We start from the raw sequence: 63,619 nt of genomic DNA, 5'->3' as shown, positions 1-63,619 counted from the left end.
TTATTATGTGGATTATAATTAATGGACATTTTTTGTAGGGATTGATACATTTTTTGTTAGGGCAAATCAAGTCTGAAATTACAAAGTCTTAAAAGTATTTTTAAACCTTGAATAGACTACAAATTTGCATTTCTCAGCAACTAAAGACAGATTAAATTAATATCCTACATTTGTAGTTTTGTCAGGAGGTACAGTGCCTTCAGAAGGTATTCACATCCCTTGACGTTTTCCCCCCAAAATGTGTTACAGAGATGTTGTATCACTGGCCTACACACAATAACCCATAATGTCAAAGTGGAATTATGTTTGTAGAAATGTTTACAAATTAATAAAAAATGAAAAGCTAAAATGTCTTGAGTCGATAAGTATTCAACCCCTTTGTTATGGCAAGCTTAAATAAGTTCAGGAGGTGGCTTCCCAAGTGGCGCAGCTCTCTAAGGCACTGCATCACAGTGCTAGAGGCGTCACTAGAGCCCTGAGTTTGATCCCAGGCTGTGTCACAGTTGGCTGTGACCGGGAGACAAATGAGGCGACGCACAATTGGCCCAGCGTCGTCCGGGTTAGGGAAGGGTTTGGCCAGCCGGGATTTCCTTGTCCTATTGTGCTCTAGTGACTCCTTGTGGAGGGCTGAGTGCCTGCAAGCTGACATCAGTTGCCAGCTGTATGGTGTTTCCTCTGACACATTGGTGCGGCTAGCTTCTGGGATAAGCGAGCAGTGTGTCAAGAAGCAGAGCGGCTTGGCAGGGTTGTGTTTCGGAGGATGCAAGGCTCTCCACCTTTGCTTCTCCTGAGTCTGTACGGGAGTTGCAGCGATGGGACAAGACTGTAACTACCAATTGGTAAAATAAAAGTTCAGGAGTAAAAATGTACATACTAAGTTGCATGGACTCACTATATGTGCAATAATAGTGTTCAACATGATAGTGTTTAACCTCATCTCTGTACCCCACACATACAATTATCTGTAAGGTCCCTCAGTCGAGCAAAGAATTTCAACCACAAAGACCAGGAAGGTTTCCAATGCTTTGCAAAGAAGGGCACCTATTGGTGGATGGATTTAAAAAAGCAGACATTGAATATCCCTTTGAGCATGGTGAAGTTATTAATTACACTTTGGATGGTGTATCAATACACCCAGTCACTACAAAGATACAGGTGTCCCACCACTAAGGGATTTCACCATGAGGCCAATGGTGACTTTAAAACAGTGTCAGTTGAATGACTGTGATAGGAGAGAACTGAGGATGAATCAACAACATTGTATTTATTCCACAATACTAACCTAAATGACAGTGAAAAGAAGGAAGCCTGTACAGAATACAAATATTCCAAAACATGCATCCTGTTTGCAATAAGGTACTAAAGTAAAACTGCACAAATATGGCAAAGAAATTAACTTTATGTCCTGAACACAAAGCGTTATGTTTGGGGCAAATCCAACACCACACATCACTGAGTACCACTCTTCATATTTTTTATCATAGAGGGGGCTGCATCATGTTATGGGTATGCTTGTCATCACCAAAGACTAGGAAGTTTTTTAGGATAAAAAGAAACGGAATAGAGCTAAGCACAGGCAAAATCCTAGAGGAAAATCTGGTTCAGTCTGCTTTCCAACAGACACTGGGAGACAAATTCACCTTTTAGCAGAACAATAACCTAAGCACAAGGCCAATACACTGGAGTTGCTTACCAAGACGACATTTAATTTTCCTGAGTGACCTAGTTACAGTTTTGACTTAAATCGTCTTGAAAATCTATGGCAAGACTTGACAATGGCTATCTAGCAATGATCAAAAATCAGCTTGACAGAGCTTGAAGAATGTTTTTAAGAATAATGTGCAAATATTGTACAATCCAGGTGTGCAAAGCTCTTAAAGACTTACCCAGAAAGACTCACAGATGTAATCCTTGCCAAATTTGATTCTAACATGTATTAACTCTGGGGTGTGAATACTTATGTAAATTAGATATTTCTGTATTTCGTTTTCATTACGTTTGCTAAAATGTATAAAAACATGTTTTCACTTTGTCATTATGGGGTATTGTGTGTAGATGGGGTGAGAAAGAAATCTATGAATTCAGGCTATAACACAACAAAATGTGAAATAAGTCAAAGGGTATGAATACGCTATAGAAGGCGCTATAGATTATCTGGATGGAGGAGCCTTGTCTAGAGGGTCTAAGAAACTGTGAGACTGGAGGTGGAGCATGTTGAAGAAGAAGAAGATTACCTTATTGTCCAATGGACACGGATGTCAAACGGAAACTTATTTCAACCCCTCAAAAAGAAACAAATAGACATACAGATGTTGTCACTGCATGTCACTATCCCCCCCCCCCCCCCCCCCACACACACACACACCATTCCACCTCCATTACTGCATGTAGGTTCAAATATCACTAGTAAATGAGAACATTCTTGTGTATTCATCCAAGGTCCTTTGTTGCCCAACTGCTCCCCTCTGTGGACAAATCACTCCCCTAACAGCTCTCCCATGTGCCCCTGCTGCCTGTTCTAAACTGAATGAGGTGAATGTTAAGGAAAAAACAAGCTTTTTACAGACACTCGTTTAACTGTAATTTGTCTGTTAAACTAGTCAATGGATATTCAAACTCTTAACCTCTAAACATGTTTAGATTTAAATAGATATGATCAATACATTTTTTCTTAATTAAATTAAAGACCTACACCTTCCTGAAACAACTGACGAAAAAAAAAACGTTTTTCTAAAATGCTCAATGCAAATAAATTAGATTCCAATTATTAACTGCTCAAATTACAAAATATGTGTAATATTGGTTCTGCGAGCAGGTAAGGGATATACACAGTGGTTATAATACAAAACCCCTGTGAAGACTGTAGGCATCTTTATCCCTTTTCATTAAGGCATATACTGCCATCTTGTGGCTAAAAATACTACATAGTTGTTTGATGCTCAGCTGCTGGTTGACTTAATAGAGCCCCACAGTAGAGGTGTCATAATACCTATAAAACGCAGACATCCCTGAAAGCTCCTACATGTCATCTCTAGCTGACAGCTTTGCTAACAGGTATTGTGTCAATTTAAAACGTGTCCAAGAAAGTTCACAGAATTGTCCATTTAAAGAAATGTAGCCAATGTGTTAATTACTACATTTAGCTAACATTAGATGGTTAATCCAGAGATTCTTACCTTTGCCTCGATTCGGCAGTCTCGTCCTGATCATGGCATTTGTAATTCTTTATGAGACTCACATTAGCAGCTAATTAACATTTCATTTTGGGGGGTAAATACAGGTGAATATATTGATAAAAGTTGCCTTGTCCTAATGAGATTTACACGGTTATCAAAACTTCCCGCCAAGGTAAGCCTTCACGAAACACAGCCCTTATTTGAACTGTTTCTAAAATCCCATATGGGAAAAAATTATGGTGGAAAAACGATTGGAACCATTTCCCTGTTTGACCGCTGGGTTTTATGGGTATTATGAATCATACTGTGGTACTCTTTAAGGAATGTGAGTAACATTATAGCTTATAAACCTATTATGTGTTATTTATCACTTCAAAGTTGTGCTTGAAGTGCATGATGAGTGTACAGTTATCCACTGACTACAACATGTGTTTTAGAAGACTACAGTGAGTACAGATATTTTATGTGCAAAGTATCTGGAAAACTGGTTACAAATATTTAGAGAGAGAGTAAGAGAAAGAGGGAGAGATGGAAAGAGTGGGGTTGCACAGGGGAACCTTAGGATAAGGACCCCCTCCCTGAAAAGATGCTGCATGAATTTGTAATTATTTCCCCCCTTGGGAGGTAACAATGGGATGTTTGAAAGCAGACACAAGTTGGGTTTTATTAGGGGTGCCTCCCCATCCCCTCCACAAGGCCAGCTGCCCATACGGAATACAACGTGTCCAACAAGGGTCACAAAAGAGCCAATTGACAGCCTTTACAAAACCTCAGAGATACTTATTCCTTATCCTTACTGAGCGATGAGCTGACCAAACTGACACAGCTGAAATAGAAACAAAAACGTCCACAGCTCTCCATCCACCACTGCCACAACATCCCCTCTATGTTCCATGCTGTGCAGCTAAACATCCACAGCTGCACTCTATTCTATATTTGGGGGTTTCTTTGTGAATTGATAAGCAATGCAGTTCTGTGAGAAACTGAGTGAGAAATAATGTAGTTTCAATTGTGTTTATATTGACTATAATTCATTTGTTGCAACAGGAAACATTAGTCATAGGAATAGAGAAAGTCAAATGGGTCTTTTATATAATTACAACAGAGGATGCTTCGTATTTTCTAACTTCAGAATGTATTAATATCCATACATATACAATCCTATAAACCATACACAGGGTTGGGTAGGTTACCTTCTAAATGTAATCCGTTACAGTTACTAGTTACCCGTCCAAAATTGTAATCAGTAACATAACTTTTGGATTACCCAAACTCAGTAACATAATCTGATTACATTCAGTTACTTTTAGATTACTTTCCCCCTTAAGAGGCATTAGAAGAAGACAAACATGTGTGTTAGCAATTGAACGACTTCTATTGCAGGATAAAATGTAAAAGTTTACATAGCTGGCCGTACATGGATGTTACATTTTACTTTATGGATTGGTTATATAGGCTTCTTCTAACCCATGGCTTTCTATTACATACATACATTTCTACTAAATAAGATTAAATTATATCTTTACATTAATATATATAATTTATAAGTCCACAAACTGTAGCAACTACAGATTGCTCCATTAAGTCTATCCAAAGAGTGCGAGTTTGAGCATGTGTCCATCAGGCCTATGGATGTATTTTTTATCAGCATGAATTAGACTCAGTAATAGAAGCCAGACTTGTATTCCATAGGCTGGGATCTGCACTATGCAGCTGCTGCAAGAGCGCATTTTCACTGGCTGTCCGCTGGTTTCAAAAACAATGATTGATAGGCAGGTTAAACTTCTTGAATTCAACCATTATTGGGTTCAAATATGCATTTAGATTTGTGAACAACCATCCACAACAACCACAATCCGTAAGTCGCAAATAGCTAAATGAGAGCAGCAGTGAGTTTCACATCTATGCACTATGTAGATATCAACAATAAGTGATATCTCTATCACCGTAGACTACACCACTGCTGTCGTCCTTACCTCCAATCGTTTATTCAAGTTGGATAGTCGCACCATTAGAAGACATAGCTTGGACTGTAGCCTACTAAATCCCATTCCTGCTCTTTTCCCGCGATCCATCAAACACATTTGGTGTGTCGTCATAGGGGTCTCTGACCTCTGGTCACACTCGCTAAGGTGGAACAAACTTAAACTTGTATATTTTTTCAATGCTTATTTAAATGTCATTGAGAAAACAGAGAAGTATCAAAGATTTTTTTAGCAAACATACTTTATGAATTTAAAAGTTATCCTGGAAGTAATCATCTAGTATTCTAGTTTTTCAGAAGTATCTGTAATCTGATTACAATATATTGGCTTGTAATGTAACAGATTTGTAATCTCTTACATGTAACGGATTACACCCTGGCCATATATCCTTTTTCAATCTGGAAACGTAAGGAAAATATAGCAAACAGTCCTATTTGTTGTAGGCACGTGCATAGGGCGTTTTTCCTTCTGAGAAGACTGTGTTTGCAATAGAGATTCACTTCAGGGTTGTTTCTGTTTTTCCTTTGTGATTCAATAACAAACCTGACCGGAATTAGATACAGGAAGACATAAAACATGTTTTGCACGATCTGCTACTTTAAAAAAGTAACTCGTATTCATCTAGTTTTGTGCGTAACTGCATCTATACGCATATAACAATTTTAACAAATAATGAACAAGTTACCCTAAATGAAGTGTCTATTCGATTCCCCTTATTGGACCTGTATAAAAGTAATTGAATGTAGTTAAATGAATAATAACCACATCAAACTGACAAAGGTTTATTCACGGCCATAAATATATAAGTTAAATAAACAGTACACCAAAAAACATAAATTAATTCATAATATGAGCACTTTACAACAGACAACATTTATTTATAACATTAATGTAGCAAACATTATAAAACGAACGGAATCTCACGAGGCGTAACATCGTCCAGACCTCATGGGCCACCTCATAATCAACTTTGATGTGAGTAAAATAGAGGTCATAATTTCAATCCAAATCAGGAAAAGTTGTATTTATATTTTTCGAATCAAAGTCATTTGAAGTAGGCCTATCCATCTTCTACCAAGTCCATTGGTACATTTGCGCCAAGTGATGCAGACTGGGCAGTTGTGACATGGCGTCGGGGCTGTAGTGAGAGCGCATATGCATGTGATGGAGAGAATAGGCGCTATACGCCGAGAAAGGTATTCCAGCCCTGAACGAGGCCTCAAGTTCCTGAGTTTTGCTAGTGTCACACGGTTTTCCATCACGAATCAAAACCGGAATGGCCACCCGTCTTGGGGACACGAGATGAACCATTTCCATACCCTTCTCAGCGCGTGCTCTCTTCATTTTATACCGGTGATTCTGGAACCAGATCTTCACCTGGGTCTGTGTCAGTCGTAGTGCGTTGGCAAGGTGTTCCCTCTCCGGCGCAGAGAGATATCTCTGTTGTCGAAATCGTCGCTCTAGTTCATATGTTTGCGCTTTGGAAAACAGCACCCTCCTTTTCCTCTTTTTTCCAGAGTCGCTGCTGTCAACTGCGGTGTCTCTGTCGATATCTTGGGATTCGTCAGCGGAGAGCTCTGGAGATTTAGGTTCGTTTCGAGAATCAACTGACAAACCTGTTTAAAATGAAAAATCGTCGGTGTGATTATTATAAAAGATGGACAATAAATACAGTGAAAATATAGTTCATATTTCATCATAGCCCATGGTTAATCTGAGCAAAGAATGGAAAATATTGAAGAGATCAGCTATATAATCTAAAACAATGGCCTATTGGTGACAAGGGCTAAACTATGACGATTACGCGTGGATAATTACGCAAGGAAACTTGCATTAAGCACGTATAATATTACACATTCTGATTACGCATGAATAAACTACTTTAAGAGTAGACTAATAAGTTAAACCCATAAGAGATATGCCTAACTAACTAAAAATGAAATAGTGAAAACGTTAATGCAAAGGTTTTTGTTTTCATTAATGGCTTATTTGATAACGAATTGAAAGGATGATATGACTAGGAAGTGGACAAATCAATTATATACCTCGATGATTATGAAACGAACTTTTTAAAGAGCTACTCACGTGAATATTGGATGCTGTTGGAGGAGGCAAGCCATTTTGAGTAGGAATTACCACCACCATCACACAAAAGGCTCTTATAGGGCACATTTCCAGCTTTTTCTAAAGATGGATTTTGCGTCATAATCTCACTAGTTTCCTCCTCGTTCTCATCCTCGGTCTCCTCCGTTCCAGAACCTCCATTGGTGTCAGGAAGATCCAGAAGGTCCTTTACAGAGAAGCCCATCTTTGTGTTGTTGAACGACATGGTGTGAGAAAGTCTGTGGTGCGCGTTGTAAACAAGAGTTCGTTTTTATCCCTGCTGCTATGCTGAACCAGTAAAACTGAACAAGAGGACACTATTTCAAAATGAGGTTAAGATGATATTCAGGCCGTGTCCTTTGGGTTCATTCAAGCCAAACGAAGAATTAATCCTGGCATGCAGTGTGCTAGTTGTTCACCGCTGGCTCGTCGAGATGGCTCCAGTGTGTTGGTCATGGAGGAACGCAGGAGTTTATGGAGAGGAGAGGCTCATGGATGCTGCACGACTAGAAGCACTTGCATAAAGGAAGCAATCGCCAGTCGGATTGGTCTATATAAGGTTAGTTAAAACACTGAACCTGCAATGGAAAATGAATCGGAATAAGCCAGGGAAAGACTGAACGCGTGTAGGAGGTCCTTGGAGTCAAGTGGATGAAGAATATTTGTGGGTGTGAAATGCTAGGGTTTGGGGACATCCAAATCTCTGTCATTGGTGCTTCAGAGATGTGATGACTGGTATTATGGGACAGATAATTACCGAGATGGGGAGGGGCGTTTGTGCATGTCATTTACACAAACAACTATACTGCATTGTTTCAAACCATTATAATGTATCGCTTCAAAGCAAATACATATCTATTTAGGAGAAAAAACACAATTTAAAGATGTATGTTATTAGTCTACATATCGAAGTTTGAATTGTGGGTGTTTAATATGGATAACTCATGAAGACCTTTTAGGTCAATATTTTGGTGCAGGCTTAAGTCAAGTATCCTAAGGCCTATCATGGATGAAACATAGCCTGACTCAGAATGTTGTTTGACATCTCTGCAAGGCGTTTATTGTAAATAGGCTAACTACATTTGGATAAATACGTTCTAAGAGGAGAAGAATAAATTCAGTTTATTGAGTCTTACATACGGAACTTGCAGTAGGCTGAAATTATTCATGTTGGTCATTTTCTCCTTCATTACTATCATCATTATTACCATATTATTACCATATTATATCATTGTTCTGATCACTATAATTATTTGTCTCAGACAAACTACAGAATGCATCCATCCATGCATTGGCTAGACTATCCATAGCTAAACAATGTAATACAAGTAGGCTATATCCCTTTGGAATATTAGTCAACATTTCTTCATAATAATAACACGTGTTTTATTGCAGCAATTTATTTTCAATTCACGGGAAATCGAATGAGAAGCCGTTGAGTCAATATAACACGCAGAATATCGTGTTCATATTATTTCGTTTTAGATCTTTTTATTCTGATGTCTCTCCCCTTTTCTATGCTCCACTGCCCTCATCTAGTAGGCTATGTGATGTGGGTGACAATGATTCTCGTTCTCAGCGAATCCTCCGGGAGTCCTGGGTGGTCAGGCTAAGCAAACACACGTACAAACCGATTGCTAAGCTGCGGACAATGGGGAAAATGTAGACAAATGTCCGGCTCCTTTTGGAAGTTTTTGTGTAGGCTAAGATTTTGCATTTATTTCGGTTGCAAGATAATAGATGATTGACGCCCCCTTACAATGTGCCGTAACTGTTTGGAATAAATCCGAGGTTGCCCCTAGTTGTCATGGTATTCAACTGCTTTCAATGGACTATCTCTTCATTCATCTCTGACCGCCCAGCTTCGCTACCTCACACACACACACACACACACACACACACACACACACACACACACACACACACACACACACACACACACACACACACACACACACACACACACACACACACACACACACACACACACACACACACACACACACACACACACACACACACACACACACACACACACACACACATATTATTATTATTGTTGTGTTATAACTATGGCACCGCTTGTTTATTTGTTTGACCAGTAACGGGTTTCTTAAACTAATTTAGACTGACTGAGAGGCTATCGCTTACAAGACTACTTCACTGATATTTACATGTTTACTCTCTCACTCACAGTGTACACACCATGGGAAAAACAATCTGTATGGTAAACACTAGTGCCTATAGGGCCTAAAGAGGGTAAACAACTCTCACTGAGCTCATGCACGTTCTGCTCCCCTGCTTCCTGAGATACCAGATCACTTTCTGAAGGGTCTCCCCTCAAAATGTACACAACTTTATTCCAGGACAAATACAACCTTTCTGTAATTGATATAGGATGATCAATGGTTTATTAAAGTACACATATTTATGATCTTTGGTGAATGTTTGTAGCCCAAATGGATGTTTGTCAAGTTTGGGGTCAATGTTTGCCAGATTGTAAACCTTATTTGTTATTATTATACACATCATGATACTTACTACTTGGTTTTTGGAAACTACTGAAGAATTTTCACCATAGTTAATTGGGCTCAGTCCAAGTCAGAGAAATCATGGCCAAGCAGAAGCTTCTCTGTGTTCTCAAAGGAGCAAGCAGGTTCTTAGTTAAAGGTGAGGTTATATTCTAACCTTTAGGGTCAAAACAAGCCAAGGACATTGGACACAACAATAAACATCCTTCCTAGGGCCAGGGGGAAAACAGTATTGTGATAACTAATGCAATACTGTATCGATTCAACGGTTAAATGACATGTTATCAGATATATTCTGACGTTGAGGATTTGTCAGGCAAAAAGTTTTTATATTTAAAATACCTTAGTATAGTATTCCAAATGTAATGCATTACAACAACAATTAGTTCCATCCTATTGCGGAACTGAGTTGCAATGGCCTACACAAAGAATGGTGAGGCATATATAATCACAATATGTATGTAATCGTGACCTATGTATCATCATATAGCATGATGGCCCTGCCAGCCTTATTCTGTATGCTGGCAGATCCCTGTTTTATAATCAAATCAACCCAGACAGAATATTGAGAGAAGAAAACGAGTGTGAAGTGGTGTCAGGGGGCAGAGCTCCTAGGTAGACCTGTCAAACTGTTACTATGACTGGCTGCAAGAGGGAGGAGGAACCAACTGCCTGCCTGGTAAGCACAGGCGAATAAACACACACACACACACACACGCACGCGCACACGCACGCACACGCACACGCACACGCACACACACACACACACACACACACACACACACACACACACACACACACACACACACACACACACACACACACACACACACACACACACACACACACAAAAGAAGATATCCTGATGCCTAGTCACCTTACCCCTATATATTACCCCTACCACTCCAATATCCCTGCACATTCTAAATATGGTACTGGTACTGACCCTCTATATATCTTCTTACTTTCTCATGTTCTTCTTATTTCCATTCATTGTGTGTTTTTGTTGTACTTTACTTAATTTTATAGTATAATATTTTTTTAACTTCTGATATTGATTACTACATTGTTGGAAAAGAGCTTGCAAGAAAGGTATTCCACTGTACTTGTGCACGTGACAACACAACTTCAAACTTGTCTGCCCTAAACCAATCCCATCGTTGCCTTTAGAAGTACTTACTTGTCAATGTTAGGTGAAGAGGGCCACCTACTGGCTCACACTGACACTGGCTTACATCCCCCAGTAGTAGTATTCCCCATAAAACTCTTCTCAATTCAAGTTAGCAGGTGGCATAATTCAACTAGACTAGAGCATGGTCTGCGTGTCGACATGTCAATCATTCATTCAATGATGAAAGAAGATGAAAAGTTTATAGAGTGCAGTGGGTTAAACCATAGGGGTTTCAACAGGAGATGTGTGAGGCATAATAAATACAAAAATCACAGTTGAAATACTAGCACTGCACCACCCGTGTAATTCAACCCTCTACATCTGCGAAGCATAGAGGTATGCAAAATAGGCTCAAATAGCATGTTTAAATCCACTGTCCGAAAAAGACTAGGTCTTGCGTTTGGATAAGAACTGTAATGTACATGTTAGTCCAGATGGTGGCGCCTTTGTATCAATAATACACTGACAGCAGGCAGTCCTAAAACAGTAAGGGAGAATCTCAATTGCATACATGCTCCTCACATCCTCTCTCCTCAGATCCCTTTTTCTTTCTCATCCCATGGGTTTGGAGAAGGGAAATTGAGATTCTCCATAAGAAAACGGTTTGCTGTCAAGATGACTGCAGAGCAGTCAAAGGTCTGAAGCGAAAGACTAGTACATTTCCTTCAGATTGTGAAAAACATGTTAAATTCACACGTTCAGTATGTGAAATATCCCTGCAATAATGTAGAACAACAAATATAGATTATTGGATGACGCCGTTCTGACAGCAAGTCTGACTGCTTTGGCCTCAGGAAAGGTTCATACCAGACAGAGAGAGCAGCCTGTTTAACCTCTTGTAGAGAACATGTCCTAAACATCCTGCATCCATGGCAACAATGTCATCAATTTACTCTTCCTTATCTACCTGATCTGAGTCTCCCCTCAGACTCTGAGGCGCCCCTCAGGTTCTCACCACCATGAATGAAGAGAGCACACATACAGGGGGGAAAAGGAACAAAATACGTTTTGGGAAGTTGTGAATTTGATCTGAACAAATAGAGATTTTAAACGGAAATGAATTGATTTATCTCTGCTGTTCCCATACAGTTCATGTTTTTCTGTACAGCCAGGTCACCCATGATACAAGTCATTATTTGACATCCATCCATGCCTGAGGACTTTAGAAGATGACGTGGGAACCCGCCACTAGGGGCAATATTAAGTGCTGTTACCTTCAAGTAGGTTTCGGTAAGCATCTGCCTCTGATTCCAGAGGTTGCAAGTTCAAATTCAGCGATAGAAAGTTGTTGTTGATATTTTTGTTTTAAGCCGCTAACCAGCTGTTTCTGCCTGTAGTCTTTAGGGTTAAGGCTATACTATACTCACCACTAACCATCTGTCTCTGCCCTGTGGTCTGTAGGTTAAGGCTATACTATACTCACCACTAACCATCTGTCTCTGCCCTGTGGTCTGTAGGTTAAGGCTATACTATACTCACCACTAACCATCTGTCTCTGCCCTGTGATCTGTAGGTTAAGGCTATGCTATACTCACCGTTAACCATCTGTCTCTGCCCTGTGGTCTGTAGGTTAAGGCTATACTATACTCACCACTAACCATCTGTCTCTGCCCTGTGATCTGTAGGTTAAGGCTATGCTATACTCACCGTTAACCATCTGTCTCTGCCCTGTGGTCTGTAGGTTAAGGCTATACTATACTCACCACTAACCATCTGTCTCTGCCCTGTGGTCTGTAGGTTAAGGCTATACTATACTCACCGTTAACCATCTGTCTCTGCCCTGTGGTCTGTAGGTTAAGGCTATACTATACTCACCACTAACCATCTGTCTCTGCCCTGTGGTCTGTAGGTTAAGGCTATACTATACTCACCACTAACCATCTGTCTCTGCCCTGTGGTCTGTAGGTTAAGGCTATACTATACTCACCACTAACCATCTGTCTCTGCCCTGTGATCTGTAGGTTAAGGCTATGCTATACTCACCGTTAACCATCTGTCTCTGCCCTGTGGTCTGTAGGTTAAGGCTATACTAGATCACCGTTAACCATCTGTCTCTGCCCTGTGGTCTGTAGGTTAAGGCTATACTAGATCACCGTTAACCAGCTGTCTCTGCCCTGTGGTCTGTAGGTTAAGGCTATACTAGATCACCGTTAACCATCTGTCTCTGCCCTGTGGTCTGTAGGTTAAGGCTATACTAGATCACCGTTAACCAGCTGTCTCTGCCTGTAGTCTGTAGGTTAAGGCTATACTAGATCACCGTTAACCAGCTGTCTCTGATCTATGATCTGTAGGTTAAGGCTATACTAGATCACCGTTAACCAGCTGTCTCTGCCCTGTGGTCTGTAGGTTAAGGCTATACTAGATCACCGTTAACCAGCTGTCTCTGCCTGTAGTCTGTAGGTTAAGGTTATACTAGATCACCACTAACCAGCTGTCTCTGCCCTGTAGCCTGTAGGTTAAGGCTATACTAGATCACCGTTAACCAGCTGTCTCTGCCCTGTAGTCTGTAGGTTAAGGCTATACTAGATCACCACTAACCAGCTGTCTCTGCCCTGTAGTCTGTAGGTTAAGGCTATACTAGATCACCGTTAACCAGCTGTCTCTGCCCTGTGGTCTGTAGGTTAAGGTTATACTAGATCACCACTAACCAGCTGTCTCTGCCCTGTGGTCTGTAGGTTAAGGCTATACTAGATCACCACTAACCAGCTGTCTCTGCCCTGTGGTCTGTAGGTTAAGGCTATACTAGATCACCACTAACCAGCTGTCTCTGCCCTGTAGTCTGTAGGTTAAGGCTATACTAGATCACCACTAACCAGCTGTCTCTGCCTGTAGTCTGTAGGTTAAGGTTATACTAGATCACCACTAACCAGCTGTCTCTGCCTGTAGTCTGTAGGTTAAGGTTATACTACATCACCGCTAACCAGCTGTTTCTGACAGTAGGTGCAGACAAAATGCACAACGGCCACCATGCAGCTTTACAGAACTTGGGAGACTGCAATGCTGTCCCTCTTGAGAATATATTAGAATAGAATATATTAGAATAGAATATATTATATTATAATAGAATAGAACCTAATAGAATAGCATAGAATAGAATAGAACCAAATAGAATAACTTTTGTTTTTTCTGTGAGGGAACGTTACCAAAAGCCATGTAGCAAAAGTCAGTCCACCATTTTAAAATATTTTACTCTCAAATTACCTCTTCTGTGGTTACACAGTTCCACCCCAAAAACATGTGCTTTGAACTGTACACGATAGGTCACAGAGAGTTGCTAAGGTCATCATACTGATAGAATAATTACAGTCACAGGAAATAGGTTGTCTAAATTGCTACCTACACTGGTTTATAAGGAGTGTGTAGCTAAGTGATAACCCAGCAGTATACAAAATAAATCTGTAATGACAAGAGTTAAACGTCCTCCTTTTTCTTGCATTACAGTGTAATTATGCACTTTACAATGTACAGTATGTTATTCGTATCAGTGTAAGAACTATTCTTTAGTGACAACTTTGAAGATTATGACTTGAATTGTCTCAAATATGAATCATTTTAACGCTTATGTCGTCTGATTGTACATATGGGTATAACTGGCATCTAGAATAGAGAATAGAACAAATTGTGAGATTAAAAAGGCAGAAATATCTGGGTAGCTATAATTTACACATATCCTGCATTAAAGTTAAGTTAACATGTTCATATAGGACCAGCTTCCCTGACAAAGATTACACCTAGTCTAGGACTAAAAAACATTCTCAATTAAGAATCTCAATAAAAAATGCTCCTCATTGTTAGTCCAGGACTGGGCTTAATGTGTGTCAGGGAAACCGGCCCATAGCGTCTAAACCAGCAGTTCCCAACCTTTTCGTTCCGGGGACCACCAAATCACTGTCAAAAGCTCTTGAGGACCACCAGTAGCTGAATGATGGATTTTTTTTTAACATAAATTATATTGCCAGTCAAATTTTGACAATTTAGCAGTGAATGTAACAAATTAAAGGCATATTATTATTAATATTAACTATTTGCATTGTGAAAAGTAATTAGGGGTTCAAGCAACAAAGCTGTTGAAACTATGTATTTCTTAGTCATTATTATTATTACAGTATACCAATGCCACATGGTGGCGCTATAACACGCAATTGAAAATGATAACTTTGAAAGCTCACACCCCTCACCCAGTGTGACCTAGAATCCTGATATGTGGTGCATAGGTCTCTCTCTTCTCAAAAAGTCCGCCATGATGGATTTACGCCATTTTAAATTTGGTGAAATATCACTTAAATGCGGGGCCGGACTACCACATTTGGTGCCCTGCATACTCGTTTGGTAATCCAGCCCTGCTTAAATAACATCTCCTCCAGAACCACCAGATTCAGATGAAACTTGCTATTTAAATTTTTTAATTTGATTTATTTAACCTTTATTTAAGTAGACAAGTCAGTTAAGGACAAATTCTTATTTACAATGACGGCCTACCAAAAGGCAAACGGCTTCCTGCGGGGACGGGAGCCTGAGATTAAAAAATAAATAAAAAATACAATATAAATATAGGACAAAACACACATCACAACAAGAGAGACAACACAACACTATATAAAGAGAGACCTAAGACAACAACATAGCAAGGCAGCAACACATGACAACACAGCATGATAGCAACACAACATAACAACAACATGGTAGCAACACAACATGGTAGCAGCACAAAACATGGTACAAACATTATTGGGCACAGTCAACAGCACAAAGGTCAACAAGGTAGAGACAACAATACATCACGCAAAGCAGCCACAACTGTCAGTAAGAGTGTTCATGATTGAGTCTTTGAATGAAGAGATAGAGATAAAACTGTCCAGTTTGAGTGTTTGTTGCAGCTCATTCCAGTCGCTAGCTGCAGCGAACTGAAAAGACGAGCGACCCAGGGACGTTTGTGCTTTGGGAACCTTTAACAGAATGTGACTGGCAGAATGGGTGTTGTATGTGGAGGATGAGGGCTGCAGTAGATATCTCAGATAGGGGGGAGTAAGGCCTAAGAGGGTTTTATAAATAAGCATCAACCAGTGGGTCTTGCGACGGGTATACAGGGAGGACCAGTTTACAGTTATATTTAGCGTCTATTGACACAATATTTTCCAAACTAGTATGTCAAACAACATTCACATGGGTGTGGTCTTGCACACAAATGCATATAAATTAGACAAAGATATTCGTATTGTAACAAAACTTGGTACACATGTTCCAAACACTGTTAAGACTCAACATATGCAAGCACATTCAGATTGACCACACGGTGGTGCTGTAAAGGGCACATGTTTATATCTCTTGATCTGTTTGACTCAGAGTGATTGCATTTGGCACACATGCTCAGGGATTTGAGTCTAGCTAACCTGTAAAATATGGTTCAGTTTAGTCGCACGCTGGCGCTGCTGGACAGTCAAAACCATTCATGCAAGCTCATTGGCTCATAGCAGCCATAATGTTTGAGCTAGAGGCCTGGAAAATATTTTAAGACATGGGTAAATAGATGCTATATACCAATCGGTCCAGCGGTTCTGGAAAAGATGTTTAAAGTAGTCAACATCATTGAAAATGGTCCAAAATCACTCAAAAGCATTTTGCATGATCTGTTCGATGTTGAGTTCTGATATTTGGCAACTGTGGTAAGGAGTACAGAAGTAGCTCATCCCAGGGCAATGTGTCCAATTTGTCCAATTCTATGATGAGCACAGCCTCATCTGGGGGAAGCAGAGAACTGCACAGCCAAGTCCTGGCAGCAGGAGGACCCAGTCAGTGACCCCACAGACAGGCTAATGCAACAGGGAAAACATGAGATGGATCTCATCTCTAACTACAGAGTATCCAAAAAAGAAACATTGGACTGTCTTTAATTTTGTAGACTGCATGCTAATTGAATGGAATTATATTTATGTAGAACTGTCAATACCAATATTTTCTTGAGAAAATGAAAGGCTTGAAAAATGAATATGTTGCAGAACCTACATTTTCTGAACGCATCAGACCTCAGATCCAAACCCACATATCAATCTATCGAGAACTACAACCAAATGACAAAACCAGGAGTGTCTTTCTTTGAACTATGTGCAATGCATACTACAGGTAACCTTTATCAAATTCTTAGCAAAAGATCAGTTGATAAGCACCTGGCTATGTTTGCAGGTGTGGATACTGCGCAGTACATATTTGCGGTGATGTCTTGCCATGCACGCCCCTTGTCTTGATCAAGTCGTCTGACTTAACTATGAGATCACCATCCCCATAAACATTAAATTCAAAAAAGGAGTCACAGAGATTTTCTCAATAAAATAAATAAATAAATAAAGACAATTGAAACCATACCAGTTTAACGGGTATATGCCTACTTTCAGGGGCAGGCCTTGTCGTTTAAATAGAAAAGAACCTCGCAGTATGCCCATATAGGACTATCTTACAAAACAAAACACTTTTATATTTTAAATGTTAAATAGGCCTACCTGTATCCTATATGCCAATGCACATATATCAGGGCAGATCAATAGTTATATAAATGTTAATGAATATATGTAAAACAATATAAATGTAGTAAATAAAACAACGCCTTCTTGCTGAAAATAGGCATATAACGGAAAAAACTGTTGCATTTGTTTATAGGCAAACAAGAAATAGTGTGGACCAATAAACGATTTACATAGTTCTTCAGAGGAAAAGAGTGGCAAAGACCAAAATACAGGACATGCCAAATATTTATCATGCAACCACTGTAATTAGCATGGTCGGGTGAACAGCAATGTATCCTTAAAAATAGATTTACCGTAAAAAAAAAACAGACGTTTGTCACAGACCTCAAAAACGTCTAAATATTTTGCTTATTTTGTTGGTGTGAAGAGTAGGCTATACATGTGTTTGAAAGAGCAATCATAATCAATCAATCTAAATCAATTTGCGTTTCAATAGCCATACGATTTATTGGAAAATAAAAGGCTCCAACTTCACGACGCATAGAAGCAATAGTCTTAAGTAGCCTAGGACAGAAAGATGTAGGCCTCACATAGTGTATGCTCCACATCATAGCAGACTAATCCATCTGCCATGTGCCCAATGTATCACATAGCCTTCCTTAGCCATGGGTAACCAAAGTGGCCTAATCATCACTCTCACTCAATCAAGCACACCAAAGATCCCTCAAATATCGATGTTCGAATAGGTCTGTACTAAACCAGAAATTGCATAGAAACCGAATGAATTGAGTGTTGTTTCCATATGACCATTGTGCGCAGATTCAATTAATTGCAATTAAAGGGTAGGTAAATATTGCTTTTTTCAAACTAAAGTGCAGATTTTTCATGTGTGTTTAGCACAAATCTTTATTGGGTCATGACTTCCATCCAGTCCACGTTTCATTAATTGTGGTAACTTTTCGGATGGATAAAAATGCTAATAGCCTTGCAAATGAAATGTATAATGCAAACTTGTATCACGGCCAAAAAATGTCACAGCATATGATCAATCAGTAAATGCATTAAAAATAATGGCCCATAATTACATGTTAATTCTATCCATTTTAATAATCAAATAGGCCTATCTTTAAAGAGTATATTTATCCTTGTCGTGGAGAACAGCTTTTTGTTTGGATTTTAATTTCCAAGCGCATGTTTTCTCCGAGTTCCAAGAGTGTAGCCTAAACTCTAAAAACCGGAAAAGATTCGGTGGAGTAGCTAGGCTAGAATACACACGGAGGAGGAGACCAATGAAATGGGGAAAGAGCCTTGAGCGCAGCCAACAAGATTGACGTAATGGATGCGTCAAATTAATCTGCGCACACTTGAGCCTTCGGGATGGACACATTTCCCCTTATGGGACAAAGATCATTTCAGTCCCTTTGCCCAAACACGCCGTTTTAGATCATCTTACCAGAAATGCAAGAGCAGAGCTGAAGGAAAAACGCACAGAAAAACAATTTTCCTCGTCTCATGTGCAGAAGGGTGAAGACAGCACTTTTCGACCATTGGCAACTGGTAGAGGAAAACATCTCAAACCAAAAGCAATGGGTAAGCACTCATTATTCATTTTGCATGGATCTTTGACTCGTCAGGAGATAATGTTTGCATAAATAGAGATGTGAATGCATTAGGTTTTAGCTTTATATTGTAGCCTACTAGCTTGTCCTCAAATCGTGCGTCCTTCTATCATTCCAGTGGCAGTGTCCATGTCTCCATTTTCATAGGCAATTTTATTTTGGAGTGAACTGCTTGACGATGTTTGAGAGCATAATAGGTTGGAGAACATTGTAGTTGAGAGCCATAACAGTCTGAGTGATATAGATTAAATCAAGGAGAGGGAATGACTTTTCTGGAACTTGAGTGGGCATTATGCTAGGCTAGGCTAAACAGGCTATTGTTTAAAACACCGTAATGTTGCTATGTCGAGTCTATGCACATCAATGCAATTCCTTATTTGTTTCTTGCAGATCAAACATATGGAGAAGTAAACCAGCTTGGCGGGGTATTTGTCAACGGGCGACCACTTCCAAATTCGATTCGGATCAGAATCGTGGAATTAGCTCAACTTGGAATACGACCCTGTGACATCAGTAGACAGCTTCGAGTCTCTCATGGCTGCGTGAGCAAGATACTAGCGAGGTATAACGAGACGGGTTCGATATTGCCCGGTGCCATAGGAGGAAGTAAACCCCGGGTCACAACACCCAACGTGGTGAAAAGCATAAGGGATTACAAACAAGGAGACCCTGGAATATTTGCTTGGGAGATCAGGGACAGGCTTCTTGCAGATGCAGTTTGTGATAAATATAACGTTCCCTCCGTCAGCTCCATAAGCCGCATTTTACGCAACAAAATAGGAAATCTTTCTCAGCCGGGCCAGTATGAGAACAGCAAGCCAACCCATCCTCAGCTATCCTACAACCACATGTACCCGTACTCATACCCCAGTGCAATGTCACCCACTGGGACTAAAATTGGCAGCGGTCACGGTGTACCCATCACAGCGGGCCATGTCAGCCTCTCCCGTCATGGATGGCCTTCGGTGCACACAGTCAGCAACATTTTGGGCATTCGAGCCTTCATGGACCCCTCAGGTAGGTGACAAAATCAAATATTGTGCATGTATGTTACTCTTGCAGCTGAGTTGTTTTCTCATACGCAGCAGCATTGTCCATTGAGCGCTCAAATTAATAACATTGGTACATTTATGCATCAGTCAGTGTGGCTTGTTAATCACACAGATATTTCAGATTATTTCACATTAATGAGAAACAATTTAAAACAACAAACGTATAGTCAACAACAGGGATAGACAAATATACTAACGATATAGGCCTAACTGTAAATAGTGAGAAGTTAATATGGGCTGAAAAGGCCTAATGTATAATTTTGGAATGGACGAAAGTTTAAGTAATATTGATAAAGGAGCCAAATGGCACATCTGCTATAAGCTATAAATGCAAAATCATCTTGAACTGTGTCGATGGGGAAATAGCTTACGTATAGGCCTATCAGTGTGAGTCCTACTTTGTGGTTTGGCCTATTCATATTTCTACAACGACCTCGTAGTCCATTATGAACGTTAATTAGGCTAAACGTCTTATTTTATGTCGGATATCTTATTGTTTCTCTTCAAAGTATAGCATTATAATCGCATGAGACCAACAGGTCCAACAGGCCAAACTACAAACCTATAGGAGTTACATCAGCAATAATGTAATATAATATGTTGTTCTAAAATCTCAAGAATTTACAAAAAACATGGCATTAAAAACGTTGTGGCCACAAACATTCGATCTGATTTGATCAAATAAAGATTGGTTGAAGTGTGTGTTTATCAGATAATTTCCCCAAGAATTTAATAAAAAACATCTGTTTATCATAAAATGTTCACTACCATCCTGTATTTTAGCAAAAGGAATGTTCTTAATCACAAGAGCTAGATCCCAAAATACATTGTTTCAAATGCTCAACTGAGTTGGCTTCATATCGAATAAAAACGTACATTGGTTTGTTAGCCTAATAATGTTATATTCTACACTGAAACATTTTCCACAGCCATTGCTGGAGCAGAGGGGTACCAATCAAAAATGGAGGAGTGGGCGAGCGTTAACAGAGCGACTTTTTCCTCTGCCCATGGCGTCAACGGAATAGAGAAATCATCCCTAGAGGCAGACATTAAGTATCATCAGGTACAATTATGAAACAAATACATAGACAACGAATATGTTCATAGTTTGATCAGAAATCCGTTTCCACAAGATGTCTACTGTAAATATATGCATGCATATAAACGTTTTGGGGCGTTTTGCTTCTGCTGTGCTTAAACGTTTTTTTTCTTCCGTTTTTTTTCAGTCTTCTTCAAACCTATCTAGTTATGTACCTGCTTGTGCCTACTCTCCCCCAAACCAATACGGGGTGTATGGTGGGCCAGCAGCTAACTACATGACAACAGGACACCACTGGCAGTCTCAGAGCGCAAGCCTGGCCCACCCCAACAGCGGAGCAACCATGCAAGGTGGAGACCTCCACACGGCAATGTCTTTCAAACACTCATCACGAGAAGGTAACTAAGCAAGTTGTTTTTTTAGGTTTCAAATCTTCCAGAGGATATTTTAATTAAGCACAATGGCATACATATATGCAGCTGTCAATCAAAAACCATCTATTTTTAAATGCAACTCGTCAAAAAAATGATTAGGCCCCGTGGGTCGAAACCCGACGACCTAACAGTATAGGTTTAATTAGGTGGTCGAGGATGACAACGGTTGATATTTAGATCATTTTGTATTTTATATATATAGGCCTTTATATAGGCCTATGGCCTAAATGCTACATACAACGGAAGCTTCGGGCATAAACAACAGAGCAGGCTGTGTTGGGCGACTGATAAGGAAACCATTGAGTTCTTTGAGAGACGGTTACTTTATTTACTGTGCAAGTCATTATGGTATCAAGGAAGTGTAAATGTACAGAGTAGGCCTACAGCAATAGCATTTCATACCCTCTGGCGATGACTGTAGGCCTTTGGTGTAGGTGGTCTTGAAGAACCTATTAATAATAGTTGAATTATATGATAGCTATTAGCCTAACGATATAGACCACATTTTTCCAAACATTTACATGTTCATTAAATAATGTTACAATTAGCTAGCTATGATGTTCAAATGATGTCTATTTAATTTGCGAATACTTTTTAGGCAACGTTATATATTCCTATTTTCAAGTGTTGTGCGTTTGCTTTTCAACGACGAGTAGGCCTGTAGGGAAAGTTTGATTTTGCATTGATAGGTCTACATGATTTCCACAATATCATAACCTTTTTTACGGATAAAAATGTAATTGAGGTAATTTTATATAAATGACAACAGCCGTGCAATTAGCGGTGTCATTTCCAACCACATTCGACTTCATTTGAACAAAATCGAAATTCTGAAGAAAGATAAGCCTATTAATGTTAAGCCAATTAGTATAATTCTAAATGAAATATTTGACTAACCTACATTATCCATACCCTGCTGTTTATCGTAGGGCAGTCATTTTGATGGCAGTTACATGCTTGCTTATACTTTTGTGAAGATAATATTTGTGTGAAGAATAAAACATTGCTACATATGGTAGGCCTCAAATTTGTCCAATGCAATGGACACATTCATATAATTCCATCACCGTTTTATACACCTAGGTATGACAGTCCAATAACCTTGATCTCTATCAGATGAGAAACAAGTCTAGGTATCTAATCTTGCTAGGGCATTGGGACCTGACCTATAGTTGACATGGTTATGTGTGCTCACTGTTCTGAATTACGACTTATTTGTTCCAGAAACATACTGTATCTGTTGTTTGTTTTTCACAGGAGACAGAAAACCTCACAGTCCCTTGAGCAAGCACCAGCACGAGGCGTTGAACGTACACGGACTCTCCCTCCCGACCTCAGCTTAATGACTCAACGAGCCCAACGGACCGTCAAGCTCTCTTCAAATAGGCAATGTACAGAAAAGGCATAAAATTATGGGCGAATTTTCAAGAAATCCACCAGTAAGTGACGAGCATACATTTCAAACATCATTCAGTGTAATTGCATTGCAGTTCAATACAATTGTAAAATAATCGAATGTAGACATGAATGTTGTTATAGTCTTGTTCACCTGCATTAATGCAGTGGTGTTGGTTAGGACTTCATTATTATATATTTTTCATTTCACTCATCCAAAACGCATCCCAAATCGAAATTTCGTAAAACGAATTATGTAATTTCCCTGAGGTCACATTGTTTCCACGACGGATATGGCTAATAGGCGTGCATGCTGGGTGTGTTCAAACAAACATGTGTTATTATGGACTGAAAGGGAAAGTTCAAAATGTGAACAATATCATGTATTTGTAATTTTGTAAATGACATCCGCAAAAACTGTATTATGTATATTTTTTATAACTGTGCTTAATAAAGGCATGCTAAACGGGAAATACCTATTTCGACATATTTGGATTTCCCTAATTCATGCAGCTTTGCGCCTATTGTTGGCTACTGGTCAAATTATGAAATTGGGATTGGTATAATATCTTTAATGGTTTAGTATAACAACTTTGCTCCCGAGGTCTCACTCTGTATACCTTTGACCAGATGCTACCACCCGGAAAGATGTATTTATCTCTCACTCTATCTGGGTACGGACGCAGGACCGCAATATAGTTACCAAACAATCAGTCAAAAATAAAGACCTAAACGCCCTTCTTATTTGTGGCACCAGACCATGACAAAAATCATAGAGTGACACCTCTATTGGATAGCCTATTCCAAGACAAACACGAAACACCCGATAATCCAAGAATCAACATACAGTAGTATCAGAACTGGCACTACACAAACGTCTGAAGCACCTGATCAATCGAAACATCAGGCAGAAATGCAAGTCATGCGTGCGCAACTGCGGTTACGCACCGGTTGCATCAATAATCACAGAAGGATATAGGTACATCTAAAGCTAATAATGCTACACCGAGAGTAGCATTTATGAAGCTTAAAATTGATATTTGTAAATGTAGCTCAATTTGGGACAGCATACTGTGTTGTCTTCAATCTTCAGAAAATATTGGAGCCTGGATTTGAGAAGTTGTTGACTGTGAGCAAACTATCACCAACCGATGAAACCATGCAGACTGGACACATTCCCAGCAACATTTTTCCATATGCACATTTGTTTTTTAATATTTGTTTATTCCAGTTTACAGTGTGCATCTGTTCAACTGAATTTATATCAAAAGTGTATTCAACAATTCAATCGTTGTGAGCTATAGGCCAAATAGCTAGAAAGTGTAGACTAAATGCTTAATCGAAATCGAAAAGATTTATCCTATATTATTATCACTTAGGCCTAACCTATCTACTTTATTCTATTCTATATCACGTTAGGAGTGTGAATGGTAGTCCTACTTGATATAACGTAGCATATTGAAATGAATCCAACTCAAACCCTTCTCGAAATACTACAAGGCTACTGAAATTCATTATCACTACAAGGACGTATTATTGTGAATAATATGTACATGAACATTCATGTATTTATTTATATAACATTTATGTTTTAATATGATTACATGTCATCCAACACATCCATGTGAATTATAATTATTATTGTTATTATAATTATAATATTATAGGACATTCTTGTACAAGACTAAAGATATATTAACTTCTCGCCTGGTTATGTAAGATTTTACATTTTATTTAACCTTTATTTAACTAGATAGACCTATGTCTTTAAAAAATAATACTTGTTTAAGGTCATAGAGTTGACAACATTTCCAGGATGAACACAGAGGCCTAGTTGAGCTTTTGAGGCATAAACAGAGAGCAATTTAGGAATTCTTATATATGCATATAGGACTTAAAATACTAACGTAGAAAACTTTATGAAAATAGAGTTAGTGGAAGTGGAAAATATAGTTTTGTTAGGTGCTTACTTTTAACAATCCCTAGTCTGCAGTTTGTCTGTGCGGTGGCTATAACCCAGTCCAAAGCCAAGCCACAGAACTCTCGAGGATGAGATCATGTGGGACATTCTGAACAGAAATATACATAACACAATCCAGGTGCCGGTAGTTCACCTTTGTTGTTTGAGTTTGTTTATCCTTACATCCATATTTTGAAAAATGTAAATGAACAACTGAATGAACATGTTGGTGAAATGTGCTTCAAAGTTTTGATATTGGATTGAGGTAGTTGTCAGATTATGTCATGTACTGTATAAGAAACTAACTTTAACAAAAGGTTTTGTAGGATGCTGTACTCAGGGTGAGCAGGTTGACTGTTTGGACAATAGTCAGAAAGACAGACAGGAAGTCGTTAGTAGCAGGGGCATGTAGAGAGAGACGTGTGTGGTAGGGTTACCATGGACACCTGGTGATGGACATAAACACAAAGGAAGGGGAGCTGCAGCATGTAGCTTCATCCATCACAGTCCAGTGTGTCTCCTCTGCAATCAACACCACCTCACCACCCCAAAGTGGAAAACGATGCCTGTCCTGAGACACACTATAGGACTGCTGAGACAGGTGGAGGACAAAATATATGGTGTATGCAGAGCCGTATACTATTTCAATGTATGGACCTGGGTATGTGTGTCCTTATGGGTATTTCTATGAGGTGTTATGGTGTGAGTCAAGCTATTTAAATGTACACGTGCTTTCATTCATTAGGCAAACGATCTGACTGTGTAGTAGGTCTATCCTATCAGAATGTATGCAGTGTCTTAACCTGAGGGACTATTCTCAATTTCCTTCTTAGTGTTCAATCTGCTGCTATGCCAAATTAGAAAAGTAAAACTGTCATCTACAGTGTTGAGGCAAGTACATGTCGTACAGATGAGATGACATTAAATAGAATTATCTAACATGATCATTTCCTGCTCATAGTGTTTATCTGACTAGTAGTAATTCTGCAAAAATTCAACACATATTTACTCAACGATTAGCCCCATTTGTCATAGCATTATTACATCAAGTGTGCGTGTGGATGTAGCACTCTGTGAGCTCCCAGCCTCTAATGCAGGAGAAAAGGTTAGGATTTTGTACCTATATATTCAACATTTTCTCACTTTGAATAAAGTCTATATTGATGGTTTTTTGCTGAGGCGAGTCCAGTAGCCTCCTGCAGACAGGTAATGAGCAATGTAAGGTGATCCTCCAGCAAACAGTTACTGCTGAATGGAGGTATGTCATTACTGGGACAAGTCTGAGCCTTACTGAGCACACGTCTGACAGAAACACTGGGCCTGAGACGAAGCACTGCTCCGTTGTTTACAATAGTGGCTGAGAGGGGCTTGAGTCATTGAGGATGTTGATAATGCCCCTCTCTCCCTCCCTGATCCCTCCCTCCCTCCCTTCCTCCCTCCCTGGAACATCCCCATTGCCTACTCTGTGTGCCATAAGGTGAGTCAGCAGCTTTCAGATTGACAGCCTACGACTTTGATTGACTGACTGACTGCCCACACAACTGAGCATATCAACACTGGCGGTTATTCTGAGGACAACATCAATCTGCATACACACACACACACACACACACACACACACACACACACACACACACACACACACACACACACACACACACACACACACACACACACACACACACGTTTGTATTGTACACACAGACTAAAATAATGTATCCTGTAAGTACATCTAACAGCATATGTTTTTCTTGCCGTCATATCAATTACGATGTACCTTCATGTAGGGTCGTAAGGAAGCATATGAATTCGCAAACGAGCAGTTTTTCTCCACGCCCTGAGGCAGGGCCACATTAATCTCTGCCGTGTCAAACGGTATTATAGTACAGGGCACACCTCCATTCCAAGACACACTGTCTAAATGTCTCCCTCTCAGCAGCAAAGAATCAAGGCGCCAGGACTAAGACAGGCGGCAGAGCATGAAACCACAAGCCACCTTCTGCCCCCCGCTAGAGATGTACACGCTACTCTCAGTCTGCACAACACAGCCCAGATTTGAGATATTAGTAAAAAGTAAAAAGTAATATAATTTGAATAAATGCAAATAAATTCAAATTTAATTAATTTCCGTATACTGACATAAAAAAAGGTGTATATTCTTCACTTGCACACAAAATATTTATATATACGATGGTGTGTCTTTGATGTTAAAAAGCCTAAAGCAATATCTATCTGATGGTCAAGACCTTTAAAGCAAACACAATCCAATGCTAAAAGATCTTCTTCTTGAGAAATGCTAGCAGCATACTGCCGGTCAGCCCCCATCTTCTCAAGTGACCATGCCTCGGCTCGGGTTACCGTGTTCATTCTCGGGCCCTCAACAAAAGGTATGTGTCAGGAGAGCTGAGGAAGTGCTGCTGTCCACCTCATCCTGAGTCCTTTTCAAAAGATGTCTGACGTTCAAAGTCAGCTCTGACCCTCTTTTCATCCTTTCCTGTGGAAATTTGAGGAGAGAGCAAATAAACGCAGGTGAGTCTACCAGACAGACATCCCAAAACCAGCGGGCAGCATTTTGGCTGCTGCTTGAGATACAATGTTGTCCCACTCCTCCTCTCTTCTCATAAATTATCCCCATCTTGATTATACTAACATTAGCATGAGCCAATAAATAAGAAAAGTTTATGGGAAATCTGGACGAATCAACCGTGTGTGTGTGTGTGTGTGTGTGTGTGTGTGTGTGTGTGTGTGTGTGTGTGTGTGTGTGTGTGTGTGTGTGTGTGTGTGTGTGTGTGTGTGTGTGTGTGTGTGTGTGTGTGTGTGTGTGTGTGTGTGTGTGTGTGTGTGTGTGTGTGTGTGTGTGTGTGTGTGTACGTTTGTGAGTGTGTGTGTGTGTGTACGTTTGTGAGTGTGTGCTTGTGTGTCACTCCTTCCTCACTACCACCACCAGCAGAATTGCTCAATTTGACTGTACTGTAGATATAATTTTGTGCTTGTTTGTCTAGGGGGATGATGAACTTGCTTGTAGTGAATGATAGGTGCGTGACTAAATGTTATGTCGTTCCGTCTGAATGCATGGTTGCTTCTCAGTCAGAACTAGAATACCACTCAAGAGATGCATCTATCCCAGAGTTACGTACCCACCACCAAACACCTCTCCAACTAATTACTCTGAAACAGAAACACCATTTTGTGTTGCAAACACGGAGCATCAGCTATCAATTATGACAGATTAACCTGTCAGACTAAAGACAACTCTCACCCTTTTGTTCCCCACAGATGACGCCATCTTAGTTTTTGAAATATACCACATTGCCTGGCTACAATACCATTATATAATCTCAGAAGTATTCACCTACCTTCAGGGATTTACAAATAATAGAGGTCCCCAAAAGGTACCAACAAGATCTCCAATCTCGTTTAAATGTGTTTGTAGACCTGTGATACAGTAATGTATGCAAGAAAGAGTTGGAGTCTCGGTTCTGAGACAACAGTGACTAGGTCTCTGTGAGGCAGTGAGCGACGTCTAATAATTCTCTCAGCGTTTTCACATCTGAGATTTAGTCTCGTCGAAAACCCAGTCCAGCACCACACTACACTACACTACACACACTACACCTCCCTCCCTCCAACCCTCCCTCCCTCCAATGACTGGCCCCACTTCTGGGTTCCATGTATGACATAATTTCCTCTCAGCACTCTCAGAGAGTTCTCTGATCTCTTGTTCAGATGCCAACAACGTCCAGTAAAAGATGCACCAGGGTTGGCACTGCGCTGCTAGGGCTTTTCCTTATTTAATGAACATAACAAGCCAAACTTCAGAAAATGACTCTAAGTGAACTATATTAAGGAAGCAATCAATTTATTGAAACAACAGTGAATGCACAACAAACTGTGAAATAATGAAACTACATAAATTAAATAGGTTAAATACTTATCTTACAGTTCATGATCTCATTTTTGAACTTTTAAATATTTTTGGGAAAATACTAAGACACTTAAAAAAATGGTGATAAAACACTTGATTAGGTCTAATACAGATTCAAAACATTTAGGCCTGGACACACACCCTCTAAAGAGAGATACACTTCACCAAAGTTTAATTTGATCACGGTATTAATATTTTCATGAGACGCTAATCGAAATCTCATACATCATGAGGTTACAAGAAAAATAAATAATGAATACAGATATTTTTTGTACCAACACTGTGGTTGAATCCGATCTCTCAACAAGACATAAAATAAGAAAATCACTAAATTATGAGAAATGGTCAAAGTTTATCCTGATGTTCCCCTTAAAAGTATGTTCGCAAAAGCATATTGCAAACCAAGCCCAACTTGTATTTCAGACTGTTAAAATCACAAATACGTAGCAGGGTTCGGTAGCTCAACTGAAGTATCCCTTTTTGTGTGCAAACACAACAGCTTAGCAAAGGGCAACGTTAGATCAGAGATGGTGTCCATTGATCTCGCCTTGGTTACTGCCCTTGAAAACCTTCTGGAATGCCTCTACTGTCTGATAACATCTTTAATGTACACAAGGCTGATAGCCATCGCATGAGAGAGAGGGGAAAGAGTTCACGTTTTTCAGGACAATCACAAATTCCATCTGAACTATCTGGATGTCTTTCACATTGCCACACGCCCTGTCAGTGCCCCTATAATTGACCTCAAAACTCCCCAAATGAGTCTGAGCCAGGAGCCACCACCCAGGAGCCACCACCCAGGGTTCGCCTGCCAACGTCATCCTTATTTTCTCCTATCAGCACCTCTTTGTTGCCATGCCGATGGCAGTTGGAGATAGTGCCGTGTGAGTGCCTTGCCCCTAATGGCTAAATCAGATCGCCATTGCCGGTCTAACCCTGGTACAACGCTGACACACGCGTTATGTCTCCAAGCATGCGTCCCAAATGGCACCCTTTCCCTTTATAGTGCCTCACTTTTGACCAGTGCAATATATAGGGAATAGCCTATTGCCCTCAAACTCAACTCTGGATCTCAAAGACAGTTCCACTGCGTTTTTTTAATTGTGCGCCCTCTAATCAGGGACTGATTTAGACCAGGTGGGTGCAATTACTTATATGGTAGAACAGAAAACCAGCAGGCTCTGGAACTCGTAGGCTAAGCGTTGAATACCCCTGGCCTCCTGTATTTAGGGTGCCATTTGGGATGCATCCCAACTCAACAGTGTGTAGATCATTTAACACACTCCCAAGAGGACATTATCACTGACTGGAGCCAAAGACTGGGAACAATTAGCCCAATACTGGAAGAGAACTGGAGCCAGAGTCAGCATTATGTCTGTAATCCTAATCACTAAGCAGAGTAAAACAGAGGCGTTTACAGGTACAGTAGTACCGTAGCTAGCACAATATGTCTTCACAGACTTCTACATAAATGTTCTAACCTCACATCCAGCAGCCTCCTGGATGATGCTTGAAGTGCTAGTTCTAGAAACTGAGCTATTCTGACTGAGAGTATAAGGACTTGGCCAATCACAGAAGAGCGCGAGAGAGAGAGAGAGAGAGAAAGAGAGGGAGAATGATAACCGCAGTGATTAGTGAACATCATAGGCAGATCTTGTCTGGTTCCCAAATGGCATCCTATTCCCTACATAGTGCATAGTGTCCATATGGAACCAGGTCAAAAGTAATGCACTACATAGGGAATAGGGTGCCATTTTTGAGGCAGATCTTTTCATGGCGTATGACAGCGTGACCAGTAGCTACATGCCCGATAAGAATGATACGCTTTGTTTGGCCTGTAAGGAGTGCTTCACTGGAGGTGACTGAGTTATCGGACAGCGGGGGAGATTGAGGGTTAGGCCTCAAACATGTCCACAATGTCAGCCAAAGTGAAATGCAATCAAATCAAATTTTATTTGCCACATGCGCCAAATACAACAGGTGTATTCCTTACTGTGAAATGCTTACTTACAAGCCCTTAACCAACAATGCAGTTTTAAGAACATAGAGTTAAGAAAATATTTACAAAAAAACCTAACACAATGAAATAACAATAACGAGGCTATATACAGGGGGTACCGGTACCAAGTCAATGTGAGGGGGTACAGGTTAGTCGAGATAATTTGTACACGTAGGTAGGGGTAAAGTGACTATGCATAGATAATGAACAGAGAGTGGGGGGGTGTCAACGCAAATAGTCCGGGTGGCCATTTTATAAATTGTTCAGCAGTCTAATGACTTGGGGGTAAAAGCTGTTAAGGAGCCTTTTGGACCTAGACTTGGAGCTACGGTACCGCTTGCTGTGCCGTAGCAGAGAGAACAGTCTATGACTTGGGTGACTGGAGTCTTTGACAATTTTTTGGGGCCTTCCTCTGACAACGCCTAGTATATAGGTCCTGGATGGCAGGAAGCTTGGCCCCAGTGATGTATTGGGCCATACGCACTACCCTCTGTAGTGCCTTATGGTCGGATGTCAAGCAGTTGCCATACCAGGCGGTGATGCAACCAGTCAGGATGCTCTCGATGGTGCAACTGTAGAACTTTTTGAGGATCTGGGGACCCATGTCAAATAGAAATGTATGAACTACAGTATTGTTATGTGACTCGGTTATTCAAGCACAAATCATTAAAAAGTTTTTTGTAATAGAGCCATTTTCATTCCAAGAGAGGTGCCTTTAAAAGGTGTGTAGATCATTTAAATGTGCCTGCAACAATATACATACTATACTGAAAAACAACATTTGTCTGCCTCTTTCTGTGTCATAGAGGGGCTCCCAGGGCATGTGACTTTGCAGCATGTAAGCAGCGTTGCACCTACAGGTCTCAGGAGAGAGGGGCTGCGCCCCAAATGGCACCCTATTCCATATACCCATACGGCTCTGGACAAAAGTAGTGCACTTTATAGGAAATAGGGTGCCATTTGGGACGCAAACAGGGGCTTTACATTACCTGTGTCAGGAAATCTGAGAGCTTCATGTGGCCGGAAGAGCCAACTATCCCTCTCCTCATCCTCAGCAGAACTATTTTAAAAGCTTTGCACCCCTAATCCCCAAACCAAATATTTAGTGAGTTTCTCTTGATGCCACAAAGCCCAGCTTCTCCAGTCGATCCTAAAGATTAACATCCTGGGACAATGATCTGGTGGTCCTATTGGACAGAAGTCAGGGTTGAAGACCGACCAATCCCATAGCCATACATGACCATTAATGACAGGTTGGATCTACTCTGTTAACATTCCTCTTCAGTTGGAGAGCTTCATTACAGCTTTGTAACAGACAATCTGGTGATGATACAGATCTTTGTTGTTTTTTCAAACCTGATGCCATGCTTTGTGATACTCAAGAAACAACTGGTACTGTATAATTAGAAAGGTGTCGTGAAGAGTTAATAGATTCGGTGAGATTCCCAAATAGCACCCTATTCCCTATATGGCACTACTTATAACTAGGGCCCATAGAGAATAGGGTGCCTGTATCTCACCTGCAGGTTTTATATATTCAACCACAAGCATCTCATCCCTGAGCAATCTCCTGAGCAAGATCTCTATCTATCTATCTATCTATCTATCTATCTATCTATCTATCTATCTATCTATCTGTTGACAGAGATGTGTAGCCACAGTGTTCGGATGGCTAGGGATGCACTCTTTTCTCCCAGATCACCAGAACTGAATGGACATTGTGTGAAGACTGGGGAAAAGGCGGACTTATCTGAATGAGGGTCCATTTAAGATGTAGGGAGAGGATTAGGATGTTTTCATTTCTGAGCCATCCCACTTGGGTGGTACAGTGGGAAGCACCAGATGAGATAGCATTGTGAGTGTGAAAAGGTAGCATGCTGCAAAAGGAGGTTAGGAAGCAGGCGAGGGTGGCTGGATGAAAACATAAAGGAGTAGTTTTCCACTTCTCTTTCCAAGCCCTCCATTAATTTGCTGTTATGAAGTTGCGCAATATGAGACGGTTTAGTCGGTTAAAAAGATGAGAGAATAAAAATTCACTTCACAATAAGCACGTTGAGCAGGAAGTTAGCAGAAGTTATGTTAAAGATCTTACTTACACACACACACACACACACACACACACACACACACACACACACACACACACACACACACACACACACACACACACACACACACACACACACACACACACACACACACACACACACACACACACACACACACACACACACACACCAAAGCCAGAATGTCTTCACCACTGTGATTCTGTCTTACTCACTTTTAACTCTCCTCAGAGGAAGTGGGGTCACAAGGTCAGTCCCGGAGCACAGACGAGCCATACAGTATTTTGAAAATATGTGACAAGGTGATGGAGCGCTAATGTATCCCAAACAACAACAGTGTCTATAGTGCCGCTGAGGCTTTTGTTACGTCTGTCTCTATGAAGTTCTAACAGGTTGTTAACCCCTAAAAATAACCCCTAAAACAGACGGGCGATGATCAGTCAATCAAAGTGATAGATAGATAAGAAACACAGCTACTAAAGTGGCCTTGCTGCCTATAGAGAAAGTGTATGACATGATAAGAGGGAGATCTTCCCAAATCTACAGTTTTTTACAATCCCTTTGGCACTAATTTCAGAACCTGGTGGTCATTTTTCAAAACTCTAGACACAAAACTCAAAACGGTCAACACTTGTAACACAGGCTGTCCAATGTTCAAAACATTGCATTGTGCATTCATATCTTTAAAGAAACCTTGCACTTGCAGAATCATCGGTTCAAATTACTAATTTATCATGAAATACCATAGGAATATTCATTTAGATCACCCACACACAAGATACTGATAGTTTCACTGTGTAGTTGTTAAATATTGTAGTACAAAATATGTGATACATGTTTCATTATGGTACTACACGTAAATACATCACTGTAAAAGGACTAGTAGAGACAATACTACAGACACAGTGGAATCATTGAACAAAATCTGAAATTTATTGATGAAATACAATAAAATCACAACATAGGTTTCTCTGAACCAAAGCAAAAATAATTAGCTACAAAAAATAAAAAACGACAGTAAAACGTAAACTGCAGTGTTCCTCACCTGACTTACTGTAAAAATCAAAACAAAGGATTGATTACTGTACTTCTATATTTCCATCAACTCTGTCTTGTGCATTTGGCCACAGGTTCTCATCCACAGCACAATGGATGTTTTCATTAGCCAAACATCTTGGGAAGAATCTCCAGGCATGGCGAATCCAGGCCTGACACTGGTCTGCCGTGATGTCATTGCATGTGTCATCCATGGCCTGGAGATGGGTGGCTTGTTGGTGAGGGCGCCTATCATATACCTTCCACCTCCATGTGGAGAAAAATTCCTCAATTGGGTTAAGGAAAGTAGAGTATGGGAGTAAGTACAGGGTGGTAAATTGTGGACGGGCCTGAAACCATGCTTTCAACATTTTGAGCATGGTGGAACCTGACATTATCCCACATAATGACATAGGTCACGCCATCAGCTTTACAGACCTGACTTAGCTCATCAAGGTGGGTTACAAGGAGAGCTGCATTATATGATCCAATACGAGGTCTGTGTCCCACCACACCATCTTCCGATATAGCCACACACATGCTGATGTTTTTCCCACGTTTGTCACGCCCTGACCTTAGAGATCCTGTTTATGTCTCTATTTTGGTTTGGTCAGGGTGTGAGTTGGGGTGGGTATTCTATATTCTATTATTTGTATTTCTATGTTTTGGCCGGGTAGGGTTCTCAATCAGGGACAGCTGTCTATCGTTGTCTCTGATTGAGAACCATACTTAGGTAGCCCTTTTTTCCACCTGTCTTTGTGGGAAGTTGTCTATGTTGTTGGCACTATAGCCTTTAGCTTCACGGTTGTTTTCTCGTTTGTTGTTTTGTTGGCGTCATTTTTTAAAATAAAATAAAATGTACGCTCACCACGCTGCACCTTGGTCCACTTCCTTCAACAGCCGTGACAACGTTGTCCTGGTACTTGGATGGTTGCCCACTGGCCAATGAAATTCCGACCTCTCCTCCTTGTCTTGGCCAAGTTGAAGCCTGCCTCATCCAAAAAGAGGACTTTGTGATGGTTTTCGTCAACAACCAGCTCCATCACCCTCTAAAAATATATTTTAGAATGAGAATGACTGATTACAATGACGTAGAATTTTGGGGGAATTTTTCACAACAGGCATCTTGAAACTGAACATACCTGAACATACTCAGTTCTCAGTTGCTTCACTCTGTCTGCATTTTTTTCAAAAGGCACACGCTATAGCTGTTTTGAAGACACCTGGTGCCTTTTCAGCATTCGTGCAATAGTCAGCAAACTTATGGCTTCACATTGTTGAACATGTCGTCATTGTCCAAGATGTGCTGCTTAATTTCTGTAAGGCGAATATCATTTCTGTCCCGAACCAAATTGACCACAGCCAGCTCTTGTTGGTCTGTCAGAATTTTGCCTCTGCCTCCCCTATTTGGCCTAGTCTCAATTCTGCAGGGAGAATTACAGTAAGAACACATTTAGTGTTATGCTGGTGAATGAGGACCCAAAAGCGACGTAATAGTAACAGAGTCTTTATTCCAGTATTAAACAAATAATGATTCTCCTGGATATTATCAATGGTAAATCCAAAACAGGAAACTGAAATCCTCTCGTCAATAGAGAGGAACGACTGGAGACGCGACCACAGACTGCAGGTCGCTTCAGGAAGGCACTGGCCGTAGCTGACATAGACACCTGCTCACACGCAGCATCTGAAGAAGGCAAAGAACACGACAGGGCGGAACAAGGACACAGGACAGCAAACATCAAACAAGAATCCGACAAGGACAGAAGCGGAAAACAGAGGGAGAAATAGGGACTCTAATCAGAGGGCAAAATAGGGGACAGGTGTGAAAGAGTAAATGAGGTCGTTAGGAGAATGAGAAACAGCTGGGAGCAGGAACGGAACGATAGAGAGAGAGAGCGGGAGAGGGAGAGAGGGAGGAGGAGAGAGAGAGAGAGAAAGAGGGAAAGAACCTAATAAGACCAGCAGAGGGAAGCACAGGGACAAGACATGATGATCAAAGACAAAACATGACAGTACCCCCCCACTCACCGAGCGCCTCCTGGCGCACTCGAGGAGGAACCCTGGCGGCAACGAAGGAAATCATCAATCAACGAACGGTCCAGCACGTCCCGAGATGGAACCCAACTCCTCTCCTCAGGACCGTAACCCTCCCAATCCACTAAGTACTGGTGACCACGTCCCCGAGAACGCATGTCCATGATCTTCCGTACCTTGTAAATAGGAGCGCCCTCGACAAGGACGGGGGGGGGGGAGGGAAGACGAACGGGGGCGCGAAGAAAAGGCTTGACACAAGAGACATGGAAGACAGGGTGGACGCGACGAAGATGTTGCGGAAGAAGCAGTCGCACAGCGACAGGATTGACGACCTGAGAGACACGGAACGGACCAATGAACCGCGGAGTCAACTTGCGAGAAGCTGTCGTAAGGGGAAGGTTACGAGTGGAAAGCCACACTCTCTGACCGCGACAATACCTAGGACTCTTAATCCTACGTTTATTGGCGGCTCTCACAGTCTGCGCCCTGTAACGGCAAAGTGCAGACCTGACCCTCCTCCAGGTGCGCTCACAACGTTGGACAAAAGCCTGAGCGGAGGGAACGCTGGACTCGGCGAGCTGGGACGAGAACAGAGGAGGCTGGTACCCAAGACTACTCTGAAACGGAGATAGACCGGTAGCAGACGAAGGAAGCGAGTTGTGAGCGTACTCAGCCCAGGGGAGCTGTTCTGCCCAAGACGCAGGGTTTCGAAACGAAAGGCTGCGTAATATGCGACCAATCGACTGATTGGCCCTTTCTGCTTGACCGTTAGACTGGGGATGAAACCCGGAAGAGAGACTGACGGAAGCACCAATCAAACGACAGAACTCCCTCCAAAACTGTGACGTGAATTGCGGACCTCTGTCTGAAACGGCGTCTAACGGGAGGCCATGAATTCTGAACACATTCTCAATGATGATTTGTGCCGTCTCCTTAGCGGAAGGAAGCTTAGCGAGGGGAATGAAATGTGCCGCCTTAGAGAACCTATCGATAACCGTAAGAATCACAGTCTTCCCCGCAGACGAAGGCAGACCGGTAATAAAGTCTAAGGCGATGTGAGACCATGGTCGAGAAGGAATGGGAAGCGGTCTGAGACGACCGGCAGGAGGAGAGTTACCTGACTTAGTCTGCGCGCAGTCCGAACAAGCAGCCACGAAACGACGCGTGTCCCGCTCCTGAGTAGGCCACCAAAACCGCTGGCGAATAGAAGCAAGCGTACCCCGAACGCCGGGGTGGCCAGCTAACTTGGCAGAGTGAGCCCACTGAAGAACAGCCAGACGAGTAGAGACAGGAACGAACAGAAGGTTACTAGGACAAGCGCGCGGCGACGCAGTGTGAGTGAGTGCTTGCTTTACCTGTCTCTCAATTCCCCAGACAGTCAACCCGACAACACGCCCTTCAGGGAGAATCCCCTCGGGGTCGGTAGAAGCCACAGAAGAACTAAAGAGACGGGATAAGGCATCAGGCTTGGTGTTCTTATTTCCCGGGCGATAGGAAATCACGAACTCGAAACGAGCGAAAAACAACGCCCAACGAGCTTGACGTGCATTAAGTCGTTTGGCAGAACGGATGTACTCAAGGTTCTTATGGTCAGTCCAAACGACAAAAGGGACGGTCGCCCCCTCCAACCACTGTCGCCATTCGCCTATGGCTAAGCGGATGGCGAGCAGTTCGCGGTTACCCACATCATAGTTGCGCTCCGATGGCGACAGGCGATGAGAAAAGTAAGCGCAAGGATGGACCTTATCGTCAGAATGGAAGCGCTGAGACAGAATGGCTCCCACGCCCACCTCTGAAGCGTCAACCTCGACAATGAATTGTTTAGTGACGTCAGGAGTAACAAGGATAGGGGCGGATGTAAAACGCTTCTTGAGGAGATCAAAAGCTCCCTGGGCGGAACCGGACCACTTAAAGCAAGTCTTGACAGAAGTCAGAGCTGTGAGAGGGGCAGCCACTTGACCGAAATTACGAATGAAACGCCGATAGAAATTAGCGAAACCGAGAAAGCGCTGCAACTCGACACGTGACTTAGGGACGGGCCAATCGCTGACAGCCTGGACCTTAGCGGGATCCATCTGAATGCCTTCAGCGGAAATAACAGAACCGAGAAATGTGACAGAGGAGACATGAAAGGCGCACTTCTCAGCCTTCACGTAGAGACAATTCTCTAAAAGGCGCTGGAGTACACGTCGAACGTGCTGAACATGAATCTCGAGTGACGGTGAAAAAATCAGGATATCGTCAAGGTAAACGAAAACAAAAATGTTCAGCATGTCTCTCAGTACATCATTAACTAATGCCTGAAAGACAGCTGGAGCATTAGCGAGACCGAACGGCAGAACCCGGTATTCAAAATGCCCTAACGGAGTGTTAAACGCCGTTTTCCACTCGTCCCCCTCTCTGATGCGTACGAGATGGTAAGCGTTACGAAGGTCCAACTTAGTAAAGCACCTGGCTCCCTGCAAAATCTCGAAGGCTGACGACATAAGGGGAAGCGGATAACGATTCTTAACCGTTATGTCATTCAGCCCTCGATAATCCACGCAGGGGCGCAGAGTACCGTCCTTCTTCTTAACAAAGAAAAATCCCGCTCCGGCGGGAGAGGAAGAAGGCACCACGGTACCGGCGTCGAGAGAAACAGACAGATAATCCTCGAGAGCCTTACGTTCGGGAGCCGACAGAGAGTATAGTCTACCCCGAGGGGGAGTGGTCCCCGGAAGGAGATCAATACAACAATCATACGACCGGTGAGGAGGAAGGGAGCTGGCTCTGGACCGACTGAAGACCGTGCGCAGATCATGATATTCCTCCGGCAATCCTGTCAAATCACCAGGTTCCTCCTGAGTAGAGGGGACAGAAGACACAGGAGGGATAGCAGACATTAAACACTTCACATGACAAGAAACGTTCCAGGATAGGATAGAATTACTAGACCAATTAATAGAAGGATTATGACATACTAGCCAGGGATGACCCAAAACAAATCAAATCAAATCAAATCAAATTTTATTAGTCACATACACATGGTTAGCAGATGTTAATGCGAGTGTAGCGAAATGCTTGTGCTTCTAGTTCCGACAATGCAGTAATAACCAACAGTAATCTAACCTAACAATTCCACACTACTACCTTACACACACACACAAGTGTAAAGGGATAAAGAATATGTACATAAAGATATATGGATGAGTGGTGGTACAGAACGGCATGGCAGATGCAGTAGATGGTATAGAGTACGGTATATACATATGAGATGAGTACTGTAGGGTATGTAAACATAAAGTGGCATAGTTTAAAGTGGCTAGTGGTACATGTATTGCATAAAGATGGCAAGATGCAGTAGATGATATAGAGTACAGTATATATACATATGAGATGGGTAATGTAGGGTATGTAAACATTGTATTAAGTGGCATTGCTTAAAGTGGCTAGTGGTACATTTTTACATAATTTCCATCAATTCCCATTTTTAAAGTGGCTGGAGTTGAGTCAGTATGTTGGCAGCGGCCGCTAAATGTTAGTGGTGGCTGTTTAACAGTCTGATGGCCTTGAGATAGAAGCTGTTTTTCAGTCTCTCGGTCCCTGCTTTGATGCACCTGTACTGACCTCGCCTTCTGGATGATAGCGGGGTGAACAGGCAGTGGCTTGGGTGGTTGTTGTCCTTGATGATCTTTATGGCCTTCCTGTGACATCGGGTGGTGTAGGTGTCCTGGAGGGCAGGTAGTTTGCCCCTGGTGATGCGTTCTGCAGACCTCACTACCCTCTGGAGAGCCTTACGGTTGTGGGCGGAGCAGTTGCCGTACCAGGCGGTGATACAGCCCGACAGGATGCTCTCGATTGTGCATCTGTAGAAGTTTGTGAGTGCTTTTGGTGACAAGCCGAATTTCTTCAGCCTCCTGAGGTTGAAGAGGCGCTGCTGCGCCTTCTTCACAACGCTGTCTGTGTGGGTGGACCAGTTCAGTTTCTCCGTGATGTGTACACCGAGGAACTTAAAACTTTCCACCTTCTCCACTACTGACCCGTCGATGTGGATAGGGGGGTGCTCCCTCTGCTGTTTCCTGAAGTCCACAATCATCTCCTTTGTTTTGTTGACGTTGAGTATGAGGTTATTTTCCTGACACCACACTCCGAGGGCCCTCACCTCCTCCCTGTAGGCCGTCTCGTCGTTGTTGGTGATCAAGCCTACCACTGTAGTGTCATCCGCAAACTTGATGATTGAGTTGGAGGCGTGCATGGCCACGCAGTCGTGGGTGAACAGGGAGTACAGGAGAGGGCTCAGAACGCACCCTTGTGGGGCCCCAGTGTTGAGGATCAGCGGGGTGGAGATGTTGTTACCTACCCTCACCACCTGGGGGCGGCCCGTCAGGAAGTCCAGGACCCAGTTGCACAGGGCGGGGTCGAGACCCAGGGTCTCGAGCTTGATGACGAGTTTGGAGGGTACTATGGTGTTAAATGCTGAGCTGTAATCGATGAACAGCATTCTCACATGGGTATTCCTCTTGTCCAGATGGGTTAGGGCAGTGTGCAGTGTGGTTGCGATTGCGTCGTCTGTGGACCTATTGGGTCGGTAAGCAAATTGGAGTGGGTCTAGGGTGTCCGGTAGGGTGGAGGTGATATGGTCCTTGACTAGTCTCTCAAAGCACTTCATGATGACGGAAGTGAGTGCTACGGGGCGGTAGTCGTTTAGCTCAGTTACCTTAGCTTTCTTGGGAACAGGAACAATGGTGGCCCTCTTGAAGCATGTGGGAACAGCAGACTGGGATAAGGATTGATTGAATATGTCCGTAAACACACCAGCCAGCTGGTCTGCGCATGCTCTGAGGACGCGGCTGGGAATGCCGTCTGGGCCTGCAGCCTTGCGAGGGTTAACACGTTTAAATGTTTTACTCACCTCGGCTGCAGTGAAGGAGAGCCCGCAGGTTTTGGTAGGGGGCCGTGTCAGTGGCACTGTATTGTCCTCAAAGCGGGCAAAAAAGTTGTTTAGCCTGTCTGGGAGCAAGACATCCTGGTCCTCGACGGGGCTGGTTTTCTTTTTGTAATCCGTGATTGACTGTAGACCCTGCCACATACCTCTTGTGTCTGAGCTGTTGAATTTCGACTCGATTTTGTCTCTGTACTGAGACTTGGCCTGTTTGATTGCCTTGCGGAGAGAATAGCTACACTGTTTGTATTCGGTCATGCTTCCGGTCACCTTGCCCTGGTTAAAAGCAGTGGTTCGCGCTTTCAGTTTCACGCGAATGCTGCCGTCAATCCACGGTTTCTGGTTTGGGAATGTTTTTATCGTTGCTGTGGGTACGACATCGTCAATGCACTTCCTAATGAACACGCTCACCGAATCAGCATATTCGTCAATATTGTTGTTGGACGCGATGCGGAACATATTCCAATCTGCGTGATCGAAGCAGTCTTGAAGCGTGGATTCAGATTGGTCGGACCAGCGTTGAACAGACCTGAGCGCGGGAGCTTGTTGTTTGAGTTTTTGTTTGTAGGCTGGAATCAACAAAATGGAGTCGTGGTCAGCTTTTCCGAAAGGGGGGCGGGGGAGGGCCTTATAAGCGTCGCGGAAATTAGTATAACAATGGTCTAGTGTTTTTCCAGCCCTGGTAGCACAATCGATATGCTGATAGAATTTAGGGAGTTTTGTTTTTAGATTAGCCTTGTTAAAATCCCCAGCTACGATGAATGCAGCCTCAGGGTGTGTGGTTTCCAGTTTACAAAGAGTCAGATAAAGTTCGTTCAGGGCCATCGATGTGTCTGCTTGGGGGGGAATGTATACGGCTGTGATTATGATTGACGAGAATTCCCTTGGTAGATAATGCGGTCGACATTTGATTGTGAGGAGTTCTAGATCAGGTGAACAGAACGACTTGAGTTCTTGTGTGTTGTTATGATGATCACACCACTTCTCGTTAACCATAAGGCATACCCCCCCGCCCCTCTTCTTACCGGAAAGATGTTTGTTTCTGTCGGCGCGATGCATGAAGAAACCAGCTGGCTGCACCGACTCCGTTAGCGTCCCTTGAGTTAGCCATGTTTCCGTGAAGCAGAGCACGTTGCAATCCCTGATGTCTCTCTGGAATGCTACCCGTGCTCGGATTTCATCAACCTTATTGTCAAGAGACTGGACATTGGCGAGTAGTATGCTAGGGAGTGGAGCGCGATGTGCCCGTCTCCGAAGCCTGACCACGAGACCGCCACGTTTTCCCCTTTTTCGGCGTCGCACAGGGTCGCCGGCTGGGATCAGATCCATTGTATTGTGTGGAAGGCAAAACACTGGATCCGTTTCGGGAAAGTCATATTCCTGGTAGGAACGATGATGAGTTGACGTTAGTCGTATATTCAGTAGTTCCTCCCGACTGTATGTAATGAAACCTAAGATTACCCGGGGTACCGATGTAAGAAATAACACGTAAAAAAACAAAATACTGCATATTTTCCAAGGAACACGAAGCGAGGCAGCCATCTCTTTTCGGCGCCGGAAGGCGCCGAAAACAGGTGTAAAACAGGTGTAAAACAACAGGTGTAAAAGGTGAACGAAAAATCAAAAAGGAAATGGTCTCACTGTGGTTACCAGATACTGTGAGGGTTAAAGGTATTGTCTCACATCTGATACTGGGGAGAAGACTACCATCTAAGGCGAACATGGGCGTGGGCTTCCCTAACTGTCTGAGAGGAATGTCATGTTTCCGAGCCCATGCTTCGTCCATAAAACAACCCTCAGCCCCAGAGTCTATCAAGGCACTGCAGGAAGCAGCCGAACCGGTCCAGCGTAGATGGACCGACAAGGTAGTACAGGATCTTGATGGAGAGACCTGAGTAGTAGCGCTCACCAGTAGCCCTCCGCTTACTGATGAGCTCTGGCTTTTACTGGACATGACATGACAAAATGTCCAGCAGAACCGCAATAGAGGCAAAGGCGGTTGGTGATTCTCCGTTCCCTCTCCTTAGTCGAGATGCGAATACCTCCCAGCTGCATGGGCTCAGTCTCTGAGCCGGTGGGAGGAGATGGTTGAGATGCGGAGAGGGGAAACACCGTTAACGCGAGCTCTCTTCCACGAGCTCGGTGACGAAGATCTACCCGTCGTTCTATGCGGATGGCGAGTGCAATCAAAGAGTCCACGCTGGAAGGAACCTCCCGGGAGAGAATCTCATCCTTAACCTCAGCGTGGAGTCCCTCCAGAAAACGAGCGAGCAACGCCGGCTCGTTCCAGTCACTGGATGCAGCAAGAGTGCGAAACTCTATAGAGTAATCCGTTATGGATCGATCACCTTGACATAGGGAAGCCAGGGCCCTGGAAGCCTCCTTCCCAAAAACTGAACGATCAAAAACCTGTATCATCTCCTCTTTAAAGTTCTGATAATCGTTAGAACACTCAGCCCTTGCCTCCCAGATAGCTGTGCCCCACTCCCGAGCCCGACCAGTAAGGAGTGATATGACGTAAGCGATCCGAGCTCTCTCACTTGAGTACGTGTTGGGCTGGAGAGAGAACACAATATCACACTGGGTGAGAAAAGAGCGACACTCAGTGGGCTGCCCAGAGTAACATGGTGGGTTATTAACCCTAGGTTCCGGAGACTCGGAAGACCAGGAAGTAGCTGGTGGCACGAGACGAAGACTCTGAAACTGTCCAGAGAGATCGGAGACCTGAGCGGCCAGGGTCTCAACGGCATGACGAGCAGCAAACAATTCCTGCTCGTGTCTGCCGAGCATTGCTCCCTGGAACTCGACGGCAGTGTTGAGAGAATCCATAGTCGCTGGGTCCATCTTGGTCGGATTCTTCTGTTATGCTGGTGAATGAGGACCCAAAAGCGACGTAATAGTAACAGAGTCTTTATTCCAGTATTAAACAAATAATGATTCTCCTGGATATTATCAATGGTAAATCCAAAACAGGAAACTGAAATCCTCTCGTCAATAGAGAGGAACGACTGGAGACGCGACCACAGACTGCAGGTCGCTTCAGGAAGGCACTGGCCGTAGCTGACATAGACACCTGCTCACACGCAGCATCTGAAGAAGGCAAAGAACACGACAGGGCGGAACAAGGACACAGGACAGCAAACATCAAACAAGAATCCGACAAGGACAGAAGCGGAAAACAGAGGGAGAAATAGGGACTCTAATCAGAGGGCAAAATAGGGGACAGGTGTGAAAGAGTAAATGAGGTCGTTAGGAGAATGAGAAACAGCTGGGAGCAGGAACGGAACGATAGAGAGAGAGAGCGGGAGAGGGAGAGAGGGAGGAGGAGAGAGAGAGAGAGAAAGAGGGAAAGAACCTAATAAGACCAGCAGAGGGAAGCACAGGGACAAGACATGATGATCAAAGACAAAACATGACATTTAGTCACATCACCTACTCTGTGGTACACCCTGGCATGCAGTATACAGTCATTTGACAATTGAGAGTAGCCTAATGTTTAGGGCATGCTGAAGACTTACCGGTTCTCATTGCGGAAATTTCTGATGATTGATGGCACGGTTGATCTTCTGAGGTTTGGTTGAATCATTGTAGCTGCCTCAGTCATTGTCTTGCCATGATTTATGACATGGTCTACAACTATTGCTCTGATTTCATTGGACACTCTTTGCTGTCTTGGTCCGTGGCCTTGTCCTCTACCTCGTTTCCCCAAACCTCTCAAATGAGGCCCACGACCACCTCTCAGAAGGGGTGCTTGTCCCCTGCCATTCCTTTGACCACCACGTCTTCCTCGTCTTCCTCCTCCCACTGCTTGATCTCTATTGTGACCTGAATCACCTGCCGGCTTCATGTTATCGCTATGTTGTTGTAGGTGGATACCACTCATTTCACTATATACTCGTACCACAATGTGAAATCAATCATCAGTAACAAGTTGGCAGTATTGGAAAAGCAATTACACTCACCGGCCACTTTATTAGGTACATCTGCGTGTTAACGCAAATAGCCTGCTCCTTCGAACAGCGACTCATGTGGCTGCCTGCAACTCAATACATAGAGTAGAGAGCTTAAGTTGTTGATCGACCAAACATTAGAACGGGCAAGATACGTAATCTAAGCAACTTTGACCGTGGTATAATTGTTGGTGTCACACATGGTGGTTCCAGCATCTCAGAAACAGCTGCCCTCTTGAGATTTTTATACACTACAGTCTCTAGAGCGGCAGTTCTGTGGGCAAAAACACCTTGTTAATGAGAGAGGTCAGAGGAGAATGTCCAGACTCATTCAAGCTAACAAAGGCCACAAATGCTCAAATAACAGCCGTTTAAAACAGTGGCGTGCAGAAGGGCATCTCTTAACGTACAACACCGTGAATAATTCAGGCTGTTGTGGAGGCAAAAGGGGGTACTACCCATTACTAGATAAGTGTACCTAATAAAGTGACCAGTGAGTGTGCAGTAATGTCAAATCTGAAAACATGGTCTGGAAAATTGGTACGTGGGACCATAGAAACAGTGTCTGATAAAGAATGATGATGAAATATTACATCCATAGATAATGTAGTCCAATTGGTTCATGTTCCATGGTAATTGGTGTCAATGGATCTCGTTATACTGAAACTTTCATGATCTAAACATGGAATATTGTTTGTCAGTGTCCATAAAACTATGCATTAAGAGTAATGCAACAGTTACTTATCATTTTGAGCAGTTGTATTAATTGATAGTTAGATCATTGTAATGAAATGAATCGACAGTCATCTCAGATGAAATGTGTGAATTGCATTTTGAAAAGGTAATACTTTGATGTTAAGTTGTGTCATTTTGAACAGGTGATTTTAGTTCAATGAACAAATTATCTTAGCTTTATGTGAATTATATCCAAGCAATTAGAAAGAGTTTTCAAAAATGTGCATTTTGATCATTGGTTGTGAGTTTAGCATCTAGAGTATTGAAAAATGACATCAAGGTTCTGAAATTAGTGCCAAAGTGATTGTAAAAAACTGTAATACATATACAGTACCAGTCAAAAGTTTGGACAAACCTACTCATTCAAGGGTTTTTCTATTTTTTTTTACTATTTTCTACATTGTAGAATAATAGTGAAGACATCAAAACTATGAAAGAACACATATGGAATCATGTAGTAACCAAAAAAGTGTTAAACAAATCAAAATGTATTTTATATTTGAGATTGTTCAAAGTAGCCACCCTTTGCCTTGATGACAGCTTTGCACACGCTTGGCATTCTCTCAACCAGCTTCATGAGGTAGTCACCTGGAATGCATTTCAATTAACAGGTGTGCCTTGTTAAAGTTAATTTGTGCAATTTCTTTCCTTCTTAATGCGTTTGAGCCAATCAGCTGTGTTGTGACAAGGTAGGGGTGGTATACAGTAGATAGCCCTATTTAGTAAAAGACCAACTCCACATTATGGCAATAACAGCTCAAATAAGCAAAGAAAAACGACAGCCCATCAGTCAATCTGGAAAATGTCAAAAACTTTGAAAGTTTCTTCAAGTGCAGTCGCAAAAACCCTCAAGCACTCTGATGAAACTGGCTCTCATGAGGCCCACCACAGGAAAGGAAGACCCAGAGTCACCTCTGCTGCAGAGGATACGTTCATTAGAGTTACCAGCCTCAGAAATTGCAGCCCAAACAAGTGCTTCACAGAGTTCAAGTAACAGACTCATCTCAACATCAACTGTTCAGAGGAGACTGTGTGAATCAGAATTTCATGGTCAAATTGCTGCAAAGAAACCACTACTAAAGGACACCAATAAGAAGAAGAGACTTGCTTTGGCCAAAAAACACGAGCAATGGACATTAGACCGGTGGAAATCTGTCCTTTGGTAGTTGAGTCCAAATTTGAGATTTTTGGTTCCAATTGCCATGTCTTTGTGAGACGCGGAGTAAGTGACGGATAATCTCTGCATGTGTGGTTCCCACAGTGAAGCATGGAAGAGGTGGTGTGACGGTGTGGGGGTGCTTTGCTGGTGACACTGTATAGTGATTTATTTAGAACTCAAGGCACACTTAACCAGCATGGCTACCACAGCATTCTGCAGCGATACGCCATCCCATCTGGTTTGTGCTTAGTGGGACTAACATTTGTTTTTCAATAGGACAATGACCCAACACACCTCCAGGCTGTGTAAAGGATATTTGACCAAGAAGGAGAGTGATGGAGTGCTGCATCAGGTGATCTGGCCTCCACAATCCCCTGACCTCAACCAAATTGAGATGGTTGGAGATGAGTTGGACCGCAGAGTGAAGGAAAAACAGCCAACAAGTGCTAAGCATATATGGGAACTCCTTCAAGACTGTTGGAAAAGCATTCCAGGTGAAGCTGGTTGTGAGAATGCAAAGAGTGTGCAAAGCTGTCATCAAGGCAAAGGGTGGCTACTTTTAAGAATCTTTAATAGTGAAGACATCAGCACTATCAAATAACACATATGGAATCATGTAGTAACCAAAAAAGGGTTAAGCAAATCAAAATATATTTTATATTTTTCTACAATGTGGAAAATAGTACAAATAGAGAAAAACCTTTGAATGAGTAGATCTGTCCAAAGTTTTGACTGGTACCATACTGTATGGATTTTGGGTAAATTCTACTTCTATATATTTTGAAAGTATGTTCCCTTTATTGTGGTCAGCACGATTTCAGCAGGTCAAATTGCTGGTACAAGTACGTGGTGATTCTGATTCTGATAAGATTCATGTGTACTGTAGCAGCTCAATGGGCAAGCTACAGTACTGCAGTCAAACAGTACTGCAGGTCTAGTACAACTACTATAGACTGTAGCAGGTCCAGTACCACTACTATAGACTGTAGCAGGTCTAGTACCACTACTATAGACTGTAGCAGGTCTAGTACCACTACTATAGACTGAAGCAGGTCTTGTACCACTACTTTAACCTGTAGCAGGTCTAGTACCACTACAATAGACTGTAACAGGTCTAGTACCACTAACATAGACTGAAGCAGGTCTTGTACCACTACTTTAACCTGTAGCAGGTCTTGTACCACTACTATAGACTGTAACAGGTCTAGTACCACTACTATAGACTGTAACAGGTCTAGTACCACTACAATAGACTGTAGCAGGTCTAGTACCACTACTATAGACTGTAGCAGGTCTAGTACCACTACTATAGACCGTAACAGATCTAGGGCCAATACTGTAGACAGTAGCAGGTCTAGGGCCACCACCATAGACTGTAGCAGGCCTAGAACCACTACTATACACTGTAGGAGGTCTAGTACCACTACTACAGACTATAGCAGGTATAGAACCACTCCTATAAACTGTAGCAGGTCTAGAACCAGTACTATAGACTGTAGCAGGTCTAGTACCACTATTATAGACTGTAGCATGTCTAGTACCATGACTTTTGACTGTAACAGGTCTAGGACCACTACTATAGACTGTAACAGGTCTAGGGCCGCCATTTTAGACTGTAACAGGTCCAGGACCACTACTATAGACTGTAACAGGTCTAGGACCGCCATTTTTGACTGTAACAGGTCTAGGACCACTACTATAGACTCTAGCAGGTATTGTGCCACTACTATAGACTCTTGCAGGTCTAGTATCACTACTATGGACTCTAACAGGTCTAGTAGCACTACAATAGACTGTAACAGGTCTACTACCAATACTTTAGACAGTAGCAGGTTTAGCACCACTGCTATAGACTGTAACAAATCAAATCAAATTTATTTATATAGCCCTTCTTACATCAGCTGATATCTCAAAGTGCTGTACAGAAACCCAGCCTAAAACCCCAAACAGCAAGCAATGCAGGTGTAGAAGCACGGTGGCTAGGAAAAACTCCCTAGAAAGGCCAAAACCTAGGAAGAAACCTAGAGAGGAACCAGGCTATGAGGGGTGGCCAGTCCTCTTCTGGCTGTGCCGGGTGGAGATTATAACAGAACATGGCCAAGATGTTCAAATGTTCATAAATGACCAGCATGGTCAAATAATAATAATCACAGTAGTTGTCGAGGATGCAGCAAGTCAGCACCTCAGGAGTAAATGTCAGTTGGCTTTTCATAGCCGATCATTAAGAGTATCTCTACCGCTCCTGCTCTCTAGAGAGTTGAAAACAGCAGGTCTGGGACAGGTAGCACGTCCGGTGAACAGGTCAGGGTTCTTTAGCCGCAGGCAGAACAGTTGAAACTGGAGCAGCAGCACGGCCAGGTGGACTGGGGACAGCAAGGAGTCATCATGTCAGGTAGTCCTGAGGCATGGTCCTAGGGCTCAGGTCCTCCGAGAGAGAGAAAGAAAGAGAGAAAGAGAGAATTAGAGAGAGCATACTTAAATTCACACAGGACATCGGATAAGACAGGAGAAGTACTCCAGATATAACAAACTGACCCTAGCCCCCCGACACATAAACTACTGCAGCATAAATACTGGAGGCTGAGACAGGAGGGGTCAGGAGACACTGTGGCCCCATCCGATGATACCCCCGGACAGGCCAAACAGGAAGGATATAACCCCACCCACTTTGATAAGCACAGCCCCCACACCACTAGAGGGAAAGCTTCAACCACCAACTTACCATCCTGAGACAAGGCTGAGTATAGCCCACAAAGATCTCCGCCACGCCACAACCCAAGGGGGGGCGCCAACCCAGACAGGAAGACCACGTCAGTGACTCAACCCATTCAAGTCACCCCTCCTAGGGACGGCATGAACAGGTCTAGTACCACTACTATAGACTGTAGCAGGTCTAGTACAACCACTCCTACTGACTTTTTACAGGTCTAGTATCACTACTATAGACTGTAGCAGGTTTAGTACCACTACTATAGACTGTCGCAGGTCTAGTCCCACTACAATAGACTGTAGCAGGTCTAGTACCACTACTTTAGACTGTAGCAGGTCTAGTACCACTACAATAGATTGTAGCAGGTCTAGTACCACTACCATAGACTGTAGCAGATCTAGTACAATTTCTATAGACGGTATCAGGTCTTCTACCGCTACTATAGACTGTAGCAGGTCTAGTACCACTACTATAGACTGTAGCAGGTCTAGTGCCACTACTATAGACTGTAGCAGGTCTAGTACCATTACTATAGACTGTAGCAGGTCTAGTACCACTACTTTAGACTGTAGCAGGTCTAGTACCACTACAATAGACTGTAGCAGGTCTAGTACCACTACAATAGACTGTAGCAGGTCTAGTACCACTACAATAGATTGTAGCAGGTCTAGTACCACTACCATAGACTGTAGCAGATCTAGTACCATTTCTATAGACGGTATCAGGTCTTCTACCGCTACTATAGACTGTAGCAGGTCTAGTACCACTACTATAGACTGTAGCAGGTTTAGTGCCACTACTATAGACTGTAGCAGGTCTAGTACCATTACTATAGACTGTAGCAGGTCTAGTACCACTACTTTAGACTGTAGCAGGTCTAGTACCACTACAATAGACTGTAGCAGGTCTAGTACCACTACAATAGACTGTAGCGGGTCTAGTACCACTACTATAGACTGTTACAGGTCTTGTACCACTACTTTAGCCTGTAGCAGGTCTAGTACCACTGCAAAAGACTGTAGCAGGTCTAGTACCACTACTATAGACTGTAGCAGGTCTAGTACCACTACCATAGACTGTAGCAGATCTAGTACCATTACTATAGACTGTAGTAGGTCTAGTACCTCTACTTTAGACTGTAGCAGGTCTAGTACCACTACTATAGACTGTAGCGGGTCTAGTACCTCTACTTTAGACTGTAGCAGGTCTAGTACCACTACTATAGACTGTTACAGGTCTTGTACCACTACTTTAGCCTGTAGCAGATCTAGTACCACTACAATAGACTGTAGCAGGTCTTGTACCACTACTTTAGCCTGTAGCAGGTCTAGTACCACTACTTTAGACTGTAGCAGGTCTAGTACCACTACAATAGACTGTAGCAGGTCTAGTACCACTACTTTAGACTGTAGCAGGTCTAGTGCCACTACAATAGACTGTAGCAGGTCTTGTACCACTTGTATAGACTGTAATATGTCTAGGACCACTACTATAGACTGTAACAGGTCCTGGACCACTACTTTAGACTGTAACAGGTCTTGTACCACTACTTTAGACTGTAGCAGGTCTAGTACCACTGCAATAGACTGTAGCAGGTCTTGTACCACTTCTGTAGACTGTAATAGGTCTAGTACAACTACTTTAGACTGTAGCAGGTCTAGTACCACTACAATAGACTGTAGCAGGTCTAGTACCACTACAATAGACTGTAGCAGGTCTTGTACCACTACTATAGACTGTAGCAGGTCTTGTACCACTTCTGTAGACTGTAATAGGTCTAGGACCACTACTATAGACTGTAACAGGTCCTGCACCACTACTTTAGACTGTAGCAGGTCCACAACTATAGACTGTAACAGGTCTAGGACCACTAATATAGATTGTAACAGGTCTGCGCAGAGGCCTGGTGTGTGAAAGTGAGCAGTGTCATGGAGGCCCTCTGGGTCATACCCTGGACCTCCACAGCTTGCAGCTCAGCTCCATCCACTGCAGGGGGGGCTTCCTTGTGGACTAAGTATCCTCCCTCTACCCTCCCAACTGGCCTTCGACAGAGCTGATGGCCATAATAAACACCTGGCGTCCACTGGGGATTCCATTCCACCATGCACTTGTTGTGACAACTTTGCCACTGACAGCGGACAACGGATATGTTTGACATTTGTTCTATAAAACGGAAAACCTGATAGCGAAAGGGCATGACAGGCCAGACAATGCTATATATTTGTGTTCAAATGTACTGCATAACAATGTCACTTTAAGTTTCATAAGCTGTTAATATATTTTAGCTTGCAAGTCCCACATGTATCACAAGGGTCTACTCTGTGTACAAATGTGTCCTTCTCATTTCCACTCAAATTGTTTTCACAAAATAAACAAACCTCACCACTTAAGCACTGCCTACAGGGCTTCTCAAAGGGTGGTCTCCTTTGAACCACACCAATTATCTGCTATTAAACAATAACAGCATCAGATAAGAGTTGTAGTAATCAGAGTATAGTACAGTGTTTACTTCAAACATCATCAAACCATGATGTTACTATGGAGACCATCCTGAGCTCACGTGATCATTTGTGAGTGATGTATATACACATAACCGCAGTCCCGTTCAAAATGACATATGACAACAATCAGCTTCCCTAATGTTCTAACAAGGTGTTTATCTGTTAACTTTCCCATATATCAGATGTCTTGGCTTCCGCTGACTTAAAACCCCATGCTACCGTTGGTGGTCTAGTCTGCCATTGGTCAATGTTACCGGGGAGATATGTTCCCCTCGACGTGACCTCTTGGGTGCATCCCAAATGGCACCCTATTCTCTATATTGTTCCCTACTATTGACCAGATCCCTATGAGCCCTGGTCAAAAGTAGTGCACTTTAAAGGGAATAGGTTTCCATTTGGGATGCAGCACTGGTCATGTCCATGGCCCTGTGCTGCCCTCTCAGGGGTCACCAGGAGAGAGGAAACAGATGTCACTGCCCTTCTTAATGAGTCTCTGTGTGGATGTCCCGGTCCCTAAACGCCTGTTTAACACTGTCTGTTTGTTTTCAGAAGTTCCTCAGTACCATTCACAACTCTGTCTGTCCAAGGTTTTTGGATGTCAGTGGAGGCAGGAATACCTCAGCAGTGTGTGTGTATGCGTGTGTGCGAGTGTGTGCGTGTGTGTGTGTGTGTGTGTGTGTGTGTGTGTGTGTGTGTGTGTGTGTGTTTGTGTGTGTGTGTGTGTGTGCAAAGTTGAAGAAGCAGTTTACAATATTGGACATGTAGTCATCCATACTTTGTAGGATGGAGCTCATGACTCATGAATGATAATTTCTGTACAAACAGCTTTGTTTTCAGTCATTTCGTCCTGCTGCAACAGACACGGCAGTGAACTCATCTCTGGAGCCCTATTTCAGTAGGAGAAGCACACACGGTTTACTTCAGTGTCTAATAACTTGGTAATAACCTCTACTTACTGCTGTCCTTATTGTACTATTACACACAAAGCAAAGGGACACTATTGTGATACACCAAGAATATTTTTCTCTTCGCCTCAGCCCAAAAAATGGTGTCACCTGATCAAACGGACGGAAAGGTAATAAAAATTCCTCACCTACAGTAAAAGACACAGTGGCAGTCATTAGGGGAAATGTAAACATGTTCAAGTTAAACATGACCTGAGCTGTATCCATCCCACTTTATTACAACGTGTCCCTCTTTGCTCTCTGATGCTATCAGTCCTGTAACTGTGTCCCAAAAGTGCACCCCGTTGTGTTTATAGTGCACTACTTTTGACCAGAGCCGTCTGGTCTAAAGTAGTGCACTATATAGGGAATAGGGTGCCATTTGGGACACACCCCTGGACGCTCTAAGAGTGTCTTTAATCAACACTTAAACTGGACACGGTGTGTGAGGAAAGAATGTAGTGATGATAAAGTATCTTTACAGCCTTTCAGACTGGGTTTGATAACCCTCCTAATTGGACTAAATGAATTCTGAGACTTCCTTGAAACAACTCCTTGAAGTTACTCTATGACCATGTCAACCATCAAAACTCGTGGGGGGACTGAATATATTTTCCAATGTACAATAAACTTGATTATGAAAGCACAAATTGATACAGAAAATTGACATAAGTTACATTAAAACCTAAGATTTTTGTGTTTAAAGTTAGTTCAGACTCTATTGTCCATTTGTCTGTATACACTATATCATGTCAGATATAATGGGAGATCTAGTGGAACACTCTTGGAAAAAGGGTTCCAAAAAGGTTCTTCGGCTGTCCCTATACAAGAATCATTTTTGGTTTCAGGTAAAACCCTATTTGGTTCCAGGTAGAACCATTTTGGGTTCCATGTAGAACCATCTGTTTAAAGGGTTCTACATAGAACCCAACACGGTTCTACTTGGAACCAAAAGGTTTCTACCTGGAACTAACAAGAGTTCTTCAAAAGGTTCTCCTATGGGGACAGCCCGAAGAACACGTTTAGGTTCTAGATAGCACTTTTTGTACAAACATACAGTACAGTGAGAGACAGACAGGTGAGACTTATAGTACGTCTTCTCACAAGCATTAACAGGGCATTTACCAACAGCTTAACAACCCAAATACACCTGCACCTGACACCCTGAGACACAGCGGGAGGGAGGAGCAGTAAAACATACAGTCAGACATTAAAAGAGATGACTGATTGACATCATATGAGAAGAATGACACTGGTCCGATGTTGCATGTCACTGGTTTTAAATGGGTGAGTGAAGCCCAGAGATATGGCGCCATTTATCTCATAAAACAGCAGGGCACTGATTACACACTGGACATGTGTGTAGGTAGCAATGTAGAGTTTAGTTTAGAGTTGAGAAAAGTTTGTTTAAGTGTTACTCCACAATGACACAATAATGCAAAATACATATATTTTTTAAAACCACATTGTGGACCTCTCAAAGTACATTACAATGAGCACAATGTGTAGCATGGAAACTAAAAAAAGACACTGCCTAAAAGCAACAAAAACATTCAAAAGAAAAGGCTGTGGGTAGCATGTGTGAATAAATACAGAAGTGTAGTGTATTACTAATGTTGTGGATTACTAATGTTGTGTATTACTATTGTAGTGTATTACTAATGTAGTGTATTACTAATGTTATGTATAACTGATGTTGTGTATTACTAATGTTGTGTATTACTAATATAGTGTATTACTAATGTTGTGTATTTGAGAGGCTAGTTTGGGATCAGATCACCTCTACCTTACCTGACACCCTAGACCCACTTCAATTTGCTTACCGCCCCAATAAATCCACAGACGATGCAATCGCCATCACACTGCACACTGCCCTATCCCACCTGGACAAGAGGAACACCAATGTAAGAATGCTGTTCATTGACTATAGCTCAGCCTTCAACACCATAGTATCCTCCGAGCTCATCATTAAGCTCGGAGTCCTGGGTCTGAACCCTGCCCTGTGCAACTGTGTTCTGGACATCCTGACGGGCCGCCCCCAGGTGGTGAAGATGGGAAACAACACCTCCACTTCAGTGACCCTCAACACAGGGTCCCCACAAGGGTGCGTACTCAGTCCCCTCCTGTACTCCCTGTTCACCCATGACTGTGTGGCAACCCACGCCTCCAACTCAATCATCAAGTTTGCAGACGACACAACCATAGTACAGTAGGCCTGATTACCAACAATGACGAGACAGCCTACATGGAGAAGGTGAGAGCCCTGGCGGAGTGATGCCAGGAAAATAACCTCTCACTCAACTTCAACAAAACGAAGGAGCTGAAGGAGCCCCTATCCACATTGACAGGACCGCAGTGGAGAAGGTGGAAACCTTCAAGTTCCTCGGCTTACACATCACTGACGATCTGAAATGGTCCACCCACACAGACAGTGTGGTGAAGAAGGCGCAACAGCGCCTCTTCAACCTCAGGAGGCTGAAGAAATTTGGCTTGGCCCCTAAGACCCTCACAAACTTTTACAGATGCACAATTGAGGGCATCCTGTTTGGGCTCTATCACCGCCTGATACGGCAACTGCACCGCCCGCAACTGCAGGGCTCTCCAGAGGGTGGTGCGGTCTGCCAAACGCATCACCGGGGGCACACTGCCTGCCCTCCAGGACACCTACAGCACCCGATGTCACAGGAAGGCCAAAAAGATCATCAAGGACATCAACCACCCGAACTACGGCCTGTTCACCCCGCTATCGTCCAGAAGGCGAGGTCAGTACAGGTGCATCAAAGCTGGGACTGAGAGACTGAAAAACAGCTTCTATCTCAAGACCATCACTAGCCGGCTACCACCCGGTTACTCAACCATGCACCTTAGAGGCTGCTGCCCTATATACATAGACATGGAATCACTGGCCACTTTAATAATGGAACACTAGTCACTTTATTTATGTTTATATACTGCTTTACTCATTTCATATGTATATACTGTATTCTATTCTACTGTATTTTAATCAATGCCACTCCAACATTACTCATTCTAATATTTATATATTTCTTGATTCTATTATTTTACTTTAGATTTATGTGTATTGTTGTGAATAGTTAGATATTACTGCACTGTTGGAGCTAGGAACACAAGCATTTCACTATACCCGCAATAACATCTGCTAAATATGGGTATGTGACCAATAACATTTGATTTGATTTATTACTAATGTTGTGTATTACTAATGTTGTGTATTACTAATGTAGTGTATTACTAATGCAGTGTAGAATGAAAGTATATAATGGATTATCTGTACACACAAAATATTGTGTAGTCCAATCGTATTAGGCTACATGTTCAAGGTTGTTTGTAATAATTCTATCATCGAAACCTGCTAAATCACTTGTTGATGGTAAATCACCTGTAGATGGTGAGAATAAAATGTTAATAAAAGGTTAGACATTTACAACTGGAAAACATGAATAAACTCTATAGAGGAGTATACAGTGCCTTCGGAAAGTATTCAGACAACTTGACTTTTTCCACATTTTGTTAGGTTCAGCCGTTTTCTAAAATGAAATGCATTGTTTCCTCATCAATCTACACACAATACCCCATAATGACGAAGCAAAAAACGTTTGCAAATGTATTAAAAATAAAAACAGAAATAACTTATTTACATGTGTATTCAGACCCATTGCTATGAGACTCGTAATTGAGCTCAGGTGCATCCTGTTTCCATTGATCACCTCCTCCCACATGATTGGAGTCCACCTGTGGTAAATTCAATTGATTGTACATCATTTGGAAAGGCACACACCTGTCTATATTAGGTCCCACAGTTGACAGTGCATGTCAAAGCAAAAACCAAGCCATGAATTCGAAGGAATTGTCCGTAGAGCTCCGAGACAGGATTGTGTTGAGGCGCAGATCTGGGGAAGGGTATCAAAAACATTCTGCAGCATTGAAGGTCGCCAAGAACACAGTGGCTTCCATCATTTTTAAATGGAAGAAGTTTGGAACCACCAAGACTCTTCCTAGAGCTGGCCGCCCGGCCAAACTGAGCGGTCGGGGGAGAAGGGCCTTGGTCAGGGAGGTGACCAAGAACCCGATGGTCACTCTGACAGAGCTCTAGAGTTCCTCTGTGGAGATGCGAGAACCTTCCAGTAAGGCAACCATCTCTGCAGCAGTCCACCAAGCAGGCCTTTATGGTAGAATGGGCAGTAAAAGGCATATGACAGCCCGCTTGAAGTATGCCAAAAGACACCTAAAGACTCACAGACCATGAGAAACAAGATTCTCTGGTCTGATGAAATGAAGATTGAACTCTTTGGCCTGAATGCCAAGCGTCACGTCTTGAGGAAACTTGGCACCATCCCTACGGTGAAGCATGGTGGTAGCAGCATCTTGCTGTGGGGATGTTTTTCAGCGGCAGGGACTGGGAGACTAGTCAGGATCAAGGCAAAGATGAACAGAGCAAAGTACAGAGGGGTCCATGATGAAAACCTGCTCCAGAGCGCTAAAGAACTCAGAATGGGGCGAAGGTTCACCTTCCAACAGGACAACGACCCTAAGCACACAGCCAAGAGAATGCAGGAGTGGCTTCGGGACTAGTCTCTGAATGTCCTTGAGGTGCCCAGCTAGAGCCCGGACTTGAACCCGATCTAACATCTCTGAAGAGCACTGAAAATAGCTGTGCAGCAACACTCCCCATCCAACTTGACAGAGCTTGAGAGGATTTGCAGAGAAGAATGGAGAAACTCCCCAAATACATGTGTGCCAAGCTTGTAGCGTCTTACCCAAGAAGACTTGAAGTTGTAATAGCTGCCAAAGGTCCTTCAACAAAGTACTGAGTAAAGGGTCTGAATAGTTATATCGATTTGATATTTCCGTCTTTTATTTGTAATAAATTTGCAAACATCTCTAAAAACCTGTTTTTGCTTTGTCATTACAGTGTATTGTATATAGATTGATAAGGGGGAAAAAACTATTTAATTAATTTTAGAATAAGGCTGTAATCTAACACAATGTGAAAAATCAAGGGGTCTGAATACTTTCCGAAGGCACTGTATATCCAAGGACAGACAGATTTGCTGCCGATATTTCTTTGCATTTATGATACACTTTACGCTCATTATAATGATATGTATTGGAGAGTCGTGGGCAGACAGAGACCACCCACCCCAGCCGTGTTGAAACAGGGTCCACAGAGGGCAATTAAGCTGTTTCCCTGGGTCACTCAAGTCCAACTTGTTAAAGTTGTGAACTTAGGGAGGGGGGTATGGGGGGACCCCATTGGCGAAGGTCCAAGAACACCATGCGTTCCGAATTGCACCCTACTCTCTGCATCGTGCACTAGTTTGGACCAGGCCCCTGGCACTATATAGTGAATTTGGGACACTATGAGAAACACAGGCCGGTGATATTTCTGTCGGTATGACGACGGCTTCATAGACCACATAGTGCATCACTAACGAGCTAGTGACCATTATTCAGTCATCTCCTCTCATGTGTATGTTTCCTGCGTGTGAAAGATCCCTGTGTGGATTCAGGATAAACTGGGCCTTTCAGAGTGATCAGGGAGGGCCACTTTTTTATGCCAAATGACACTTTATATATTCATGTATGTCAATCTAAGGGTCTGAGTGTATTAGTAAAGTTCTTATGCTATTTTAAAATCAACGCTTCTGTGTTGGCATATTTTTAAGTTACTCCTGTAAACTGTTGTAGTATGTCTAATCCTGTTCTAATCCAAACTGTGTCTGCGTCCCAAATGACACTCTATTCCCTATATAGTGCTCTACGGGAATTAGTGCACTAAATAAGAAATAGAGTGTCATTCGGGATGCAGACTGTGAGAGTGGCAGCACAGACCCATAAATCTAAGCTGTGTAGAACACAGAGATGAGTTACTATAGTTCAGGGACAAAGGATTGTTGGATGGAGCTGGGCATGTGAAAATAGCTCCAGATAACTACTCTCCCCCATCCTCCATCCTTTATGGAAAATATCCAACAACAGAAACCAAAATAGTCCCACTGAGCATTTCTACTCCACTGACATCCCTAAACACATGACCTTCTCTCCATGAGAGAGGAGAGATAGTTTTATACCACTAAGACTAAAGGTGACTGCCTGTGTTCCAATCCACTGGTCCTTCAGCAGTGTTGCAACACTGAAGCAGATGTAGCCTAGACCCAAGAGCTGTAAAAACAAGATGGCTGCCAAATTCGCATAGAGTTTCTTACTTCAGCAGTTCTGGTCCCTGTGTGTGTTGAGAACAGAGCCAGAGGTGAGGGGGTGAGACACAGACAGACAGTGACGGATACGAAGGGCTGGCCTCGGGCTGAGGGGATTTCTCACCCTCTTGTTTTGGCTAAGATCCTCGTCACACACAGACATCAGTGACTGGCCGCTCTGTGGTTGACGTTGTGGTCACGGGAGGGTGTGGTCACGGGCCAGGGAGAGCATCAACACATTGTTGTAACTGAAGATCAAAGAGCTCTGCTGCAGACTGCAGTGCAGTTCTCACCCGCTAGGCCACTCAACTAGCAGACAGTAGTAAGACACATGGGTGGAGCCTAGTTCATTACATCACACTGGAATACTGGTGATGCCAGTCGCTCTCAGTGCTTTTAGGGGTGTAGGTTTAGTTAACACATCTAACCCTGCAGGAGGACTACTCCATCAATTGACATTTGCTACAGTATTTCTATTGTCCTTCATTGGCAGACTGAAACCGTAGCTGTTTATCTTCCGTCTATGGTTAATCCTCACAGAAAACACTTAGGGGCCGTGGCAGTGTGTCCCTTCAAACAGCAAACCTCCCAAAATGCTTACAACAATGGTGCTGGGCATTGTTGTGTCAAGACTGTCAACATTTGCAGAGTGTCATTGTCGGTTATTTGTCACAATGGAACCATTCCTGTCTCTCTTCCTCCTCAGTGTGTCTGCTTCACACACACACACTGAACTGCATTAAATAAACACAATGTGACTGAAATATCAAACAGCATTGAATTCAGGTGACACTAGTTTGTTAGTATATGGCTCTCAATTGCACAGGAAGTAATGGTAGGACAATACACTGACTTGACTTGATTTTTCAACGGCGTTGCTGACTGACTTCAAACGTAATGTTTGTGACATGATAGCATACACAGTTGATTGGCCCATCGAAATTGTCACTAATCAACAGAAGTAAGGCTATGGACTCCCACGGTCCTCAACCACTATCCTTGCTCACAATCTGACACCTATCTACTCATCACGTGACCGCAATGGCCAATAAGCATGTGATAAGAAGTCGATGTAAGATACTGACATGCTGTTGTACAAAAAGTTGTACCACATACAGTATATTTAACACCTACTTATAGCCTCTCAGAAAAGCTGAGGTACCGGTGCTGCTCTGCACATTGTTTATAACAGGTGTGCTCAACCTCCAGTCCCAAGAATTGTTGTGTCCTGGTTCCACACGTTTAAACCAGATGCTGGATGATTCATCATTCAATTGTGACACTCAACCCCAACTCAAAATGTAGTGTGTCCCAAATGGCACCCTAATACCTAAATAGTGCCCTACTTTTGACCAGGGCCTATAGGGCTCTGGTCGAAAGTAATGCACTAAAAAGGGAATAGGGTGCCATTTGGGATATAGTCATTGTTTGGACCCAACCCAATTCTTCGTATCTTGCCAGTAGGGGTTGAAGGTACAGTACAGAACAGCCAAGTATGGGGCATGTTCGCTAGATACAGCCCGCACTAGGGGATGAGGTGGGCATGTAAATGGACCCTTTCCCTCCCTTTTGTTCAGGAGGAGGTGAGAAAAGGAGGTGAGCTACCAGCATCTCTGTCTTGTTTGTAAGCACAGTGGAGCAGGCAGATAATCTGTCTCTGAAAGATAGGGGCTATTATAAATGACATGCCGAGGAGAGTGATAACCCTTGTCTAAACCCCTGCCGATGAGAGTGATAAACCTTGTCTAAACCCCTGCCTAGGAGTATGATAACCCTTGTCTAAACCCCTGCCAAGGAGAGTGATAACCCTTGCCTAAACCCCTGCCGATGAGAGTGATAACCCTTGTCTAAACCCCTGCCAATGAGAGTGATAACCCTTGTCTAAACCCCTGCCTAGGAGTATGATAACCCTTGTCTAAACCCCTGCCAAGGAGAGTGATAACCCTTGTCTAAACCCCTGCCGATGAGAGTGATAACCCTTGTCTAAACCCCTGCCGATGAGAGTGATAACCCTTGTCTAAACCCCTGCCGATGAGAGTGATAACCCTTGTCTAAACCCCTGCCGAGGAGAGTGATAACCCTTGTCTAAACCCCTGCCGATGAGAGTGATAACCCTTGTCTAAACCCCTGCCGATGAGAGTGATAACCCTTGTCTAAACCCCTGCCGAGGAGAGTGATAACCCTTGTCTAAACCCCTGCCGATGAGAGTGATAACCCTTGTCTAAACCCCTGCCTAGGAGAGTGATAACCCTTGTCTAAACCCCTGCCGGTGAGAGGGATAACCCTTGTCTAAACCCCTGCCTAGGAGAGTGATAACCCTTGTCTAGACCCCTGCCGAGGAGAGTGATAACCTTTGTCAAAACCAACTCCCTCCTTCTGGAATTGAGGAAGTGCTGGAAAGATTCATCACGTACGAAGAGATAAATCAGCGATAAGTCTGGTTGGCTTAAAGTAAAGATTCACCCATTTTAAATATGATATTGTTTTTGTGCATCTCTGAGCAATGTTCTATCGATTCCCGGGGTCATTTCATGCTTTCATGTATATCTGCGCTATTACCGTTCAAGCAGGCAGACATTCGGCCGGTATGACGTAGCATAGCAGCACCACATAGGAAGTTAATAGGAATACGACTTTTAGATCGAAAACATTTATCATACATGTCAGATTTCAATACTGCCGATGTCATAACGTGGGAGGTTGTCTTTGGCCTGGATGCCATTGATCATATTTTAGCTATATTCCGCCCTCGAGAAATGTGTAATTTAACAGAGGGTCTAACAAATTTCTCCTATTTGTCATCCTCTTCAGTCCAGGGTGCATTGTAAAGTGGGATTGACATCAGACTCCACTCTTTGAGGCACATCAATCTGGTGGTTGAACATGGTGAGATTGTATACTCCTAAATTGATAGTGCAGTTTGTTGATGTTGGTATTATTGTGTGTAGCTACCAGCCCATTGAGAGAGCATTGCAATGTGGGTTTTGTAGTCGACTTGAGCTGCAACAGATTTCCACAACAATTTTCACATGTGGCTACCAACCTTATTATAATGACAAAATGAAACAATTGTTCACAAAAAATATTTCTCTCACAGATTAGTGTTATGTAACACTGTAAATTATAGGAATGAGTGGTTTTGGGTGGATTTTTCCTTTAAGGGTAATAAAGATACATTTACATATTAAATGTTAGTCCTAGTTCATACAAAGATTGGTTCTTTATTTGGGAGACCATCCCTTGGTGCCACTGGACCCCTAACAAACGTAACTTTGTTTGGTATATAAGGTAATACGTTGTAGGCCACCGGAACATTATGATCAAGTTTGAAGGCATCATACTAATATTTACTGAACATACCAACAAGTCTAGAAGTTAATCTTTGACTTCATTGTTTCAAGTCACTCACTGGGGAAACATCATGGTTTACACAACCAAAATCAACAAATCCAAGACGCCACACAGATGTAGCTAAATAAGCTCTGACATTTTCACTTTCCAGCTCATCAGCCATTTTACTCAAGCTGGAGCTCATAATTGACACTGTCATCACAGATGAAAGCAAATAGCTCTTTCAAAATGGTTCCAATTGCTGCAATTAAATAACTGTGGCTACTTGATAGTATCTCCTCGCCCCCTCCACCCAGAAAAGAGCAAGACTCAGGCATTAAATAATCCTGCTATCAGAAAACAGACCAACTTTGATGTTGTTGTTTTAGAAAATGGCAGAGGCCCGTTAGGGGCAGAATTACAATGGCAGTCTGTCTGGGTAGGCGCCGGTCCTGTACACTACAACACAGGCCAGACAACTAACTGTGTGGCCAGGAGATTACTGACTAATATCAGAAATTACTTACGAAAATGATAGCTGTGCGTGCATGTAATGGCAAAGAGAGAATAGACTAGAATAGACTTGAATACCATAGAATAGAATAACTTTATTTTTTCTCGTGAGGGAACATGTTTTTTGGGCTAACAGAGCAGGTTATTCGTGACTGAGCTGATAAACTCAATGCCTTCAGTGAATCTTCTTTATGACCTCTAGTATCTAGTATGGTCTTGATTGAACACTATCTGTAATGTGTTGAGACTGACCCAGAACCTGATGAAAATTGATTATGACGTCTCTCTCTGTTCTTAACATCTTGTAGGATGTTAGGACCACGGTAACCCAGAGAGAAAACATTTTGTCTGCGTTCACCAATTTAGTCTAATTTCATCCCAAAGTACAAACTTCAAACATGGGTTTGAGTTATCAAGATCTTTCAGGAAATCCCTCATTTAACATCTGAGGACATCTACAAATTTGGCAGCCTGGCAGCCAAACCCCCATGGCTTAGAGATGGTTGCAGAGGTGATGATGCACACCACAGAGCACACACCAGATCATCTGGCTAGGAACTGGAGAGGAGATAACAACCTCAAGGGTGAGTCCCAAATGACACCCTATTCCCCATATAGTGCACTACTCTAGTCAAAAGCAGTGCACTATAAGG

General features: G+C 42.6%; 2 protein-coding genes across 2 annotated transcripts; one reads left to right on the top strand and one right to left on the bottom strand.

Moving 5' to 3' along the window:
* Window positions 1-5,927: 5,927 nt before the first annotated feature.
* LOC139556147 (homeobox protein Nkx-2.2a-like) lies at window positions 5,928-7,925 on the bottom strand. Its single transcript, XM_071369716.1, has 2 exons — window positions 7,247-7,925; window positions 5,928-6,777 (listed from the first exon to the last, which is right to left on the bottom strand). Exons 1-2 carry the CDS (start codon window positions 7,488-7,490, stop codon window positions 6,233-6,235), a joined length of 789 nt encoding a protein of 262 aa, XP_071225817.1. The 5' UTR covers window positions 7,491-7,925; the 3' UTR covers window positions 5,928-6,232.
* Window positions 7,926-18,712: 10,787 nt separating this feature from the next.
* LOC139556146 (paired box protein Pax-1-like) lies at window positions 18,713-23,436 on the top strand. The gene is made up of 5 exons (XM_071369715.1): window positions 18,713-19,014; window positions 19,434-20,060; window positions 21,025-21,158; window positions 21,322-21,532; window positions 22,826-23,436. The coding sequence occupies exons 1-5, from the start codon at window positions 19,011-19,013 to the stop codon at window positions 22,909-22,911; spliced, it is 1,062 nt and encodes a 353-aa protein (XP_071225816.1). The 5' UTR covers window positions 18,713-19,010; the 3' UTR covers window positions 22,912-23,436.
* The last annotated feature ends 40,183 nt before the right edge of the window (window positions 23,437-63,619 follow it).

This window comes from Salvelinus alpinus, chromosome 27 (assembly GCF_045679555.1).
Source record: "Salvelinus alpinus chromosome 27, SLU_Salpinus.1, whole genome shotgun sequence".
Taxonomy (NCBI): domain Eukaryota; kingdom Metazoa; phylum Chordata; class Actinopteri; order Salmoniformes; family Salmonidae; genus Salvelinus; species Salvelinus alpinus.
Note: the sequence above shows the minus strand (reverse complement) of the source record. Positions and strands in the feature narration are given on the sequence as shown.

Bases quoted from the DNA above. Each gene is read 5' to 3' on its own strand.
- LOC139556147 (XM_071369716.1), bottom strand. From the start codon at position 7,490: ATGTCGTTCAACAACACAAAGATGGGCTTCTCTGTAAAGGACCTTCTG. The intron at 6,778-7,246 runs GTGAGTAGCTCT...CATTTTAAACAG, and splicing joins CAACAGCATCCAATATTCAC to GTTTGTCAGTTGATTCTCGA.
- LOC139556146 (XM_071369715.1), top strand. The intron at 21,159-21,321 runs GTACAATTATGA...GTTTTTTTTCAG, and splicing joins CAGACATTAAGTATCATCAG to TCTTCTTCAAACCTATCTAG. The intron at 21,533-22,825 runs GTAACTAAGCAA...TGTTTTTCACAG, and splicing joins CAAACACTCATCACGAGAAG to GAGACAGAAAACCTCACAGT.